A 72,089-nucleotide genomic window follows, 5' to 3' on the forward strand; every position below is an offset into this window, starting at 1 on the left:
ATTTGCTGGGAAACCATGAGGACCTGAGTTTATCCTCATAACCCATATAAAAAGCCAAGCATGGTAGTGTACATTTATAATACCACTGCTGGAGAGGTAGAGACAGGCAGATCCCTGGGGCTTGCTGGCCAGTCAACACAACCAAATAAGTCAATGAGAGAAAAACTTTGTCTCAAACAATGAACAAGGTAGATGGTGTCTGATGAATGACCTCTGGCCTAAACATGTACACACACAACCACATAAAATCATAAACATACACACACACACACACACAAAGAAAACAAAACAATAGCAAAGAAAATGATAAACATTTGCACTAGATATAGCTATAGAAGAAATTAATCCTTTCTGAGTCTTGTTTTTACACAGCCCCTGTTGATACATCTACATTATGACCCCATATATAAGGCTCTGGGAAAATTAAAGAAGAGAAGGCAGAAAGATTGTAAGAGCCAGAGAACCAGAACACCTACTATAAATTGTGTCTTCTAAACATGAGGGGGCAGCTGCATCATAAAATCTCAACAGTATGGTTTCCTAAACAAGACTTGCACAAGGACAGCACCAGATGACGTACTACCATGGGTAGCAGGTATTTCACAAAGCCCCACACTTAACAACTGGCAGCTACTAAGACAAGGTGAATTTTTTCCCCAAGGATGTATCCCTGATATTCCCAGCCCCAAGTGGTCATATCTAAACCTATGTATACACAAGCAACATTAAATGGATTGAATAAGTGTGATAGGTAGGTAGATAGATTAGGTAGGTAGGTAGGTAGGTAGGTAGGTAGGTAGGTAGGTAGGAAGGTAGATGGATGGATAGATAGATAGATAGATAGATAGATAGATAGATAGATAGATATAAAATAGGTTATAGATGTATAAAACATTAATAGCTAAAAGAAAAGGTTACAAATTTGAAAGGGAATAACATGGGAATATTTATAGAAGGGAAGTAGTGATGGAAATGATGTATATACAGTACTCATGTATGAAATTCTCAAGAAAATAAAAATTTAATTAAAAAAATTATAAAATTTTTATTTAAATCCTTTCTATTTGTAAATTCATTTATAAGTACTGTCATGGTTTACCATATTTGTTCACAATAATGTAAATTCCTAACTATCCTAGAACTGGGAACTGGGGGACTGGTCATTGTAGGCTTATATTTTTCAAAACCTACTTTTAATACAAGTTCTTAAATGCTTTAATCTCCCTTCTAGTTATAGGAAGTGGGGCAAAAAGGTTAATAGAGCAAAGACAGATGTGGACCTATTCAGAAATAGTTCTTTGAAGCAAATGCAGTCTGTGTTGCCAGGATATCAGCCATTCAGCTGACATGAATCAGCAGCAGCAACTTAGTCCACTTGCAAACACCATTCATGAATGAGCAATGGCAGGTTGATCCAGAAAATATCACCACGAGGTTCGGCCAATCTGCCTGAGTCTGAAGAGCCAAGAAGCCAAATGAACACCACCGAAATTCCTTGGTATGTCTCCCCCTATGAAGTCAAGATAAATGAAGTCCAGCAAAGAATGGTAAGGCAAACCATACAGCATCATCAGCATCAGCTAAACCAACAATAAGCAGCAAGGAACAGTAAAAAAATACCAATACCACACAGCATTGCCCACTGTCTGCTTGGTTATATTTATACCCTTTCCAAACATTACGTGTTCTCTCAAGCATCTGCTCTAGCAAAACACCACATGCCCTTTTTCCAGACTGCTTCCAGAAAAAATAACCACATGTCTGTTCTCAGCAAAAACATCCTCTCATAAGACAGTTTTCAGAAAAACATCATATAACCCAACTGAGTCTCCAAAGGAACCTTAAATTTCCACTCCAGATCATTATAAGGTATCCTAAATAGTTTAGTGACAGTCACTCTTTGGGAGATGAGAGCTCTTTAATGGGTTCCAACTCTTTTGGTTGAGAAATTATATCTTGGGGTCTGGAGAGATGACCCAGTGGTTAAGAGCACTGGCTGTTCCTCCAAAGAACCTAGAGTCAATTCCCAGCACCCACATGGCAGTTTACAGCTGTCTATAACTCCAGTTCCAAGGGATCTGATGCCCTTACACACAGGACACAAGCAGGCAGAACACTAGTTACATCAAATAAAACATTAAAAAATAAAAAAAAAGAGTTACATCTTATATTTAACTCTGTAGTTAAAATTAAGTAACAAATTTCCTCTTCCACTGTTACTTTAATAAGATCATGCATATGAAGTATTTATAATAACAAGACATTTTGGGGAAGCAGGGTTATACTATGCAGCCTTGGTTATCCTAGAACTTACTATGTAGATCTTCACAGAGAATGCCTTCCTCTGACTCCTGAGTTCTGAGATTACAGAACCACCATTCTTGGCTTTAAATAATAATTTTTAAATACTTCTATTTTCTAGTCAAAAACATCAATAAATTTGCCCTCACGTATCCTCATTGGTTTTTGTTTTTCTATTTCTTTTTTATTGGATATCTTATTTATTTACATTTTAGATGTCATCCCCTTTCCCCATTCCCCAAAACTCCCTATCCCATCCCCCTTCCTCCTTTTTGCTTTTATACCATTTTAATTACATGCAAGTATTAAGGTCAGTTCTAGGTTGAGGAACTAGCAATACAATAGATGAAAATAGTCAAGGAACAGGCAAGGCAAATAGTCAAAGAACAAGCAAGGCAATTAAAAAAGTTCCACGATCACTCCCATAAACACTGTTTCTAAGGGCTTATCAGATGACCAAAATATCTTAGCGTACTTTCCTGTCCTAGCCCAAAGTCATTTTCATGTCTGAAACCTACTTCTTTGCTCTAGCCTAAGATTTAGATTCCTGCCTGAAATTACTTCTTAGTTCTAGCCTAAGATTTAAATTCCTGACTGAAATTATTTCTTTGTTCTAGCCTAAGATTTAAATTCCTGCCTGAAAGTACTTCTTTGTTCTAGCCTAATGTCAGATTTCTGCCTGAAGCCCATTTCCTTGTCCTTGGCCAATGTCATATTCCTGTCAAGTAGCCCATTTCCTTGTCCTTGGCCAACGTCAGATTCTTGCCAAGCAGTCCCAAAAGCTCTTCACTTCTCCTCCTTTTTTATTTCATAAACAAGACTGAGTCTGTCTTAGGTCATTCTGCCAAGAATGCCTTCCTTACCTGTCATGTAATATGCATTATCAAAAGCAATACATTTCTGTCTTAGGTTGGTAAGGCTCTGTGCAGAATCTTACCTGTCCTTGGCTTGCCAGCCTGTTAAATTAATAACTCTGTCTGGGAGTCCATTTTCAATTTCAAGCCATGTACTTTGGCTGCCAATGTGTTGATGTTGTTAAAGACAAGCTTTAACACAATGGGCAGGAATAAAATTATTCCCAGGACAAAAAGGGCTAGCATGATCAAGCTATATATGGCATTCTTGAAGTTTGACCAAAATAGAAATACTGACCTCAGGTTGTTTTTCTATTCTTAAGTGTGAACTCCATAGGCAGAAGTGTGTCCATTTTAAAAGAGCCTAACCTGTAGGCAATAAGCACTATTCTGCATTTGTGGACAACACTGGCCTAGAAAGAAGAGCATACAGGCTGATGTCATGTGTTATTCTATGGGCTACAGATGGAACTAATTGATTCATTTGTCATTAAGTCTTATTAGTAACCCCAATTTGGAGATTTGGACATTAAATGATCTGTTATAGTCACACGGCTTGGAAGTAGCACCTTAATCTCCTTAATCATTTCTACAACTGACTAGCTCTTTCAAATAAGACTCATATTTCCCACTGATGCAATCTCTCAAAGTTAAATAATAATAAGGCAAAAAAAAAATTAAAGCTAACTCCTTCCTATTAACTATCAAGACTCTTCCTAATCACCATGTTAGCCCTTTAGCAAATAGATTTCACAACATGGAAAATATTTTTAATTCCTCTATGGAGATTTGCCAAAAGCACCTGTAATTTGTGGTCATGAATAATTCAAACTTGAATGTGAGTCCCACTCTGAGTTAAGGTCTGAAATAAAACATTACTCATAATGCCTTCACTCAAAACCCACTGTCCAAGACATTGGCATATTTCCCTTCATTTTCTTTTTTTAAAAAAGTATAATAAATAGGCTTTATTTGAAAAGAGTTTTTATTTAGACCACTTATTTAAGAAATTTGTTCCTTCATTCCCAGCAGGGAGATGAGGAAAACATCCTATTGTCTTTTCATTCTCTGCAATGTACCCATTTCCTTCAAAGATAGCTCAAGTCATTGACAGAAAAAAATCAAATGAAGCATTATCCACTCCTGCTTCTACATATACTCTAATTAAAATTATAGATTAACAAAGCCCTAACTCACTAGCATCTGTCCTCTCATTTCTAACAACTTAGCTCTTCTGAGTTGTTAGTGTGTCTCAACATGTTTATTATGAAAGGGCGCTTCTAAGACTTCTCTAAAACCCTGTTCTGCATGACTGGTAATGGCTTGGGGTTGGATAATTGTTTAATGATCAATAGAAACTTCTCTCCATGTAACTGAGTTTTTCAGAGAGTAGAATAACCAAGTCAATGTTTAACTGCATTCTTTAGTTCTGGAATGGCAAAGTAGAAGTTGAAGGAAAGTCTCCATGGAAACCAACCTCCCAGGAAGTGGCCAGAGAAGTTAGTGTCCGGGGTACAGAACAGGAAAGATGTCATGAAGGAAACACCTGCTTCGGTAAGCCGAGGTAAATTCTTGAAAATTCGTAACTAAATCAAGCTCTGTAGAGGCCCTCACCCTCACCATCATGGTTTTCTTCTCAATATCTTCAAGGAACATGGGCCTGAGCCACTCCAAGGCTCACCCTCGGGTAATCAAAGTCACACCTTTACAAAGCCAAGAAGCAGAAACACCCTCAACTGTCCCTGTGTTCTTTGCATTGAATCAGAACCCGGAAGAAAAGAGTTCATACTCATTCACGAGACTGCAAGACCAAAATCGAACTCTAGAAGGACAGCTACCACCTCTTCGAGAAACCTGGTATGGAAAACTTCCTGCAGGTATGGCAAAACTAAACATGAAGGTTGCATGTCTGGGACTCAGGAGGGCTTTAGTATATTTACATGAATGACTGTCTCCATCTCTGGAAGTCTAGATTATTGAAATGTAGGAGAAGATTTTTCAGTGAGGACTGAATGTTTGTCAGATGAATGTCTTCTGTTACATTTGAATGCTTGTATCAATTCTGGATAAGCTACTTTTTACCCTTCTATATAAGACAGGATCGCCATTTGGTCTCACCTGAGTCTGTTGTGATTTCAATGCTTATGCCCACCTCCTTATTCAGTCACAAATAATGTTGACAGTTTCGAAGACCACAGAGATTACAAAGCCATAGATGAGCTAAATGGTGGCAGTCATGCTCCAGTTGGGTCCTAAATTTAAGACTTGTCTCCAGGGGGATTTAATGCATCAGGCTTTGTAGTTTTGAGAGTAGCACATTAGGAGTAGACCTCTCCAATGTGAATTTTGAAACCAACCCAAACAGAATCGATTTACTACATAAGGGACAGTGAGTGAGTCACCCTTCCTTAACCCCATGTTCTTCATGGTCATCACAGAATTAAGAAACTTTTTCCTACAATGATGGGAAGCTCTGGGCCTGAAATGTCTGCAAGTTGTTCTTGGGTATTTATTACAACATGTAAAATGTTTCCTGGTGACCATAAAGATACTTAAAACAGATAATGCTAACTTGGGATGAGAAATTCATATTTACTTGTGTTATCTGGTACATACTCCATATATTTGTCTCATCTTTTCTCTTCTTCACATTCTGCATCGATAACACAAATGGACCCTCCTTCCCTTTATTTGGGAGAAGATTTCATGATATTGAACAAGTGAGCTGAAGATAGAGCACTTGCCTAGCACATGTGAGATCCTGTATTTCATTTCCAGTTCAGAGGAAGATATCATAAGACTAATCAGTAAGTTTCTATTTTCCAGGCTAAATTCTATGTCTGAGTAATACCTGTGATCAGTACATAGTTAATTTTGCAATTTTTGTCAGCCTGGAAGTATATGGAAAAAATAAATCAAATTAAAATGTTCTCACTTGCATTCATGTAGGGACCCTGCTGTGTACATCTCATCTCTGCATTCAACCAGTGAGTTAGGCATGTATAATTGAAAAATGCAAATTTTATATATAGTGACTACTAAATGATGATCAGCCTGGATGCCTAACTTGACAATAAATTGATTTTAATGGTTTATTATTGCCCCCCTCCAATCTTTCAAGTATCCAGGGCCGTGTATCTTGACATCCCACTGAAACATGAAGAAACAAGTATTATCAAAAGGCATCCACCCCGAAGAATTCAAGTAAGATAAATTTAAAAGTCTTCTTTAGGAATGTCTTTGCTTTAATACTTCACACCCCTTTTCATCCATAATCATAAAGCCTTAAATACCTTATTAATGAGATGCAGTTACAAAGAATATTGACAGTTGTAACAGCCATAGTATTAGAATTTTCTTCAGCAGTGATGTCACTTTTGAGGTTCATAACCCCTCTCCCCAAGAAAAGGATGTTAACAAGGAAATAGGCTAGAGATTTAAAGGGCCTGAATCTAGCACTTGGTTGACTGAGTATTTGAAAATGACAACTACTACTACTATTCAAGTCAAACACCACATAGGAACTTGACCTATGTCATTCAGGCAGTCCTCTAGCCCAATATAAGAAAAAAATACCATCTTTTATTTATACATATGGTTCAGAGAATGAAGTAACTTGTCAAAAAATACTCGAGGTATTAGCCAGGCCTCAGATACTTCTAACCTTCAGCTAAAGTGGTCTCCATCTCCCCTTGATCCCATCCTTTAGTCATCTTAGATGTTATAAACAGTCGTTGAAGTTAGGAACACTGGGGCCAGATGTCATGGTGCACCACCTTAATCTTAGCCCTTGGAAGGCAGGTGCAAGCAGATATCTGTGAGTTCAAGGCCAGCCAGGGCTACATCATGGCTGTCTAAAAGAGAGGGGACGGGGGAATAAGGGACATCAGAGCAAGAATTTTTAATGCATTCACCTTGATTTAAAATGTCATAGATTCCCTTTAGGGAAATAAATTCCAATAGGACATCTCATCCTAAAAAGAGAAAAAGATCAGAGTGAGTCCTTGGAAATGAGTGTCAGGTAACAGAAGGCATGGGGCTCTCTGAGCAAAGGAAGCAGCCAAACCCTGCCTGCTACATTTAGCCAGACACCTGGACTGGTTCCAGGGGTTAATGGAGCTCGGTGTTGAGGACTGTTGTCTGTTAGTTCTTATGTACCTAACTTCTTTGGAAGCTCAAAAATATTACTTGAAATGATTATTACCTTTAGTTCCAAATGAGCATTTCTTCCTGAAATTTTAGAAAACACAAAGATAGTTTAGTTCAAGAAAAGTAAATGGTAAATGTAATGAATCAATGTCTAATTTTAAAATATGAGAGTATCACTAGCTTAGCAGAGAAACCTAAAGCTGGCTTTATTCTTAAACTAAATACGTTCTTTCAAGGGAGTATTTAATATATGTCCCTACAAATCCCTGACACTGGCTAACTCAAACAGAAGAAATCACTACAACCAGAGAAATATATTCATGTGGTACTCTCTAGACCACAGAATAATTTTAATATTTACCAATCCTAAATAAGCTAAGGTTAGGTTTTGATTCCCCCAAGTTCAAAAAAAGGACGTGAATATTTCCAAGTCTGACACTGTACCCCACAAACTAGCAAACCACCTTAAGATTAAAGAATCAAGACACATTATCTGAGCACAAAGACTATGCTTTCTTTATTCAGTGTTACATCTTCAGCCACTGACAATCTGAGCCACACAAAGTTTAATAGTGAGTGAGTGAATGAATGGATGGATAGATGGATGAATGAAAGGAGGTTCATTCTTGGGGGGAAGGAAATATGCCAAGTGTACAAAGATATCAATGTGCTTAGTTATAAGAATATAGGGATGTTTTGTTGAACCCAAGAGCTGGAAGACACTAGACTTAGAAAAGTTCTGACAGGCCAAATTCTATATAGCCTGCCTGAGTTCTGTACTATAAACCTGCTTTCATTTCTCTCAAAGATCAGTGTTTTCTGTGCCTCAGGGCCACCCTGAACTTGGCTCTTACATATCTAATCAAGTGGACAGAGTTGACTGACCATGGCTGGGATTCCTAATTCCTGTAGAGGAAAGATCTTATTGGCTCAGCTTCACTAACGATTCCAGCTCTGATCCAATGAGCTGGGAGCAGAAGACATGCTTGCGCTCTAGAGCCGTGGGCAGAGGAGGCACCCTGTAGGCTCTGGAGTCAGCTCCCAGATAAAAGGGAAATCACTAGGAACTTGGCAGACACTCCTAAAGATATCATCTATAATTATCTTCACAAATGAGGCTCAGCACATTTTCCACCACAAATGGGTTTTTGAGAGAATAATAAATGCTGGGTTCCCATGACATGCTAATTAATAGCCTGATCTCGGCCAAAGAAAATTCTAAAAGTATTTTTAATTATTAAACCAAACCTAATTGCATCCTAAGTAATTTGAGTTGGGTATTTGGCAATCTCCACTTCCTGAACATCTCTACTCCTAAGGATCACCTCTTCCTGGAGGGGAGACCTAAGCCTCTCTGCTTGGGAGTTATTCATCAATAATGCCCCCCCCCAACCCTCATGGAGAAGAATCGATCAGCAGCGCCCCCTCTGGCCTGCCCATCTACTCCGATCATGAGCCTCACCCCAACCCCTGAATATTGACTCAGGTAGTCTAGCTGGATAATTCTTTAATTTCCAGAGTTTTTTTTTTTTAATTCCAGCATCCTTATAAGGCTCATCCTGAACAAGCTATTAACCATTGCAACCCCCATCCCAGCAGTCCTGACTCCTCAGACCTTCTCTCTCATGTCTTCCCACCCCACCCCCATTCCACACACACTAAGATATTGATACTATACTTGAGAGTCCCTAATTCTAACATGTGAAGTCCAAAGTGTTGTAAAATCCAGTTTTATCTAAACACTGACATTACCACAGGAGAAAAGTTCTAAACCTGATCTCTAGTGATAGTTTGCAGCCAAAAAACAAAAACACTGAAAATACTGTGTAAAATTACCTTCAGCTACTGTGCCTAGCAAACACATGAAACAAACTGTGTTTAGCCTTGGGTCCCATTCCCAAGATGTCTCATTATATACATGCAAATCATTGAAAAGCAAAAATAAAATCCCAAATTTGAAACACTACTGGTCCCAAGAAACTCAAGTAAGAGATACTGAACATATATAATATATGCGGTGGAATTTTGATACACACTGGCACCAAAGTCCCCAAAGAAAACTGATGGTACACTGAGATTATAGTAATTCAGGGAATTTTCCTTTGTAACCCTCCTTGCACAGAAGTCTGGCTAAGAGAAATAGTCAAAGATAGCGCAGAAAGCGTTAGAGGTGGCAGACAGGTAACCAGCTCTAGGCCAAGGCAAGGGAAGACATTTCTAGAGCCTGAAAGGATAAAGTCAGATAGAGGAAGCTGCATTGAGGGTAAGAGTGATCTTCCACTGAGAGACATGGTCACCAAATGCTACCTTGTGGCAAGTCAGAAGCCCAAATACCTAAGCTCATTGTCATCCTCAGTGATTACATCCAATAGGAAGCCAGAGGCAAGGAAGCTGCTGCATGGGTACAGGCAGAAAACTGCTGGCAAGTGGTCAGTTGGATCTGGAGGGACCAAGGAAAGCTGCCTGGCACCACGCCATTCAAGTTCAGGCGTTTCCTTTAGGCTTACTGCTGAGTGTTAAATTTTATCAGTTTTTGTCTCTGTCTATTAAAATAATCACATACACCCACACACAGAAATATGCCCACCCACACAAAAATAAACATTTCCATGGGTTTGCTTTCCTCTAGTTAATACAGTATAAAGTATATAATGGTATAAACCTGACTTGGTCATGAGATAAGTGCATACATTCATTGCTGAGCTGAAATTCCTAAGACTGTGCATCTTCTTTAATAATGGAGATAAACCTACACTTTTCTAACACAGTTTCATATCAGCTTTGCCATCAACGTTGAATTAGTCTTATAAATATGAGATTTCACATCCTTCTTTTCCAAAACATTTATTATAACATAGGCTCTAGTCCCCAACATTTAGTAAAAACCATTTTTAGACTCTTAGACTTGTAAGAAAAGTGATAATTTTTCCTACTAGCTTAATTTATAGGTCTGGGTTCGTTTGAGTAACTTATTCTTTCTGAGTGTTTCTTGGAAATTATCCATTTACCAAAGCTTTTGAATTTATTGCTATGGAGTCTTATCTTCGTCATACTTAACCTTTTGCTAAGTCTTTTAAAATGAATCTTCCAGCTTTCAGGTTGAAGTATGTGTTTACGGTGTGTGTGTGTGTGTGTGTGTGTGTGTGTGTGTGTGCACTGTATATGTGGATATGTGTGTGTTGCCTAGAGGTTGATGTCATATATCTTTTTTAATCACCCTCCACTTTATTTACTGACACAGAGTCTCTTCCTGAACCTGGAGTTCACCAATGCAGAGTTTTGCCCTTTATCCCGGGCATCCCATTTCCAACTCCCAAGTAGTAGGTCTCACATTTTCATGGTGAGCATTTTATCTGCTGAGCCATCTACCCATCCCCAAATACATCTATTTCACCTTCCAGTACTGGGCAATGAACCCATACCCCTTACATGCTGAAACAACATGCCATAATAAGCAGCACGACCAAGAACTCAGCCTTGACTTCAAATTGTGAGCCTGAATCTTCTATGGAGCATTTTCCAATCTCCTTATTGAATATAAATAACTCACAGTGTCTTATGGATTGGCTTCCCACAAATATTTGCATTTCTGTCCTGTTTTCTGATCTAGGGAAATATTTATCTTGTACTGAAGCTAAATCATGTCATGTAAACTTTTTTTTTCTTTTGGTTTTCATGGATTGTTCCTCTGAGCAAAGAACTGCATTGCAAAGACTTCATCAGAAATTCTTCTTGGGCCTTAAGTTGTCTCCATGATCATCCACATAAAGCTGTCATAGTGCCACCTTCTCCACTTCCCATAGTCTTAAAAGACATGCACTAGACAAATGTTAAATTTTCTTGAAGTTGCTCTGGCCCACCTTTCTTGTCTTTCTAATAAACAAAAATAGCCTCTCCTAGGTCATAGATTACCACCAAGAACAGAGGTTGTAGGTAGTGTTTGGTTGCGTTACCCTCTGGTCCCAAAGCCCTAACACATGCTCCAGCTGATAATATTGATCATGTGATGGAGAACCAAGTAATTCAGAAACCTTCAGGCAAATATGATATTTCCTAATATTAAAAAAATGACACACAAGTACCACCCTACCATTTCCCTAAACAACTCCTTCCGGTGGTTTTTTTCTACAAGGGATGAAGAGAAGCAACCTCCTCCTTCTGAAGGGAAAGGGACGTGTGTGTGAAACCAGTATTCTGAAGCAATGTCACTGGGCTGGCTTATTTACGTGAAGCCAGTTTTCCCAACCGTTTTCTCTGCATTGCTTCCTAGACATTGCTTCCTAGAGGTTGATGCAGGTGGAAACCTGTTTGCACTGCCACTTGCTGCCATCTAGTGGCTTGGCAAAGAGAATGTTCGGGTTCCTTTTTCAGAAAGTAGATGACTAGAGAGTTATCTACAATATCTACCATTTAAACTTCATCAGAAATGTGAGCCTAAGCAGAAAGCTGAGGACAGGGGCCTGTTGTGGCTCAGACAATCACACTATCAAACCAGAAGCCTGGACCAAAGATTGAGTCATTTTTTAAATGACCCAAATATCTTGGTTCCTTCAGACTCACTGTTCACACTATACACACTGATCATCTACTGTCTACTCGGATGCAGTTCCTTCTGTTACATTAGTGGCAATATGGGATCACTCCACACCCTAACCTTTAAAGAAATCCTCAGCATCTCTGAGAGAGTTTTGAAAACACTCTACTCCCAAGACATACCCCAAGCCTGGGGAATCTCCAGCCCCAGTGAACTGCCTCAGTTCCTTCTGGATTTTGTTTTGAAATTCAAAGGCATTCTGAGGATCAAGCTTCCAAGAGGCAAACAATGAGGTGAAGAACATAGCTTGAGACTGGGTACACATCTGAGCTTGAATCTTAGTGATGTCACTTTCCAGCTGGGCAAACCTGGACAAATTGTTAGCCTTTCTAAAATGTGGGACCCTTATACTTTATACAAGAGGTCCACCAGGGGATACCATATGGCGGTACATTTCCTCAAGGACACAGGTTAGAATGATGGCTACACAGCCATTCAGCCTCATGAATACACACATTCTTCTTTCTTAATTGCTATCAATATTTTATTTATTGTAAAATTTTAAAAACATATTTATCTTAGTTTTCTTTGTTTTTGGTGTTTTTTTGGTTTTTTTTGTTTGTTTCTTTTATTAGATATTTTATTTATTTACAATACAGATGTCATCCTCTTTCCCCATTTTCCCTCCCTAGAACCCTCTATCCTGTACCCCCTCTTCTTTTATAATTTTATACCATTTTGATTATATGCACATATTAAAGTCAGTTCTAGGTTGAGGATCTAGCAATACAATAGATGCAAATAGTCAAGGAACAAGCAATACAATAAACACAAATAGTCAAAGAAAAAGCAAGGCATTAAACCCAATTATGTGAACACTCCCACGATCACTGTTTCTAAAGGCTTATCAGGATGACCAAAGTATCTGAGCCTACTTCCCTATCCTAGCCCAAAGTCATTTTCATGTCTGAAGCCTACTTCCTTGTTGTAGCCTAAAATTTAGATTCCTGTCTGAAATTACTTCTTTGTTCTGGCCTAATATTTGGAATCCTGCCTGAGATTACTTCTTTGTTGTAGCCTATGATTTAGACTCCTACCTGAAATTACTTCTTGGTTCTACTCTAGTGTCAGATTCCTGATTGAAGCCTACTTCCTTGTCCTTGGCCCATGTCAGCTTCTTGCCAAGCACCCCCAAAGGCTCTCCATCTCTGTTAACAAGACTGAGCCTGTCTTAGGTCATACTGACAAGAATGCCTTCCTTACCTGTCATGGAATATGTATTATCAAAGGCAATACACTTCTGTCTTAGGTTGGTAAGGATCTGTGCAGAATCTCACCCATCCTTGGCTTGCCAGCCTGTTAATTTAATAACTCTGTCTAGGGGTCCATTTTCAGGTTTAAGCCATGTTCTTTGGCTGCCAACATTTTGTTGATGTTAAAGATAAGCTTTAAAACAATGGGAAGGAATAAAAGTATTCCCAGGACAGGATGGGCTAGCCTAATCAGGCTATATATGCCATTCCTAGGGTTTGTCCAAAATGGAAATACTGAGCTCAGGCCATGGATAATTTTATCGGCATTATCTGCAGCATCAGAGGTCAACAGAGCAGCAGTCTTTAAATTCATACTCTCACTATGCAAAGTTAACACACCCAGAGAGGTGTTAGGATTATGACAAATATCCTACAGGTGTCTTTAAACTTTTTTCTAATTATAATAACAATCATTGTGAATTTCAAAAGTGACACTACTCCAATGATATTTGTCATGACACTTGAGATGGCTCCTAACTCTTGAACCCTGAACTTCCTTCAGATAATTTGAATGGGTTATAGAGCATCATTCGTTGTTCCAGATACCTATATAAATCCTTTTGTATACTCAATACATTAGTAACATTTTTTGCTAGATGGTTAACAAAAATAGCTGTCTTAACTCTTTATATCAATGCTACTGCAGAAGCAGTGGTCCTAGCTATTAATGGAATTAAAGCTGTTATACCAGCAATAATCCAGCCGGCTCCCCTCTTGTTTCTGATTAAAGCCTAACTCACTTCTTCCAGAACTTTCAAGATTTTTTTCATAGAATCAAGGTTTTGTAATATTCAGGGCAATGAGATGAAAGCTGGTTGATAGACCCCCACAACAGACATGCCAGGTTTTAACACACTAACATAATTGGAAATTATACAGTCAATGCAACTTACAATAAATGCTGTAGAAGAGACAAAACCAATTTAGCTTGACAATTAAAAGAGTCTTAAAACATGCACTAACCCTTGTTTGAAATCCAGATCCTGTCTCCTCATTATCTCTTGCTATCCTAACATAGTGAGCTACAGCTAGCTTCCACATATGTCTCTGACAAAGTCCAGATCCAGTCTTCCAAAAGTAGACTGTTATTTCCCATATTGGATTGATTTCTAGACAAGTATGTGATTGAATCCTAATAGCTGGGCACCTTTAAGAAGAATACAAGAGACATAATTTCTCTTTTCGATTCTCTATCTCACAAAGTCTAAAAACTTGAGGCAAGGCAGCTTGTCCCATCTGGGGTATAGTCAAGCAAAGGTGGGTCAAAAACATATGTCCAATACAGCTCCCCAGTCACCCTTGTCAGGGCATTCAGCAAGCTCACAGGTTGGCATCATTCCTTGTTTCAGCAACAGTATGTCTCACCAATCTTTTTAAAGGTCCATGAGCCTCTTCCACAATACCTTGTCCTTGATGATTATATGAAATCCCCATAATAAATTGTTGACAAAAAGTCTCAACTGCTCAACTACAATTGCCAGGCCCATTATCTTTTTTTTTTAATTGGATATTTTATTTATTTACCTTTCAATGTTATCTCCTCTCCCATATCGCCCCCAAACCCTTTATCCCATCCCCCCTTCTCCTATTTCTATGAGGGTGTGCTCCCGCCATCCTTCCATTCCCACCTCCCTGCTCTCTAATTCCCCAACACTGGGGAATCCAAACTTTCAGGCACCAAAGCCATCCACTTCCACTGATGCCTGACAAGGCCACCCTCAACTACCTATACAGGTGGTGCCATGAGTCCCTCCCTTTGTGTTCTCAGGCTGGAGGTTTTAGAATGGCTACTCCAGCTTGTTTCTTAGGGCCATTTTCTTGAAAAATTATTTTCCAGCCTTTTACTCTAGTGTCTGTCTTTGTCACTGAGGTAGGTTTCCTGTATGCACCAAAATGCTGGGTCCTGTTTATGTATACAGTCCGTTGGCCTATGTTTTTTACCTGGGGAATTGAGTCTATTGATGTTAGGAGATGTTAAGGAACAGTGATTGTTGCTTCCTGTTATTTTTGTTATTAGAGGTAGAATTATCTTTGTGTGGCTATCTTCTTTTGGATTTTTTGGAAGAGGATTACTTTCTTGCTCTTTCTAGGGTATAATTTCCCTCTTTGTATTGGAGCTTTCCTGCTATTATCCTTTGTAGTGCTGGGTTTGTGGAAAGATATTGTGTAAATTTGGTTTTGCCGTAGAATATCTTGTTTTCTCCATCTAGGGTAATTGAGAGTTTTGCTGGGTATAGTAGCCTGAGCTGGCATTTGTGTTCTCGTAGGGTCTGTATGACATCTGTCCAGCATCTTCTTGCTTTTATAGTCTCTGGTGAGAAGTCTGGTGTAATTCTGATAGGTCTGCCTTTATATGTTACTTGGCCTTTTTCCCTTACTGCATTTAATATTCTTTCTTTGTTTTGTGCATTTGGTGTTTTGATTATTATGTGACGGGAGGTATTTCTTTTCTGGTCTAGTCTATTTGGCATTCTATAGGTTTCTTGTATATTTATGGGAATCTTGTTCTTTAGGTTAGGGAAGTTTTCTTCTATAATTTTGTTGAAGATATTTACTGGTCCTTTAAGTTGGACTCTTCACTCTCATCTATACCTATTATCCTTAGGCTTGGTCTTCTCATTGTGTCCTGGATTTCCTGGATGTTTTGTGTTAAGAACTTTTTGCATTTTGCATTTTCTTTGACAGTTGTGTCAATATTTTTTATGGTATCTTCTGCACCTGAGATTCTCTCTTCTATCTCTTGAATTCTATTTTGATGCTTGTGTCTATGACTCCTGATTTTTTTTCCCTAGGTTTTCTATCTCCAGGGTAGTCTCCCTTTGTGATCTCTTTATTGTTTCTACTTCCATTTTTACGTCCTGGATGGTTTTGTTCAATTCCTTCACCTGTTTGATTGTGTTCTCTTGGAATTCTTTAAGGGATTTTTGTGTTTCCTCTTTAAGGGCTGCTACCTGACCTGTATACCTGTGTTCTCAAATTTTTTGAGAGTTTTATGTCAGTCTTAAAGTCCTCTATCATCATCATTAGAAGTGATTTTAAGTCTGAATCTTGCTTTCCTAGTGATATGGGAAATTCAGGACTTTCTAGTGTGGGAGAACTAGGTTCTAATGATGCCAAGTATCCTGGGTTGCTGATGCTTATATTCTTGCGCTTGCCTTTCACTATCTGGATTTCCTTAGTGCTACCTGCCCTGTCTCTGACTGGAGCCTGTCTTTCCTATTATCTTGGTTGTATCAGAACTGTGTGGGGTGGGTGTTACTATTGGGTTTAGAGCTGGGGCCCAAGATCTGCTCAGTGCTTAGGTGCAAACAGGAGACGGGAAGGAAGGAACCAGTGCTCTGGGCCAGATCCCAGTGGGTCTCAGTTACTCCCTGTTTGAGTCAGGTGTTGCTGTCTCCTTACCTAAGATACTGCCCAGGTTAGAGCTCCTGGGAGCCCAGCTTCCTCTGGGTTCTGTGAGATTGGGTGCAGAGCTGCCACCTGGGATCTGCTCAATGCTCGGGCCCAGACCGGAAGCGAATACACACATTCTTAAGACTCACCCATGCAGAGGAAACACAAACCTTTCTTTTCTTCCTTTAGCCAAACCCCTGGCTGTTATAGATTCTTCCTCCCATAGGTGTCTGGAAGGTTCCCTCCCCCTTAGTCTCTCCCTCCAGCATTCTGACACAATCAGCTGCTACATCCTAAACTAGCAACTCCATGCCCTGAAATGCTAAGAGTGAGGGGAACAAAAGGCTTCTCTTGGTCACCTCTCATGGCTTCTTTGCTGGGTTAAGTTAAAGGATCCGATCTCATGAGAATTGTGTTTCACAGTCACCAGTGATTATGGCTGAGGTGGCTGAGGATGCTTCTTTGGTGAGAGTAGAGCAGATAGACAGTTCTCACCTCAGAGACTTCCTAGATGTGAAGAGCTCAGCTCTGTCTCCCTGAGTGAATAAACTCTGCAGACACCCTCTGCATGTCAACATGAGGAGACAAGCTTTGTCTTCCATGCTCAACTTTGTAGAGCCCAAATTCTTCTGAGGTGAAGGAAGGCTGGGCAGTGGGCTAGAGCGATGGCTTAATGAGTAAAGTGCTTACTGTGCAAGGATGAGGACCAGACTTTGGATACCCAACACCCAAAAAAAACCTAAAAAGCCAAGTCTGAAAGAATTCAGGTGTGACAGGGCACATCTGTAAAGGCAGCAGATTGGGATTGGAGGGGCTTTGTATAAAAACAGAAGGATCCCAGGGGTGCCCAGGCTTGCCATCTCTTGGAATCAGTTACAAGCTCAGTGAGAGAAGTCCTGTCTCATAATTAAAATATAAGGTTGAAAACTATAGAACAACACCTGACATCAACCCTTGGTCTCTACAAGTACACACATTGAGAGATGTGCCTGTATATGCATGCGCACGTGACTGCACACACACACACACACACACACACACACACATAGACACAGAGGTGCAGGGTAACTTAGACCCATGGATATACTTCTGCTCAGTTTCAGTGAACCTTTTTAGGCTCCAGTAAATGTCTTCCATAAAACCTACTCCTTGCTAGAAAAAAAAAAAAAATGACCCTACCATTTGTTAGCACTTAGTACTTTTTTCTAAGTGTGCCTTATCACTCATGATTACTGAAGTAGCTTCCCCCAGAGACTTTCCTAAGGAGTGGGACAGTACTGGGTGGTTAAGGGAAGAGCAGGTGTATCTCCAGACTCTTTCATCTCCACTAGTCTAAAACCCCAGCTATTTGGTAACTTTGAACACAGTTCCTCAATACAAAGGGGAAAGTACTCAACTCCCTGACCAAGATTTTGATTAATAACTCACTGAAAACAATGAGATAGAACAATAAAGAACCCTCTAGGTCAAAAAGCCCTTCTCACAGATGACAGCAGTGACACTGTGGGTATGACCTTCCCAGGAGTAAGTGCCACTTTCACACAGTGCTCAGGTAGTTTAATGTATCTGCTTTTGTGTTTCATCCTCTCGTGGCATGAGGGATGCTGAATACTCTAAATATTGGACTTCTAGAAGCTTGAACCCATTGACCTGCCACAAGCAATTACCTCTGAAAGGCTTCTGTGCCAGCAAGAAGCCAGAACAAAGCCCAGTGCAAAGGTGAGCTGGGGCAGCTATAGACTGGGGTAAGTGGGTGAGACTGGGGAAGTCACTCTTTTCAAGTTTCCCCTTCACACAGGAGTTCAAAGCCAAAGCAGACTGTTCAGTCCTTGGCGGGTAGAATGTTTGAAGTGTCAGTGCTTGCCTATGCCTGCTTCCAACTGGCAAGTGCTCTCCACTCTCGGGTGAGGCTGGGCTCTGTCTGCTTTATGGAGAAAACAGAGCCATGTAGATGAAAAAGGGAATCTTACATGGAAACTGATGGTTCTATAAGTTTCATCTGTGCTGGGGGAAAGTCAGCATAGCTCTTCCTTTCACTCCTCCTGGGTTTAAAATTCCCTCTCAGGCTCCAGGGGAGAGCTTATTCAGTAGTTGTTCCTGACTTCTGAGCCACCAACCATCATCAAAACATAATCCCAGGGAAGGCCTTTGGTTAGCTTTGCCCTTCTAAACTGAAAGCTGTTTGTAGGGGTCATTTTCAAACTGTGTCCTGACTCATTCTGGAGCCAGCCAGACACTGCTGCAGCATGGTAAGAGACACCCGGGTGTTGCAGGCCCTCAAGTTCATGCTTAAGGTACTGGCAGTGGCGGCAGCCGTCCTCTAAGTTTCTGTATCATCCAACATATTGTCCACAGGGCAGCACCAAGGGTTGTTGCCAGCTCTGTCCTTCACCTCTGAGTAACAGCAGGTGACAAATGAAAATGCATTCACCGATGCTTGCCCTCAATAGCTATCTATGCCACTGAATTTCATGACAAACTAAGGGGAGAGCAGCAGACTTATCAGTCAGTAGTCATTTCAAAGTTCCCTTAACTGCCATGCTCCCTGTGGTCATATTTGAATATGAAAACATCCTGTAGAGAAGTAAGTTCCACTGAACCACTTGGGGGTGCTCCTCTCTCGTGCCACAGCCAGCTAATCAATGCTGGATGACATAGGAAGAGAAAGGAAAGTCTCATCAAACCCAGACACTTTTCTAGAGAGATATTAAAAGCATCTGTTGGTGAGGGAAATGGTACACTGTCGAGGTGCGATTATCAAAATGAAATTGTCAAAACCTTGCATTCCAGGCTTTCGACACTCTGCAAGAACCTTTAAAACACTATTAGATACACAGCAGACTGCCACTTCATTCACAGACAGCTATGAAGGACTTGTCAGGGACACACACCAGTATAGCTTTATCATGACAGGCGATCACTATGGATTACAATGGATTAAGATCTCCTGCTCCAAGTGGGATTGAAGGCTGTGGATTGCAGAGACCAGCAACAATGACTCCAAACTAATAAACATGTCATCTTTCACAGCAGGAAAATGAGAAGAAAATTCAACTTCCTATGAACACTTCTGGGAAGAGACAGTATTTACATAAGATGAAAATGTTAGAGCTGAACCATAAAAGACAAGAGGTAATGAGAAGGTCGCATTTACCAAATATGGAGGAGGGCATCATCACTGCCCACCAAGGCCAGTCTATACTCACTACTGGAGCAGAAGCTGCCACTGCTCGAGGTGGAAGACATGGGAGGATGGCCTTTGCTCCCAGCCTTGATGCCTTTTAATGATTTTTTTTTAACATTTATTTCCTTATTTTGTGGGGGCAAAAGGCACACACATGTGCTACAGTGCATATCTAGGGACCAGAGACCAACTTTTTATAGTAGATTTTATTTTCTTCCATCCTGTGGGTACTAGGTATCTAACTCAGATTTTCAAACTTGGCAGCAAGCTCTCTTAGTTACTGAGCCATCTCACTGGTCCCTTGAGTGTCCCTTTCTCTTTGTCTTTGTTTTGCTTCTGACATAGGTCTCATTACATAATCCTGGCTGGCCTGGAACTCACTCTGTAGGCCAAGATGGCCTTCTGCCTCCTCATTGTTGGGATTAAAGATCTGCACCACAAAGCCTAGCTTGTGTCTTTTTTAAAAACCAGAAAGTAGGGTAGGCTCATAATACTTGTTTCTTGGTTTACTTAGGGAAAAGAAGTCAGGCTTTTTTCTGATACACAGGCCTCTTCCTGTAATCCATGCCACAGAATTTTCTATAGAGAAACACTTGGTGCTCGGCATGTTTGTACCACATGCTTCCGAGGCTGTGCAGGAGGATTGCCTCAAGGTCTAGGCCAACCTGGGTTACATAGAAAGTTTTAGGACAGCCTGAGCTAGGGAATGAACCCCTGTTTCCTTTTCTGCTGCTGTAAGATAATACCAAAATGTGTCAATTAACAAAGACAAGGAAGATACTGCTTGTCGTGCTGGAGGTGGAAAAGCCTAAGACTGAGATACTTGCAGTTGATAAGAGGGGACACAACACAGCACAAGCAGGGGACGCAGAAGGTGACAATGTTCTTGAGAGTGAGGTATTAGGAGCAAGCCAAGGCAGCTAAGCAGCCTCTATATTTTTCCAGGGAGAAGTAGCCTCCTCCTGTGGCAATAGCTTTACTCTATCCTGAAGGTGAGCCATCTCTTAAAGGTCCACCTACAAATTAGCATAAGGATTGGGGTGTGAATATGTTTCCAACTTATAAATTTAGGAAGACACACTGGAACACTTTCTCCAGTAAAGCTCTGCAACTGTCCTGCCCTAAACCCTCCCTCTCTAAGGAAGCATCCTGTGATTCTGTCTTCTGTAATTCCAAACACCTCACCTACAGAGGCCAACAGGCTTCCTCATTCCATTGGCCATGCCTCTCTGAGACAGTGAGCATGCTCATGTGTCTCCTAACAAGCCTGAGAATAAAGTTCCCACACCATGTGATGGGAAGAAAACCACTCCACTGTGTTCAAGGGTGCCCAAGTCTGTGAACTGTCTTCTTTTGATGTTGCTGAGATGCTAACCTGGTCTGGGAAAGACTGGGGGAAACATTAACCACTGCTAGCTGATCATTTCAGGCCCAAATGGAGTTGAGGAAGAGTCTTCTAAGTAAAGCAATGCTGGATATGCAAAAGATGAAGGACCATAACGGCAACAAAATCACCCAGAGCAAGCCACGGAGCAAAGGCTATGACATTCTCACCATACTGCCTGATGAAAAAACAGACAGAGACCCAGGTGAGCCATTTCTTTAGTAAAACCTTTCACTAGGCATTTTGGTTTGGTTTGGTTTGGTTTGGTTTGGTTTGGTTTGGTTTGGTTTGGTTTGGTTTGGTTTAGTTTGGGGAGTTTAGTTGTTTTAAGACAGATTTCCATGTAGCGCAGGCTAGGCTCGATATGTAGACAAAGATAACCTTGAACTTCTGATCTTTCTGCCTCCACCTCCCAAGCACTGTATTGCACCACTTTCCCTGGCTTGTTTATGCCATGCTGGGTATTGAACCTAGGGCTTTATCCATGGCAGGCAAATTGTCAGCCAGCCTAGCTGCATCACTGGCTCCCTAGTTTTGTTTGAAACAGTGTCAAACCTGAACTCAAGGTCGTCCCCCAACCTCCACCTCCATATTTTGCACACTGAGATGCAAGCATGTTTTAAACTTCATCAAATAAACATCCATGATGAGGAGGGGAAGAAGAGTAAGGGGATAGCAAATAGCTGTCGCTGAGGGGCTGTGTGACATCTCAGAGTGAGTGGCATGCTGCATTCTATTTTGCATCTCTGGGAGGAAAAGATAAAAGCTTACGCTCTCCATAGAGGCTCCTTTCTTCTCGTAGGTGCTAAGTGCTTTCCAGGCACTCCTGAGATCCCTAGACAGGCTCATAGAATCATCTTACTGTCAAAGACTGGGGGCCTCTTACAGATCCGTGAAGTTGTCTGCACTCACAAGACATGTATTCATCAGACCCTTACCCCTCAAAGCACTCTTGCCCAAGCAGTTCAGCCTTCTTGGGTCCCCAAGAATGACAACAGTCAATCTCGCACCACTGCCTTCTCCACCTGGCTCATGCGGCAGCCACCATCTTTACTGGGGAAGCCCTCACGACCCGTGTCACTTAGGCCAGAGCTACATTCCCAGCCCCATATTCTGAAGTTCTAGATGCACTGTCAATGCAGAGTAACCTCATAAAAAGCAGATCTGACCACACCACTCCCCTTCTTAGAAAGCAATCACCAGGGCTGGAGAGTTAGCTGAATGGCCCAGAGTGTGTGCCTTTCTTACAGAGGACCCAAGTTTGGTTCCTAGACTTCATGTATGGTGGCTCAAAACTGCCTGTAACTCCAGTTCTGGGGATTCTGATTCCCTCTTTCAGAATCCTCCAGAACCTACCCACACATTCCATACAATCACAAATACGTACTCATAAATAAAAATAAGTATTTTTTTAAAAAAAAGCAGACAGGGGCTGGAGAGATGACTGAGCAGTAAAGAGTACTGACTGCTCTTCCAGAGGTCCTGAGTTCAATTCCCAGCAACCACATGGTGGCTCACAACCATCTGTAATGGGATCTGATGCCCTCTTCTAGTGTGCCTGAAGATAGCGACAGTGTACTAATATACATAAATAAAACTTTAAAAAATGCAGTCATGAGCTGGGCGGTGGTGGCGCATGCCTTTAATCCCAGCACTTGGGAGGCAGAGGCAGGCGGATTTCTGAGTTCCAGGACAGCCTGGTCTACAGAGTGAGTTCCAGGACAGCCAGGGCTACACAGAGAAACCCTGTTTCGAAAAACAAAAAAAAAAAAAAAAAAAAAAAAAAAAAATGCAGTCATATCTCTAGGAACCTGAAGATAAAACTTCATCTCCTTAACACTGCCTACCTTCTGACTGGTTCTCCTATGGTTCTCACGGCCAGCTCCACGCTCTAGCCTTGGATTGTTCTGGGCTCTCCAACAGTCATTCTCATCCATAACCTGTCTGCCAGGCTGCCTACCAGTCAGAGTGTCCATTAAGCTTTCCCAGTATGTGTTTCCCCAGAAGAAAACCACCTGTGTCCTGTATTGATCACAAACAGAGGTTGCCATGCTGGGGCAAAGCCCCATATCAGTAGGGCTGACCATGATGGAACTACAGAAATACCAAATGAGCATCTAAGATGCAAAACTCACCTGCTGAAGGGGATGCTGTCCCCACTCCAAAGAGTAAGATTCTTAATCAGTAAATTAATTAATTAATTAATCAGTAAATTAAATGAAAGACAGGATAATTGAAAATCACTTTACCTATATCCCAGTTTCAGAGATGGGCTCTGTTGTAGAATAAACAACTTTTGCAACTGAAAACAAATATTGCTAAAACTAAGAAAAAGGCACTCAGCTAAAGTCAAGCACTGTGAGCCATCTCCAGAGAACAAGCCTAAATACACTTCTATCGGCAAAGGCCAAGGAAAATGTGCCAGGCTTGGAGGGACCCAGGAGGGATCACAGACAAGGGTTTTCCATTGCTTTCCTGAGGCTTTTTAAAGAGGCTTCGCTCTGGTCCAGCTGTGGTTTGTTGACTATTCTCTCTCTAAACTAAACCTGCAGTCTCAGTCCTTGGCCACCATGAGTCTCTTGGACTGCATAGTGAGTTCAGATTCCAAACTGGACTCCACAGAGAGAACCTATCTCAAAAGCAGAGCAACCAGCTGGTCTTGTGATCTGGTCTCGACACACATTCTCTCCTCTAATCCTCACACAACTAGAAGGTAAGAGTTAACACTCACCCATGATGTGACACAGCCAGAATTCAAGGTCACATTTACATGACCTCCCTGCTACCACAACCTCCTCGGGTAGTAAGCATCCAGAGCTTTGTCGAGGATGGCCTTGGGAAGTAGGCAGGCCTAGAGCTGTGAGCCCTTACCCATCTTTGAAGAGAAGGCCGAATTTTCGAGTTCTAGACAGAAGCTGAAGAAGCTCACAGATGCTGCCCTTCATATGCTCCTATCCAGGACCTTTCTAGGGTGGGAGCAGAAAGAGGAACCCTAGCTGGAATCTGCTTTTGGACATTTGTCTCAACGAATAGAAACTGAGTCAGAAGCAGAACCCCCTGGAGAGTGGGAACTTTCCTAGCTCCCATCCTCATCCTGGACTAACATCTCTAGATAGAGGTGGCAGGAGAACCCTACATTCTAGTTTTCCAAGTGACTGTAGAGATCAGCTGACCTCAGGTGGACTTGATCTCAGAAAGTGCAATCATCCCTTAGAGTCTATGGGATTTTTTTTCTTTGCAATGACTGGATATAATGTGAATATGCCTGACAAAATGCTTCTAGAAACAGTAACTTACTAGCATGAGGTTAAAAATTCTAGAGGCTGGAGAGATGGCTCAGCAGTTAAGAGCATTGGCTGCTCTTACAAATATCTGGAGTTTGATTCCCAGAAACCACATGGTGGCTCACAACCATCCTTAATGAGATCTGGTGCCCTCTTCTGTCATGTAGCCATACATGCAAACAGAACACTCAGATAGATAGATAGATAGATAGATAGATAGATAGATAGATAGATAGATAGATAGATAGATAGGTAGGTAGGTAGGTAGGTAGGTAGGTAGGTAGGTAGGTAGATAGATAGATAGATAGATAGATAGATAGATAGATAGATAGATAGATAGATAGACAAATAGACAAATAGACAAATGGATAAATAAATAAATACTTTTTAAAAACAAAAATTCTAATTATTCTCATTTAAATTAGATCACATTTAATTAGAATCTCGTGAAGCAATGTCGTTGCCTGCTCCTGAAGCTGCTGGACAGGGAAATCTATTGCTTACTTTTCTGGTTGCTGTGACGAAACTGCTGACAAGAGTTTTGTGGAAGGAAGAGCTTGCTGGTTCTCAGTTCCAGGATACAGTCCATTATGGCTGGGAAGACGTGATGGCAGGAGAGGCTGGTCACATTGTATCTGCAGCCAGGAATCGGGAAGAGATGGACACTGGCCCTCCAGCTTGCTTTCTCCTCTGTCTTTTCTACCCAGTCTGGAACCCAAGCTTATGGGATGGTGCCATCCATATTTAGGGTATGTCTTCCCTCCTCTGTTAAACGTCTGGAAGCACTCTTAAAGATCCACCCAGAGTTGATGATTCCCAATCCGGTCAAGCTGACAATGAAAATTAATTGACACAAGATGTGAAGTATCACCATCTTCACTTTGAAGATGAGGAGACTCTGATTCAATAAGGTTTCCCATTCTCTTGTTGCTTCCATTCATGATACACAGCCCTATAGACAGAAACTTGCAAGGTACTGAGATAATAGTGGACAGAGCTAGCATTTAGAAAGTGATTTTAATCACAGTATTGAGTTCTTCCTCTATGAACCACTAGAGGTCAGGATTATTACCACCTATATTTCACAGATGAGACCAGATCCAGAAAGGACAGGTCTGTGCACAAGGTCACAGACAGATAGTGAGAGATGCTCACTATCTCAGGTTGCTTCACCCCAGAGGCTGCACACTTGACTGCTCTTGCCACTGGCTCAGCAAAGGCTCCCTCCTACTGATCACACAGAACCTCTCTGACTGCTTTCTCTGTCGTCTAAAAGTGGTTCACTTTGCTTTCTCCTGTGTGTGGAAAGAAGCCAGGCTCATATGCAGTCCTGGGCATTCTGGTAGTTGGGGTCTGGCAATGCAGGATCCTCTGTTCCAGCCTTCACTAATTTAACGGTATATCCACTGTTTCTTGTTTCCCTCCAGAAGATAAGATGGGAATTTTAGCTGAGCTTTGTTTTCTGCTGCTTCTTTAAAGCAAAACCACCTTTAATTTTTTTTTTTAGTTTACTCACGTGATAAATCACACATATTAATATAAAATATGTAGTTATGTACAGCATAAAGTGAGCTTCACTGTTTTTGATGTGCGGTTCTGTGAATTTTACAATGTTCATGTGGCCATGTGCTTTCCAGAGGCATGACATGGATACAGCTGGAGGAAACGCACAGATACTGGAATCAAAGTCCTTCACCAAGTTCCCACGGTGCACCCTCTCTGGGGGTAGGCACATCTTTCTCTTCCTAGAGTAGTCTTACATACAGCAGCCTTTCGATCATAGGTTTTTCTGCATTGTTTTATTTTTTAAAAGAATATCTAAGTACATTTATTGCTTTGCTTTGGTAACCCTATCTTTCCATGTGTAAAATGGGGATAAGTAGTATCAGCCATGTAGGGTTCATGTAAAGTTAATCTCACATGTATAAAAGGACACATAAGAGCTAGGGGAATGGCTCCACTGGGAAAGTGTCCCACGAGCTTGAAGACCTGAGTTTGGATCTTTAGTACCCATGTAAAACACCAGGTCGTGGCAGTATGCATTTGTGATCCCAGTGTTACAGAGGCAGAGACAGGGGACCCTTGAGGCTTGCGGGCCAACTAAGCTAGCTAAGTCAGTAAGCTCTGGGTTCAGTGAGTGTCCCTGTCTCAACGATTAAAGTGAAGAGCCATTGAAGGGACACTTATCCTGAACCTCTGGTTTCCACATGAACCTGTGCACACATGTTCTTCTTCATCCCCATTGCACACACAGAAACTGTTTAAGTTTCAGACAAACATATAGGAGTATGGGTAAAATACAAGGGAAGATGGAATTGATGTCTGCATCCATTACTCATCTCATTGAAGCAACAAGGTACCTGGTAAGACCAACTTAAGGAAGGATTTATTCTCGCCCCCAGTTTCAGTGAATGAAATCCAACAGGGAAAGTATGGCATCAGGATCAGGAGACAGCTGCCTACACCTCATCCACAGTCGGGAAGCAGAAGACAATAAATGCAAGTACTCAGCTCACTTTCTTTTATTTGGCCCCAGCCTATAGGATAGTACCACACTCAGGATGGGTCTTCCCATCTCAGTTAACTTAGTCCAGACAATCCCTCCTGGCCATGCTCAGAGGTGGGGCTGGTCTCTTCAATACTTATGGAGCCTATCAAGATAACAGCCAACATTGACCATCACAATGTCTTATACTGAAACAACTTACCTTTTAGAAAAAGGTCACCCTGAATCTATCATTTTAATGTCATCTTCACAATTCTAATCTTCCCCATCCCCCTATATATACTATTTAACTACTAACTCTCTAGTCTTTAAATATATATGTAACTTTGTCTTTGAACTACTGTGATGTGTGTGTATAGCAGTGATAGATTTTTCTAAAACACATATTATAAAATATATGATGATCAAGCATTTCTCATGCTTTCTGTTTCCTATACCATCTAAAATACTCCTGATTCCTTCAGTACACTCCAGAATACATTGCCTTCCCCTGGGGGCAGGGGAGAAGATTAATCCTGTAGTTTTATGCACTGGCTTCTACTCTGCACACCCAAAATCCACTTAGATTTCTAAAGGTCATTCATAATTTTTGTTTTTATTTTTATTGTTTTTAAGTGTATACGCATCAAACATTAAACATACACTATCAAACATCTCATAAGAATGTTGTTACGATTAGCCCATATGTCCCCAAGATTCACCACTGTGTACCCAGGACTGTGTGCATGGTACCTTATTAGTGAGAAGTCAAGACTATACTATAGTGGCAAGACTACACTTTGGGGAACCATTTCTACAGTTCATCACTAGTGACAAGGATGAAACTGAGTGTGTGCATCTGCATCACATACATCTTGAGACTGGTGTGATTTTGGCACCAAAAATGTTGTGGGACTTAAGCTATCGTTGATAATACATTAGAACCCACAACTAATAGACATTTTCTTCCCATTTCAAAGCTCTACTTCCAGTTACATACATTCTAGAAAATTTCCATTCTCAGTGATGTCTCTTGTAGATCATAGCTCATGTTCAGGATAGGGGTAACTGGCAAGCTTAAGCTCTCTTGGTTGAAGTAGTTCCCTGGTTGAGGTCGCCATCACTTCCCATGTCCAAAACAACTCTGATTATGAATGAACTCACCAGTTCATTCATTTTTTGGTTCTCTTAATGACAAAAATATAGAAACGTGGTTTTGTTTTTCTGGTTTTATTTGGGTTTGGTTTGGTTTGGTTTGGTTTGGTTTGGTTTGGTTTGGTTTGGTTTGGTTTGAGACAGATCGCATGTATGTTAGACTTTAACTCAACATGGTTCAATGGATGACCCTGAACTCCTGGACCTCATGCCTCTGCTTCCTGAGTTTTAGAAACACAGGCATTTTCCAGCATCCCATTTCTTATGTGCAGTCCGTGTTGTGCATGCTAATCCAGCACTCTACCAACTGAGCTATTCCCTGTCCCCTAACTTTTAGATAATGTTGCGGATAAGTTGGAGATCTAGGTTTGACTCACTTGTCTTGTTACTTTTAAATCATTAAAGAAAAATTTTAAAAATAGCTAAAGATTAATATTTACAGAGCTAACAGTCTGTGTGTGTGTGTGTGTGTGTATGTGTGTGTGTGTGTGTTAAAAACAATGATCTCAATGTTTAAAAAAAAAAAAAAAAAAAAAAAAAAAGAAAAAAGCAAAACTCAAAAAGGAATCTTTTTTGTAAAAAGATCATGCCAGAATCCAAACTGGGCCAGCAGGCACGTTGGGACAGGCAGTGCGCATGGTTTTTATTGACACAGGTGGTGACTGTGTCTTTTCTGCCTTGGCTGGAGTCCAACCTCACAGTCTTTTGAAACTGGCTAGTTTTGAAAGACTTGTAGAAAGGAAATGAAGGGAAACGAGAAAGAATGGACCACATAAGTCCAAGAACACAGCTGGACCTTTGTGTAAACTGCAGTTTTACCAGGTTCGGGGCAGGGGGATTAAAACATTTGCATAAAAGTTTTATCAGATAGGAAAAAAAAGATCTTAATTCCAATGACAACAACAGTTTTATAGTTTACAGGAAAGGTTAATATTTAATTTTTCTCCCAGTATTAACCTCAAGTAAGTTATTCTATAATAATAATATCATTTTAAATAATCATTCTTAAGGAGACATTTTTTTAAAAAAATACAAACTTTTGCTCTTTGGCAGGAAATCCACAGGATGAAGAATTCTTGGACTATCACACAGAGAATGACTATTGTGTCAGGAAAATTGGCAAATTGGAGACATGGCTTCGTGAACAAGAAGCCCAGGGACAGCTTTTCTGGGACAGTTCCAGCTCTGACTCTGGCGAGCTTGAGAAAGATGAGAGGAGACCACAAGCACTGGTGAGGACCAAGACAGAAAAGATTCCTCTTTATGATGACTTTTACGACAGTGCATAAGAAAGCTAGATGCTACCCCAGGTAGTGAGGGCATGGAATGCCTTGGGTTTGTTTCCTTCCATAAAAATCACTCATATCTGCATATAGCATACTCTGAGGGATGTAAGCTATTTTGATATGCAGAAAGGATGTCATCTGGAGTCTCCTGGGTTAATAACCTTGTCATGTATGCTATTCTTCTATGCCTTAAAACTGAAGGACTGTAACAAAAGTCATTTGTTTGTCTTTTCTGTTGGTAGCTGGACTCAGTGAGGTTGTTCTATTGGTCTCTTAACATAGCTTATGTAATTGGACATCATATGGTTGCTAAGACTGGAGTCACATAAAGTCTGAGCCAGGGCACAAGACAACTAGAATTTGATCACTTTCTATATACTCTGAGTCTCTTCATATAGTCATTGCACCAAGGTAGTAAACTTTTCCTTTAAACCAGTCTAGTGTGCTCAACAGCAAACATCCCAGCTGGAGGAAGCCAGAAGACACAGACGTAACAAGTGTGTAATTGATCCCATCCTAAACCATGTCTACCATTTCCTATCAGTAAATGCAAGTCAGAAACCAAATACTAGCCAATGAAGAGTCCACATAAGGGAATAAGTGCCAAAAAGATGTCCATCCTGAAGACTTTCAATAACACCATGCATCTCAAAACTTGGCAGTGGTTTGCCTTTAGAAGCATATAGTCAGGCAATGGTGATTCTCTCCTTTAATCCCAGCCAGGAGGCAGAGGTGGGCAGGTCTCTGTGAGTTTGAGGCCAGTCTAGTCTACACTGTGAGTTCCAGGGCAGCCAGGGCTACATAGAGGAACTTGGACCCAGGGGCAAGGGAGGAGGAAGAGGAGCAAGAGGAAGAAGAGAAAAAAAGGAGCAGCATGGCAGTGACATGCCCGTAATCCCAGTACCAAGGAGGTTGAGGCAGAAGAATCATGAATTCATGACCTGTCTGGGCTACACAACCGAAGCCTATCTCAATCAACATATCATCAATAAACGCAAATTAAATCCTATAAAAATAGATATGAATATATTTTATATAAATACAAGTGAGCTTTAAAAGAACTATCACCATGATGCACTAAGATCACTCAAGCTACTTTATAAGTAAGTTTCCCAGATAGAAAGTGTTCACAGAGAGATAAATAAGATCAGCAGTGAAAGGTCATTGTAGAATTAAAGTTCAAAATTCACACTACTTCACATAAGTAGTTTAAGTCTTCACTAAGAAATTTCCCAAAAGAAAACAATGGAGGGAAGTGCCACCTAAATTTGAGACTCAGTCTCTTCAAACCAGTCTCTAAGAACATTTTCCAAGGATGGAAGGTAATGGGCCTGTGCTTCTTGTAATTCCCAGTTTTGTCTGCTTTCTTTCTGTGCTTCTTGTGCTAGACAAGAAGCTAAACTGTCTCAAAGGACAATCAGCCATACTAGGTTGCTTGACTACCAGCCTTCTCAAAAGGGGAAGACCCTTTCACAGGTTAAACAAATTCAAAATACCCCTGGTGTCTTCACATACTATGGTGTATATGAAACCTTGAAATAGGAAGGGTAACTCTCAGCATTCAAGATAGTGACATCAGGGGCTGGAGAGATGGCTCAGCAGTGAAAAGCATGTGTTGCTCTTGCAAAGGACCCAGATTAGGTTCCCAGTACCCATATGGCAGTTCACAGCTATCTGTAACTCCAATTCCAGAGGATCTATCTGAGGCCCTCTTTTGACCTCTACAGGCATTGCATGCTTGGTGGTACATGGACATACTTCCAAGTAAAACATCCATACACATAGAAAAGAAAGAAAGAAAGAAAGAGAGAGAGAGAGAGAGAGAGAGAGAGAGAGAGAGAGAGAAAGAAATTTTTAAAAAGCAAAAATTGGCACCAGCATGTGTCACACAAAATTAGACAAAACATTATTCTACAAACTCACTTGGCCATGGACTAGAGCATAGACCACAACCTCTCCCTATGTCATTGATAACTGCATTCCCCAATGTGACACCAAGTTCATTATCAGATGTTTGTCAATAACTTGTGTGTTTTGTCACCTAGTCAATTAGGAGGCATTCGTATTGCCCCAGCTCTGCAGTTACTCACACTCCCTTTATTTCACAAGTCTTATATAATAAAGCCCATTATACAGTAAAGAAGGAAACTTCTCAGAAGTTCTTGGAATGTGCACATCTAAGTGGATGACCTCAATCCAAAGCCACTGTAAGGTCCAGAAGATATACTATATGCTTATGAAGACTCTATAGCTCAAAGTATTTTTCCAAAACCCCATCAGGATGTGTTTGCTCCAGAGAGACTCAATCACAGAGCCTTCTGTGAGACAGCTAATTTGCTTGCTCTGTAGCTTTGTAGCTGCTTTTTTTGTTTGTTTGTTTTTTTGTTTGTTTTTGTTTTGTACTCCAGGATCTGAAAAGGATAATAATGGCTGTAGTAAGCACTGATGTGATGAACTGTGCATATGTGCCAGGGATGACTGATCCTCACAGGAGCTTTTTTGGACCAGCATTAACGTCTCCGTGTAACAACAGGAGCACTGACACACAGAGAGGCTAAGTGACATGCCAGAACTTTCCTTCAGGGTTGACCACTGTTTACCAAAAGCAATCAACTTGCTGTGAGCCAGGGGCCTTTCTCTTCTTTACCAAACTCACATCTAAGAACTCAAATGGTGATCGGCATCCCAGACTTTTATCTGTTCTCCAGTTTTCTTTTGGTAACTGGTTTTGTTTTGAAAGTGCAGGAGCATACTGGAAAGGGGAAGTGCTCTATGGAGTTTTTCTTTTTTTTTTTTTAAGAGGATGGAAAAATGATCTGATAGGCAGACTGTGAGCACAGGGGAGGCTCAAAGCACCAGAGAGCTACAGAGAGTGGAGACAAATTCTATTGTCATCACTGGGCCTAGAAACAGCTGGGCAAGCACCGTCCACTCCCCAACAAATAGCCCCATCCCAGACAGAGTGGTCATGTATTGGGAACAGCAGTGCTGGGTGCTGGCCTGAGGTTAGAATCAACTGTTGTGTGATCAAAAAGCTAACAGCAATCAAGATTTGGAGTTCCTCCTTTTGTTTTAGAGGTGGTATTCAGATACTGGGCTGGTAGTGAGTTATTTCTTGTTGTTAATAAGTATTTTCATTCTCAAATATGTCCAAACATAACATTCTCTCATTTGGGGAAGTGCTATGCAGGTCATGACACACATGTGGAGAATTAGAATTTAACTTTCTCCTTCCAAGGACTCAGCTCAAGTAGTTGGGCTCAGTGACAAGTAATGGCAGTACATTTAAGATGCCACAGTAAGTCTGTAATCCATCCATTCTATTGTGGGGCATCATTAGTACAGAAGGCAGTGCATGTCTGGGTGCAGGAGTGTTTAAGAAATCTCTATCTTCCACACAATGTTGCTGCAAGCTAGAAACACTCTAGAGTATAAGTTGTTTAAGTAACTTTAGCTTACACCGGCTGCTATTCATTTTATCACACCAACTTCCCTTCTATCATGCTTCCCTCCTGGTCAGCTTGGGAATCTAGCTAAAGAGTGGCAGAATAGGGACTACTTGGTGGGATGTGCACAAGGAGTTGCTAATATTGGGGTCCAGCAATCACCTCACAAATCACACAAAGACTGATCTCAGTAAGACAGGAATAGTTTATTGAACATACACCCCAGGACCGCTTGACCAGAGCCATGGTCCAGATTCAGGAACTGAAACATGACATTGAGTTAAGATCCTACAGGGCTTTTAAGCCTAAAATCCACAAACATCTGCACCAAGTTATTACACCAATCAGGATTTGGGGATAAAGGATTTCCTTAGGAAAATGTCTTTGTCATGCATTTATCCTGTTTCTATTGGTTGAGGTATTCAACTGTGGCAGGGGACTTGCCTTGTTTAACATTCATGCCTTAACTTGCCAACCAGGATGTCAGTTACCTACATACATGTCTCTTTCTGCCAAGCAGAACGTCAGTACTAAGGGAGGTCTTGGGAACTTAAACTTTACTGTGGGCTTAGATTTTTCAAACCCTATTTTTAATAAGGGTTCTTAAATGTTTTAACTTCCCCTCTAGCCCACCACCTACCAGAGGTAGTAGAAAAGAAAGGTTATTAGGATACGGGGGAAGTGGACCTGTTTAGAAATAGTTCTTTGGAGCTAATCCAGGCTGCATTGTCAGGATATCATCAGTTCAGTTCACACAAATTAGCAATGGCTGGTTGATCCAGAAGAAGTGGCAAGGCTCTGATGTTTGCTGTTTAGAAGTAATCCAATTGTCAGGATACCAGCAGTTCAGTTCAGTAGTGTCATAAAAAATATGAATCAGCAGTGGTGGTATGGCCTAGCAGAAAGAGCCATCCTGTGTGCCCCAGCAAAACATCATTTGACATAACTGACTTTCCAGAGAAACCAGAAGTTTCCACTTCACTTTATTCTACCGCTACTCAAAATGGAAGTCTTATTCCAAATAATTTTTAATATTGGAGCAAGTGTCTCTCTTATGTTGGGATCCATCCAAGGGGCAGCTTATAAAGGCAAATACCATAAAAACTTATATATAGGTGCAGGAAGTAGGTTGGGTGGTTGGTTCAGGTCCAAGCTTATTGTGAATAGCTATACAAAACAGTTCTGACATCTGTTATGATTGGTTTCCAAGGGCACAGAACAAAATAGAATATGTAATCAATCTTGGCATTAGAAATTTTCCTAGTAACAGCTGAGACATATGAGAAAGCTTACTTATAACGGGAAGCCAGCCAGGTAACTGTTACCTAGGCCTTAGCATTTTACTTAGACATTAGCATTCCATCTAGGCCTTAATGTTTTACATAGGCCCTAGCAGCTACAAGTTTCATGTACAGCTAACTTATTGTTCAATGATGAACAAGTGTCATTCATCCATTGGTCACAGACTCACCTAAACATATGACAGCACTGTGCAAGAGTGATTAAAAAAAACTGTCTATGGGAGCCAGTGAAATGGCTCTGCAGGCTCTGAAGGTTAAAAGCACTTGTGCCACAGAGCCTGATGGCCAGAGTTCAATCCCTGGAACCTACATTTTTAAAAGTCCAGCAAAGTGGTGTATCTGTTAAGCCAGCACCAGGGAGGTGAAGACAGTGAGTTCCATCACTAGGCTTGATGGCCAGCCTAGTCTACACACACACACACACACACACACACACACACACACACAGAGAGAGAGAGAGAGAGAGAGAGAGAGAGAGAGAGAGAGAGAGAGAGGCTATAAACTGTCACCACCACTAAACTAAAAGCCAGTAAGATGAAGAAAAATCTAATCTTTTTTTTAAATCCAGAAAAAAAAGGCTAATAAAAACCAAGAAATTCAAACAATAAGATCACAGATTAAAGCCCAAAGGTACCAAAAGCCATACTAAACGTAAGTAGTTAATAACATGGTTTACATTTGGAAATGGAGAGCCTGGAGAGGAGCCAAAAGCACCTCTATACTATCTTCAAGAAGCACATTCTAAACAAAGATACAAGTCATCTGAAGGTAAAGGAATAAGACAAGATACATCAAAAAAAATAACAATAACAAAAACCCTCTAGCATGATTATGATAGTGTTAGAAAAATAGACGTAAGGGCCTATAGCAGGCACACCATTAGTAGCTAAAGTAGGCAAGCTTTCAATTTAGCAAGAGCAGAAGTATTTAATATTTCACACCTCACTAGTATGAAATGGATCCCTATAAGGAATCTGACAGCCATGACAGTGTACACCCCACCTCTGTGAGGGTAGAACTGAGCGTTTTGGTGGAGTCACATGAAGTCAGAATAGTTTCCCAAAGAACAGATGTCCATGAGCATATGCGCCTTAAGGAACCAGCTCCCTGACACGCCACACATCTACAGAGCATGGCAGTGGTATGACTCTATCCCATAGTGATGGCCAATAATCCAGAGGCTAAAGGGGCTCTACAGTGCCCATTTACTTTAAGAAAACATTTAATTTTGCCCGAGAATTTATCAGAGAAAACCCCAAAATTTGGGAGCTCCAGAAATGAAGCAAAAGATGTTGGTATTAAATCCAGGCTCACAGTAGGGAAGAAAGTGATGTTTACAGTGTTCTGTTCTCTGAATCCCTTACTGAAAGGTCTTGTACTCTTCAACAGTTCTAGGGCTGGGAGTGGAGCTCAGTGATAAAGTACTTACCTAGCATGCACAAGGTCCCACAACCACACACACACACACACAATTAGTCCCCACCACTAAAGTCACATAAAATGCAATCCAAAACCGCTCACATAGACTTCATACAAATATGGAACAGCTAACTGCAGATGACCAGAAGTGGAGAATTTAAGAACCTGGTAGTCCCCCCACATGGGAGGAACAGAGAGAACACAGCCCTCATATGTGACCAATTTTTATTCATATTAATTCAATTTATTGGTAAATGTCTTTATAACTACTTAAAAGGGGAGAAAAGTGGAGGTGATGGCACAGTAGTTTAAAAGCACTTGCTGCTCTTGCCCAGGACCTGGCTTTGGTTCCCAAAATCCACACAGAGCAGTTCATAACCACCTGTAACTCCAGTTCTGATGCCCTAGCCTCTGCAGACACCTGCATGGACATGTGTACATACTTATGTGCAGGCAGAACATTCATACAGCTATGCATAAAGTAAATAAATCCAAAATAGTAATAGTAATAACAATAATAAAACCTATTTGGAAAGGGACTTACCTTTTGTATTCAGTGTATTTCCAACATGTCACATGTTTACTTACACAAACCATCACTATCCACCCCCTACTTTAAAAACAAAGAAACGAGAACCTCAGTACCATCTACAGCTGGGTACAGGAAACGGGCCCTGCAGGCTGCAGCCCTTTGCCACCTACAGACTTTTGCTGAAGTACCTTGTTCTCTGTGAGTCGGTGTTAGTGATACACGCTGAGGCTTTAGCCTGTTGTTTCCCCAGTTCGTTCATTTGATTTTGTTTTGTGTCTCCTTTTTGAATCATTTAATACTGAAAAGAACTAAAAGCTCAAAGATACCACATGAATATTTAAGAGAACTCAAGTTCCTTTGAGAGCCCTCTGCTGGCTGATTCCTTAACTTAAAAAAGTAAAATTGGTCAAATAAACCATGAAAAACAGCAAAGATTTTCAGTGACTTCCTGCTCTGACCCTGCTGCTTTGCCTGCTTGCTGCTCTGGGTTTCGATCAACAGCCAGACATCTTCCTGTTGCTGTTTCTTAGAAAGCGGGCAGGTGGGTCTCACAATCATCTGTCTTCCTCTATGCTGCTTCCACTTCTTTCACTATTATTTGCAAAGTTTCTATTATCTAGTTTATGACTTCTTTCCTGGTTTAATATTTCGGAAGTAGTCTAGGCTATCAAAGGCATACCAAGGCTTTAAAATATGATTTAATTTCCAAGGAAGTCATTAGAGGCAGGTGTATGGAGCCATGCCCAGTTATTACAAAGTGCTCCCCAACAGAGTAAGCCATGAACATGTCAGGACAAGATGAATTGCCCAAAGAGTTCCAAAGGCAGAAGTCATCCCAACTTACCCTCCCTCCCTCAGTTCCCCTTTTAATCTTTTTAGTATTTCTACTTCTGCTGCACAATCTGTGAGGCTACCCTGCACCTCTTTCATTGTTTCCTGCAGGCTACAATTGTCTAAGTCTTGGAATATAAAGCATCTGCCCACATATCAAGTATGATATAGTATCTGAATGGTGGGATGGGTAAGGGGGGAGAATTCAACATTTCTGAAATCCCTAATGCTCTTCTAATTTTACGATGGTAAGCTGGCCTACAGTAGAGTTGACTGTAAACTAACACAGAGATGGTTGAGCTGAAAGGGTTTTTGACATCTGAAAACTAGTCAATAAAGATGGGCATGTATGAATCATTGGGAACTGAAGGATACGATCATGCTAACACAATATGGAAACACATGAAATGTCAAAGCTTGGGCATAGGAACACATAGCAGGTACAGTCAGTAAAGGTCACCAATTACAAATATTTAAAGTGACTGTTTCTACCAGTGTCTCAGTCTACCAGCTAAGGCAAAAGAAATCCTTGCTGTAAATACACAAAACCCTGAGCAGACTTCTTCACATACAAGAACCTAGTAGTGAGGAAGCTAGCTGGGTCAGTGGGGAGGCACAATAATCATGTGGTTTCATTTCCACTTGGCCAAAAGTTGATTGATCCTCATTCACTGCTGATCTTCAGCCCAGGGTTCAGCCCAGGACCAGGTAGGTAGGATATCCTGTCTTCAACCTCGATGCCCTCTCTCACTCTTGACCTCTCAACTGTGATGTTTTAGATCACCCCCAAACCTAGCCCTTGCTAGTCTACACGGTGGTCAGTGAACTAGAGGCTCTAAGAGAGTGTAAATAAGAGATGGCACATCTTAGTCATGCCTATTTGATGCTTAGCTTCATGTTTAAACAACAAAAATATTTTTTAAAAAAACTCCATTATAAAATTAAAACAAAATTTAACTATTATGTTGTGAGGCAAAGGGTGAAAAATACAACCTGAGCAGAAGTTCACTGTGTTAGGTCAGAGGTTTGAAGTTAATGTTTGCCATGTGTGGGTGTGAAATGATCCTCAGACCCTACAAAGGGACTAGAATGTGTGTCTTCTTACTTCTTCCATTGCTATATGGCAAAGTATCTCAGAGAAGCAACTTAAATAAAGACTAGTTTATTTGGGGTCATGGTTTGGAATACAGGACATCAGGGAGGTGGAAGGGTCAAAGCAGCTCTTGCCAATTGGTCCACAGTCGGAGCAGAGAGGACAAGTGCTGGCATTGGTACCTGTGCTCCTTTGTCTTCAGTCCTGGACGCCATGGAACGATGCTGTCTACATTTAGAGTGATCTTCCCACCTCAGTCAATCCAGTCTAGTGCTTCATCCCCTAAGAAAGTCTAGGTTCTGACAAGTTGACAATATTAGCCATTACAATGTCAACTCTCATTCACATGCGAGTGTGGATGGAGGGAAATTTCACAAGGCCATGCACCAAGATGAAGAGCTATTGGCTAATGAAAGAGGGTGAGCCAGAGTTTTCAGAGACAAGATTTCAATCCTAAATGGTCAGCTCTAAATATGTGTAAATATCACCACTAATTAGACACAGTATGTTGTGTTAATATATGTGTATATAAGATATATAGACAAAATAATTTATACTTACAATTATAGAAGGAGAGGTCATGAATTGCACAGGGGGTGGTTAGTAAGACATGGGAGAAGGAAGAGTACAAATGATGCAAACAGTACACTCACATATGAAATCTACAAATAAATCATGAAAATCAAAAACAAGGTCCACAGTTCCACTGTAGGGTGTCATGCAATAAGCATACTCATTCCAGCAAGGACAAGGGAGCACGGCAAGGGAAGACTGGATCATAGTAAAACCAAACCCAGGAGACAAACACTAAGTCCTGCAGCTGTATGTCCAGCCCCTGGAGATCATAATGAAACCATCTGGACCTCAAAGGGCCTGAATAGCTCCATCCTTCCAGCAGCAAACATAGCTTGTTCTTGGACCAGCTACACTCCACATTCGCAGCTTCCATAGTCCTGGAATCTCCAATATTCTGTGGTCTTCAGTGCAACTTAGACATCACCTTCACAGACTCATGAAATGACCTGTCAGGGCTTCTTTGCAGGACCTCTAACACTGCACTCAGTGGTAGAGTACTCACCTAGCATGTCAAAGCCTTAGGTTCAATCTCTACCACCAGAAAGAAAGGAAGGAAGGAAGGAAGGGAGGGAGGGAGGGAGGGAGGGAGGGAGGGAGGGAGGGAGGGAGGGAGGGAAGATAGAAGGAAACAAAGAAAGTAAGCAAGCAATTAGACTTCCACATTCAACAGACAAGATTTTATACCCTTAACAATGGACTCAAATAAAATATAGAATTTAAATGTAATATGCAAAACTACAAGATGCCTATTAGACAACAGGGGAAAACGTAGGTGATTTTAGTATGACAATGACTTTTTAGCTATAACAGCAGAGGCACAACCTGTGAAGGAAATAATTGAAAATTTGGATTTACACTAACATTTTTGAATCTGTGAAAAACATTGAAGAGAGAATACTATAATATATATATATATAATAAAATAATTATTCAAACTATTTTTAATAACTTTTTTGAAACCAATAAAAATAAAGCCTGAGTAATATCATTAAATACAGGCAAAGATCCTAAAAGATAAAACACCAGAGAAGATGGAAAGTAAACTGGGCTCAGTGGTTCACACCTATAATCCCAGCACTTGGGAGACTGAAGCAGGAAGATCAATGTCTGCTCAAGGGCCAGCCTGGGCTACATAATAAATTCCCAAACAGCTTGAACTATAGAATGAGTCTTTGTCTAAAAAGAAACAGATGAAAGAAGAAAGTGAACATATAAAAGGTAATTTGCTAACAGTTTTACCAGAGGATTATAAATTAAAACAGCAACTAGGTACTGCTCCATACTAGTAACAAAGGCCAAAATTGAGACCACCACCAAATGTAAGAATGTGAAGCAGTGAATATTCTCACTGCTGATGGTAAGGAAAACAGGACAGTCAGGGTGGATGGCAGTTTTGCAGGTTTTTTTTTTTTTCCTTTCAAAACTAGATACCTCTTACTATGTAAATAAACACATTCCTTGATGCTTACCTAAATGAACTGAAAACTATGTCAACACAGAAACCTTCATACAGATGATCGTAAAAGCCGTATTAATAACTGGCAAACTTGGAAGCAAACGAGATGTTCCTCGGTAGGTAAATGAATAAAACAAACCAGTATGTCCAGGCAAAGGAAATATTAAGCATTAAAAAGAAGTTAACTAGCAAGCCACACGAAGTCACAGCTCAATGCATATTATTAAGTCAAAAAGGCCTATGTGGAAAGGTTATAGGCTATACAGGAGCAAGAATATGACTTTCTGAGAAAAGCACATCTTCAAAAACAATGGAAAAAATAGTAGCCAAGGAATGGGGGCAGATAAGTAAAAGATTTTGAAAACCGTGAAATTATTCTGTGTTATACATTTGTCAGACGTGTAGAATTTATACCACCCACACTAAACCCTGGTGAAAATTAAAATCTGGTGATGATGGCTGTAACACAGGCCACTGTGCTAGGGTGGTTAACGCACCGTGTCCATGCGTGGGAACAGAGCACGCGTGAGAACTCTGTTTTCTCTTTCTTCCTCTTTCTTTTCCCTTCTTCCTTCTTTCTTCTCTTTCTTCCTTTTCTCCTTTTATTGAAAATATTCTTTTCTCATACAATACATCCTGAGTACTGTCTCCCCTCCTGCTACATCTCCCGGCTCCTCCCCTCCACATCCACTCTGTCTCATTAGAAAAGAACAGGCTTCTAAGAGACAGCAACCAAACATGACAACATAAAATATAATAAGATGAAGCAAAAACTACCATATCAAAGTTAAACATGGCAACCCAACTAAGAAGCACTTACAGAAATGTTCAACATCCTTGGCCATCAGGGAAATGCGAATCAAAACTACTTTGAGATTCCATCTTACACCTGTCAGAATGGCTAAGATTAATAACACAAGAGATAGCTCATGCTGGCCTGGATGTAGAGTAAAAGGAACACTCCTCCATTGCTGGTGGGAATACAAATTTATATAGCCACTATGGAAATCAATATGGCAGTTTTTCACAAAACTGGGAATCAATCTACCTCAAAATCCAGCTATAACCAAAAGATACTCCATCTTATCATGAGGACACTTGCTCAACCATTTCTGTTGCTACTTTATTCATAATAGCCAGAAATAGGAAGCAAACTAGATGTTCCTCAACAGAATAGTGTATAAAGAAAATGTGATACATTTACACAATAGAGTATTACTCAGCTGTTTAAAAAAATATCATTGGGCATGGTGTCACATGCATGTAATCCCAGCACTCAGGAGACAGATACAGGTGGATCTCTGTGAGTTTGAGGCCAGCCTGGACTACAAAGCAAGCTCCAAGACAGCCACAGCTACACACAGAGAATACTGTCTTTAAAAAAAAAAAAAAAAAGACAACATGAAATTTTCAGGCAAATGGATGGAACTAGAAGAAAAAAATCATCCTGAGAGAGGTAAGTCAGAAAGACAAATATAATCAAATATGGCACATATGGCTTATAAGTGGATATTAGCCATTAAGTATGATAAACAAGCAACAATCCATAGACCTAGAGAGGTTAGGTAAAGATAAGTGGTCTAAGATAGATGGAGCTCACAGGGAGGGGGAAATAGAATAGATTTACAGGCAGACTTGGAGGAAAGAGGATGGGACCAGGAAGAGGGAGCACCAGGTGTAGGAGAGATGAGCTGGAACAGAGATGACTAGAACTGGCAGGCTTTGGGGATGTGCTGTGAAAACCTAGTGCAGGGGAAACTGCCTGGAATCTTTGAGGGTGAGCCTAATGAGGACTCCTAGTAACAGGGAATATGGAATCTCAACTGGCCATCTCTTTTTGCCAGAAACTGTATTTTCTACTTTTTTTTTTTTTTGGAGAAACCTAAAATGACTCTAGAAAATAAAGCTTATTTTTACAAGTCAATTTATGTTACATATAAAGAGCTCAACTATCAAATAGAAATATAACCAAAGAAAAATGTTATGGACTTTTTCTTTTCCTTCCTTCCTTAAAGTAGGGTGTCATATAAGGTTGGCCCTAGACTCATTACATAGCAGGGGTAAATCCTGAAATCTCAAACCTCTCACCTCTACCTCCCAAGTGCTGAGATCACAGGCATGTACCATCACACTCAGCTTAAAGTAACTTTTTTCAAAACAATTTGTATTATTTTAATTATGCACATATGTGGAATATGTGGACAGGCTATGTGCCTATTAAATGCAGGTGTACATGGAGTACTGAAAACAGAATCAGATCCCATGGAGCTGAAGTTACAGGTGGTTGTAAACCATCCCAGTACCATGGGTACTGGGAAACAACCTTAGGTCCTCTGCTAAAGAAGGAAGAGCTCCTGGCTTCTGAGCCATCTCTCCAGTGCCTCTAGTAACTCTTAAACACAGATGTTGACTTTATACACAGGAGAGATAGGAATAGATAGATGAGTAAGAGATATGGTTGATACATACACACTGTTTTCTGAAAACCCAGACTAATAGAGAGCGCAAAGGTAGCCTGTTGTCTGTAGTCCATAATAGCCAGAGAAACATCACTATGCGGATTCTCTGAGCCCTTGTTCCAGCAGAGCAACATAAAGGTGCTCACAGTGAGTTGCATTTGAGGAAAATAACACTAAAAGTATGAAATTTTAATGTTATATCAGTAGGTAAGCTTGCCTGTCCTTTGCTCCAGATGTCTTTTGTCTTTTAAAATTTTCCACTATACAAATATCTTTGAGAAAATAAGACAAAGTACAGGTTTTCTTGCAATATATGAACTCAAGAACCCCATGGAAGACTGAACTAATGGGTATATTAATTACCCTGATCTAATCTGCACACACTGCACACATGGATTAAAATGTCACACTGAACTTCTAAAACATGCACTAATACTATGAGTCTTACTTTTTTTTTTAATGAAAAAGATAAGAACAACAACTTGGACAAGGAGAAGATAAGCCAAACCTGTAAGACAGAGTACAGTATGAAATAAACGCTCAGGTTTGAACAACAGACAGCAGTTTAAAAAGTAGGAGAAAGAATTGTTATGGACTAAAAAGAGTTGGAGGAATGATGTAGTATAAAATATGTCTGATCCTAAACAAAACTATTTTAGGATAATTTTAAATAATGGATATTTGAACATGAGTAAGAATTATATGCTAGCAACTGAAAGAATTATTTGTATGGATTATGATAGCACAGGGCTGTTTTTTAAAAGCCTTACATATATGACATGGGTTGCATGTGCTTTAACTAATATCAATATTAGTAACAAACACTGAGGGAGAAAAATGAAACCAACTTGATAAATGCTACTATGCTACTAATTATTAAAACTGGATAAAGAGTACATACATAAACACTTTTATATAATTTTTGAAATTTTCTATTTATTTTCATAACTAAGTAAAACTACTTGACATTTTAATATCAGGAAAAAGAGAGAAATTTATTACAAAAATACTAGTCCTAGAGGAGTCCAACGGTTGCTTTATATAGTGAAGCACCTCAGAACTTCTGAAGATCTTTTCAACAGTGGCTTGCATTTTCCTTGTGGATGTAATGCTTCACAACCTTCACTCATTAAGAGTTCTAGATGGAGTAAAGTGAGGAAGGATGGGTACAAAATCAAGGAAAGTGGAGGAGGAAGGGGAGAGGGAGTGTCTCAGTTAGGGTTTTATTGCTGTGAAGAGACCCTACGACCATGGCAACTCTTATAAATGCAAACGTTTCATTGGGGGCTGGCTTGTAGTTTCAGAGGTTCAGTCCATTATTATTGTGGCAGGAAACATGGTGTGTGCAGGCAGACATGATACTGGGGAAGCTGAGTGTTCCACGTCTTGATCCTGCAGGCAGCCAGGAAGAGATTCTCTTCCACACTCTGCCCACTACAATGACACACTTCCAACAAAGCAATACCTACTCCAATAAGAACACAAATCCTAATAGTACCATTCCCCATAGACAAGCATTCAAACACATGAACCTATAGGGGCCAAACCTATTTGAACCACCACAAAGAGTAAGTTTTACTGAGAGAAGAGAGAAGAGGGGAGGGGAAGAGGGGAGGGAGCCGGCAAGCAAGCACCAAGACCTAAGGTTTGTTTGCTCTGGGTTTTTCTCAAAGTCCCAGTCTGTGACAAAATTCGGCTCATATTCTTCCTATATCTTCTTATCATTACTCTTTCAACAAATTCTTTCATATCAGACACTGTACAAAGAGCAGGGGGAAATGAATAAAAGCAAATGCCTTCTCTTTTCCCATGTTTTTTTATAGAGTGAGAAGGCATCCAGTAATGCAAAGCTACAAAGATGGTGTGTGGCTACCAACTGGACCAAATGCTGTTAAATAAAGATTGCCTTGATGTATGAGTGAAGAACACAACTCCAGGAAGCAAAGACAGCACTCCTGAGTAGATGACCTTGTCGGTATTTAGATCTAAAACATAAATAGGTCTCTGCTGGCTTTACACTTTCAAGCATGACAATGTGTGTTTCCCTCAATAACATCCTCCCAGGAAGGAAAACAAAGTCATAATACAAGCTGTTGCCCAGCACAATGTTTTATTGCACAAACACTGAATTTAAGTCAAAGACAAGTTTCTGTGATCACTTGCTATCTGGGTAATCATTGCAAGTGTCATTCTCATTTCCTTCCCTATCTACAAAATGCAGTGATAAAGTCATTTCCCACCAGGTAATCACTGTGAAGGCATTCCATGGAGCTGATTAAGTATAATGTAGTAATCAACCACTGTGAAGGCATTCCTTGGAGCTGATTAAGTATAAGGGTACTGATAGTTTTTTTCTTTATGCCAAATAATATAACTTATTCAATCATCTGACTTTGTTCCATTAGAATTGAAAGGAACAACAGGTTTGTTTGGGGGTTTGTCTTGTTTTCTCTCGCTTTGTTTTTCCCTTGTTTGGTTGGTTTGGTTTTTTGTGTGTTTATATTGGCTTTCTGAAATAGTGTTTTTCTCTGTATAGTCCTGGCTATCCTAGAAATGGCTTTTTTAGACCAGGGTGGCCTCAAACTTAGAGATCTTCTGCCTACTTCTGCCTCCTATGTGCTGGGATTAAAGACATGTGCCACCATGCCGGACTGGGAACAGACTTTAACCAGCAAATTCCTACCCTCAGTCTGTCCCTAGTCACCTCTCAGTATTGCTTAATAAGAACAATAGCCAGCCAAGGCTAAATATTACTTTCCTGCCTGAAGGCCTGGCATGTCAGCAACATCTGGAAAGTAGTTTGTTGCTTTGTCTGGTCTTACAAGTTTCTAGTTTTGGGTCTCACCTCTTCCAGGTACACCAAAATGCCCCTGATAAAAGTGTTGATGAGCACACAGACACATAATACGGGTGATCTAAGACATTGGCTGTCAGGTATCAACACACCAATCCGCTCATGAAAGGCTTGATACATCATAATGGCCAACTCGATACTGCATACCACCCAAAACAAATGACCACAGCTTAAGGATTCTTCTAAGCTCAAGTAAGAGCAAGCTAGTCCAGTGTATCTTGTGCTGTTAGTTGAGCCACCTATTCCTAAAGTTCCTGGGATTTCATTAAAAGGTAAACATTTCCCAGAGCTGCCGAAACAGCATCCACTGTGGGATGACTCAGTACCAGCAGTGGTAACAAGGAAAGTTTGATTGTGAGGACTCATCAGGTAGATTATATATTCTTTCATCTAGCTAACCCTTCCAAAGACTGTAATTGATAACACTTCCAGCCAAGACACTTGAACAGAATCCTAAGTATTGGCTATATTTTAAAACATGAATGCATCATTAGAAACTGAGTAAACTGAGTAGCAAAGACATTTAAAATATACTCTTCAGATTTCTACCACTTAAATAAAAAATATGGCTTTCGGGCTGGAGAGATGGCTCAGAGGTTAAGAGCACTGACTGCTCTTCCAGAGGTCCTGTGTTCAATTCCCAGCAACTACATGGTGGCTCACAACCAACTATAATAATAAGATCCGATGCCTCCTCTGGTGTGTCTGAAGACAGCTACAGTGTATTCATATACAATAAATAAACTTTTAAAAAACTATATGGCTTTCACTAAAATGGGCATGTCTGTGGCTTGTGCAATAAATGGCTGGCTTCAGCAGGGTATCAGTCTCTGATAAGATAAAGCACGATAGATAGTCACTTGCCAAGTCAAACACTAGGTATAATAATTGAATATGAACCCCTCACGGTTTTTTCCTCTTTGCTTTTACGAGACAGGGTTTCTCTGTGTAGCCCTGACTGTCCTGGAACTCACTCTGTAGACCAGGCTGGCCTCGAACTCAAAAATCCACCTGCCTCTGCCTCACAAGTGCTTGAACCTCTCACTTTTTAACTTTCCATCTGGAACTCGGAATAGGAATTAGGTAGGAAAATAATATAGTACAGTAAGTAAAATTTCTACTTTAGACTTAGACACACACACGTACACATGTGTATATACATGTGAACCTATATAAATATTATTGATCTGCCAAGAAAATCTAAAAGCAATGACACCCAATAACAACAAGTACCAAGATCATGGTTTGCAAAATAACATTTTCTACCAGAGATGTAGAGTTCTGTTTAGAACTGACTGATTCCCAGGCTGTGCCAAGGATGGGACTAGTGACCCCAGAGCATCTTCTAATATTAGAAAATAAGTGCTCAAAGAATAATGGGGAAGTGTCAAGAAAGAAAAATCTTTCCAAATGACATAACAGTTCTTAGTACCTTTTATTTTGCAAAGTTTCCATAAATTTAAAATTACTTCAAAGCTATGTTTTAAAAAGTACACGTATACTATCCTCATAAATTGGGAATTAAAAATAACATTGCAAGCTGGAGAGATGGCTCATCAGTTAAGAGCACTAACTTCTCTTCCAAAGGTCCTCAGTTCAATTCCCAGCAACTACAGATGGCTCACAACCATCTGTAATGGGATCCGATGCTCTCTTCTAGTTTGTGTCCAAAGATAGCAACAGTGTACTCGCATAAAATAAATAGATCTTAAAAAAACAAACAAGCCGGGCGGCGGTGGTGCACGCCTTTAATCCCAGCACTTGGGAGGCAGAGGCAGGTGGATTTCTGAGTTTGAGGCCAGCCTGGTCTACAGAGTCAGTTCCAGGACAACCAGGGCTACACAGAGAAACCCTGTCTCGAAAAAACAAAAAAAACAAAAAAAAAAACAAAAAAAAACAAAAAAAAAAAAAACAAAACAAAACAAAAAAAAACAAAAAAAAAAAACCAACAACAACAAAAAAAAAACATTGCCACCCATTTGCTATGCTGAAGAAGTTCCAATTCCTTTAATAACAAAGAAGGGGTAATTAAATGTAAAAAGGAAACATTTAATTTCTATAAATAAGCAAGCAGTCAGCAATCAACTTGGGAAAGAGCTGTGTAAAGAACATTAGTAACTCAATCTAGGTGGAGCAAGAGCATTATCTAGGATCTCTAAAGCTCTTCACTTAAAAAAAAAAAGCAGCTCTTCCTGTCAAACAACAGATCGCAGGATGTGTGCTTGAGGGAAGTGAGGGGTGGGGTGACCATGTCAACTAATGATCTGCTGACAGGTAGCCTGCTAAGTGCCTTAAGATTTCCACTGCTGTGATTAAGCACCATGCCCAAAGCAACTTGGGGAGGAAAGGGTTTATTTTTATTTGGCTTAAACTTCCAAGTCATTGTTTATCAACTAAGGAAGTGAGGTCAGGAACCTGAAGGAGCTAGCTGATGTAGTGGCCATGAAGGAGTGCTGCTTACTGGCTTACTCAGCATGTTTTCTTATAGATCAGGACCATCAACCCAAGCACAATGGATGAGGCCCTCCCCATCAATCACGAATTAAGAAATGCTCTACAGCCTGATCTCATCAAGGCATTTTTAAATTGAGGTTCCCTTCTCTCAGATTACTTTAGCTTGTGTCAAGCTGACATAAAACTAGCCAGTACACTAAGATATAAGCTATTATAAACATGACCTTATGTATAGTTTTTCTTGCCTGAATTCCTTTTTTTGAAATTATTGTATTTAGATAATCAAGTTAAAATAATTTTTATTTTACAAAATACTAGCACTAATACATTTCAGAAATAATATATATTTCAGAAATAATAAAAAGCAAACCAGGGCCAGAAATATAACTGAGTGATTGAGTGCTTGTATAGCATGAAAGAGGCCTTGGGTTCAACCCTTGTCTTTCACACTCATACACATTAACTCTTCTGAGCCAGGCTCTCTCCTAAATCAATTACTTGCACTGTTTTTAATAATTTCCACTTTCTTAAGAAGTTAGAATAATTATTAATCACACAAATAACGTTTGATTCTGTGCACTATCCACTCCGGGATCATGTAGCTGATCCCTAGCTTTTTGTGCTACCGTCCATGGAATTAACCACTACATAGGATTCCACATCATGCTTCAGTAGTTATTAGCACCTTCTATGCTCTAGTTATGGTAATAATTTAGAAGGAAAATTTGACCATCATGCAGAGATGTCCCACTACAAAAACAACTTAAAAGTAGATCTTTAAATACAAAATAATGGAAAACTGTCTGCAAGTGAGATGCCTTGGCCAAACTTCTGACATGCTCTGCAGTGACATGCCTAAGGTCACACTTCTGGCATCACACTGCAGAATGCCCTCAAATGTCTCACTGATGGGGTAAATTGTTGCTTTAATGTTTTGGTAAAAGGGAAAGTAGGAGAGGTTGCTTAGAGTCAAAAAAATAATACTCATCTTAAGTGTGTATGCTCTTAATTAGGATTTCGAGACTCTATTTTGTCAGTTGGTGTTTTTTTTTTTTTTAAAGATTTCCTTATTTATATTAGTAAATTATAGCTGTCTTCAGACACACCAGAAGAGGGAATAGGACCCCATTGCAGATGGTTGTGAGCCACCATGTGGTTGCTGGGAATTGAACTCAGGATCTCTGGAAGAGCAGACAGTGCTCTTTAACCGCTGAACCACCTCTCCAGCCCCTTCTGTTGAATTTTTGAAAATGACAAACATAGGGCTGGAGAGATGGTCCAGTACTTAAGAGCACTGGTTTATCTGTTTTTGAGACTTGCATCTCTACACAGCCCTGGCTGTCCAGGAACTCATTTATGTTCAGCAGGCTGGCCATGAACTCAGAACTCTTCCTGCCTCTGGTGCCAACTCTGCTCCCTCCCAGTGCTGGCATTAAAGGCATATACCACAACCGGCACAAGAGCACTTGTTTTTGCAAACAATCCTGGTTTTGTTCAGTTTCCCACATGGGCATCCAGCACCTTTGAGGGCACCAGGCATGTATATGGCACACATACATGCAGGAAACATTCATATAAAGAAAATCTAACAAAAAAATTAACAAATAGCTATTCCTGAATAGTATCTGCAAAAATAAACCAGGATTGTCCAAGAGATAGAAAAAAAAAAAATCAAACTAAAAGAAATCATGAAGTCTGGGCCCAGTTTAGTCTTCCTTGTATAGGTATACAGCAGGTGATGATGTTGCCACATGTCCTCTCACACACTGCATTCACCTCTCTTTCACAAAGGAAATGGTATCAGTACACAGTAAGATCCTGGAACATTATTACAGGCATGCTATTGACTTCAAACTATGAATATTAATTTTCAATTGTATCAAATGTTATTACTAATTCAGAAGTAGCTATGGATACAATATTTATGCATATAGTAAGTTAAATTTGACTGATAATTCTTCCTTTTAGGGTTATTGCCATTTCTCCCCTCTTCTCAGATTTTTATCTTTTTGTATTTTACCTAGAGCCATACCACAGAAAATCTGAGTGGAGGCAAAGAATTCTGTTAGAAATCACTCTTCCTAAAATCATATTTATGGAGCTTGGGCCTCTTCCTCCTTGGCTGAGAGCTGAGGTTGCCAGTTTTGAGTATCTTTTCTCTTTGAAGGGGGTCCAGGAAAGCCACAGCTATATAATGAGCCCCACTGTAACACACCCCCAAAAAGATCTGTTCTCTGCTTCCAGAATTCCCCGCACAACAAAAAGAATCCACAGCAGTACACTGACCTCTCGTAACTATTTAAATGGCAACTAGACATACAGAGAATCCTAAACTCGCACATGGTAGCTGTTCAGTATCCTAGACAGGTAACAGTACCTGAGAAGTTTCAATTTTCTGTCCTCTGTGGATCATGAGCCCATCCTAACAGAAGTCTAAGAAGCACAATAGAATGCTTTATGGAAATCAGCTAGCCCTTCATGTTTGGTCCTTACTCTACTCTCCAACACTTGCTTTCCTGGAGTTAGTTTCCTCAGTCTCTAACATGAACAGACTGGAAACCCCGCTGCCTACCCCTTACATCTGCTGATCACAGAAGTCAAGCTTTGTCTTACGACTGCTCACTATACCTTCATGATACTATTGAGACTCTGCCAGGCCCCTGCTCTTGCTCAAGATAACAATGAAAAACTGGCTCTTCAACCCACAAACAGGCCTACCACCCAGAAGCTCATTCCCACAGACAAGATTCTTAACAGGTATAGAACATTATCATTCAGACAACCTGGAAGTCAAAGATGACAGTGAACTCATTCACTCCCAACACAGCTACTGTGTATTCTTTTTATTTGAGGTTCGCCCTCAAGTTATCCACAACTAATGAAATGGTTGATATCATTTCCAAGCTATCTTTGGTTCCTCTGTGTGGTTGAGCACTAAATAAACCAGAATTACACAGTAAGAATGATACTAAAGATAAACTTGAGTACTTAGCACATCACAGCACCTGCTATTTAACCATTACCAAAAACACATGAAATGACTTAATTCGGCTTTCTAGGTAAGAAAATTATAGTTTAAAATTTTAAATAGCTCACCTAGTCAGGCATGGTTTTAATGTAAAGTTAACTCAAGTAGGGCTTTTAACCCTAATACACAATTTTCATAAGGCTACATCCTTTCACTACCCATCCCTTAAGCATAAACTGCACTGGCTCTGATTTTCTTACCAGTTTTCCCATATTCCATTTTCCCTGACTGAAAAAACACCAAACTAAAACCTCTGTCTCCAGTCCCCTCTGACCCTCCTGCTGTGTTCCCAGAGGGCTTCCTCGGGGAAACAGATCTGAGACAGAGATCAGCACCTGGAAGCTGATCAGGAAGTGTTCTAGGAGCTGGGCTAAGTAAGGAAAGGGACACTGAGGTAAGATGGAGTGCTACAGCTCAGCCTTTACACTCCTACCAACCAGGCCTCGGAAATGGGCTGCTCTGGGAAAGAACATAAGATTGTGAAAACCTGTTCTTGAATGTACATCCTTAAGAAGCTGTTCACTAAAGAGGATGCCATCAGCACTCTAAGCTCTGGGGCGCATTAAAGCCCACATTCCTGAAGAGGAACTCAATCCTTACAGGGATTGCTTTGCTGTTTGTGAACTACTATCCCTAACATAAACGCATACACATACAAGTATGAAAGCTTTAACCCTCACAAATGTTTAAGCATTTTCTTAAGAAATACTACAGAATGCCTTGTTATAATCCAAAAAGAATTAGGCTGCTGAGATAAAATCCCATTTACACTGCTTTTATTACCTATGTCTAAAGGGCTTCCTGGGGCATCCCAACAGTTCAAACTTGCCTTCTATAGTTCTGACTCACCACACCTTGAGTTCTCAAGCCTCCCCTTAGGACTTGAAGATTGTCATCTGCTCAAAGAATACAGGTAACTTATAGACTTTCAACACTTTCTCCTTCCTTAGATCTCTATGAATTTCACAGTGGTTTTGATACAATGACTGTTTTCTTCTGCAGTGTCAGCCAGGATGCTTTTCTGGTTGGTGCTCTGATGTTAGCATGCATCAATGTGTGTGTGTGAGCATACACGCGCACACACAAATTTGTTCTACAATGTTTACCACTTTTGCCCAATCCACAGATCTACTTTCCAGGACTATGCTCAGACAAAAAGATTATTGTATTTCAGGTCTTTCTACCCAGATATGTACATACATACTTAGTACTTAAGCTTCTAGGCTTAATGTGACATTCAAACATCTACATAATTATTCAAGAGAGTTCAAGAGAGTTCAATACACTGAAAAAGACATATGCAAACACACACCAACTAATTTCCCCTTTGGAAAAAGCAAGTTTAACAAAACAAAAACAAAAAAAGTTACCTGTCTTTTAAGGTAGACATGAGTAGCTATGAGTCTTACATGAGCCACTCAGGTGGATGTTTTCTCAGAACTACTTAACAGATACCTGGTCAAGAATAGTTTGTTAGACATGGTTTAATGGATAACCTGACTCATGTAAGATCAAGTGTACATAATTATCACACATTGTAATTAGATTTTACATTTGAATAATGGAGATTGCTTTCTCCCTCTTCACACAAGTATTTCCATGCTTAAAATCTGACAAAAATGAGAAACATACTAGAGCACAATTAGTATATAGTGTTGAATTAAATGCAAGTAAGCTTAACAGATGTTCATCTTTTACAAAAGTCTATAAAGCTTGTTCTGAAGGAAAAAGGACTGTCTCCTTTAACAATATTACAGACCAAATCATTGGAAACTATATGTTTTGACAATCCACTTAATCCTAAATCCCTTAGTGGATTTTACAAACTAAACCAATTAAATATTTTTTAGAGCATTTAAGTTTTAGGCTGAATAAAGCAACTGTATTTGAATAATTTAGTAGAGTTCACTAAAATCAATTTATCCAACAAGATTAAACATTCAGCCCCAAGTTCTTTTGAAGTATCAGGCACTGTGTGTGGTAACAAAAAGTAGACCTAGATTTCTGAGGCCTGGCTTCAGGTGGTAACATCTGTGAGCTCTTTAATATGTGTCTTTCAAGAACTATTTTTTTTTTTTTACATTTGCAAAATAAAATTTCAATCTCAAAAGAGCTTCATTAATATTGTGTGAAGGTTCTCTGAAAATGGTTAAGGCAGTGAACGTATCACAAATTTCTTTTTTTTTTTTTAAATTTTATTTACATTTAAGATGCCATCCCCTTTCCCCCTTTCCCCTCCCTAGAAAACCCCTGTCCCATGCGCCCCCTTTCCTTTTTGCTTTTATACAATTTTTTTTTAAATGTTAATCAAAGGATTTATAAGTTTGGTAATGCTCAATCAGAAGCGTAACCCAAAACCCAACCTAGATATAAAAACTATCTTTGACTGGTGGAGACATGTGAACATCTGCCTCCATGCCCCCCCCACCCCATCACCTAGCTTCTCCTCTCCATCTTCTCTCCTTACTCCATCTCTTCCTCTCAATACTCCTTCCCACTTAGCTCCTCCTACATATCGCTCTTCCTGTTAAAGTAAAACTTTTCTCTCAAAATACAATTAGAGCATACTTATTCCTAATTGTACCAGTGAGGTACAAGATAGTCCTAATACCCAGTCCATCATTTTGTCTACTAACCAGAACCTCTGTCATCTCTTCTAACTAAAACAATTACTTTTGAGCCTGGCTTTTTTTTTTTTTTTTTTTTTTGGCTTTAGAATGAATGTCAGCTGATAACCATCTACTCAGATCTTTTCTCTCAAAGTAAATAGCCAGGATTGGCTATGAGACTATAGGTCTTCAACCTCGTCAGAAATCCAGAATGACTGAGTTAACTGAAGTTAGGGGAAGCACTAAACATAGCTTCTAAAACTTAGCCAATTTATAGAGACCGCTGAACACCTGAAAAGCCCCTATACTACCGAACATTGGAGCATCAAATCTTCAGCCTTCTGGCACAGAGTCATCTGACAGACCTTAGTGATGCAGGATTATTAAGGGCTGATTACTCTGTCTAGGCAGATATAATCAGTCGACTATTCTGCATGTGTGTCCTTTTCTGGACAGTAATTTGTCTGTAGATGGAAAGAGGCAATTCTTGCCTAGTGGCTGTCACCACACAACTGGAGTAACTCCAAGGATGCTCAATTTCTTCTTAGAATCCACAACAGGAAGCTGTCAGGAGCAGACAGGTCTCTAATCAGAATGGACATTAATATATAAATATTTGTAGCATCAATTCTATGGACTTCTGATGTTTTGAAAACCAACTATCCGTGTAAGGTAACCTGGACTGTTGTCTGTTCACTCCTCTCAGCTATTTCTAGATAAAATATGGGAAACCTCCTAACAATAAACTCAAAGCCATGAATTTGCTATAGTCCCTTAACTCATAGGTTAACCGTCCCAAATTAGTTAAAAAAGTTAAAGGACTGGGTCTAGGCCTTGTATTCCTAAATGTGTTATACAGGCACAATGCCCATGAGAGTATCAATATTCATCTCACTTTTATATTAATAAGAAGCTCAGTATCACGGATTTCTTATTACCATTTGTTACTCAACTGTTGTCCTAGCCACGGAGATGACATTAATCATGGTCTCTCCACCCCAAACCAACCTGACCCATCCCAAAACTTGCAAGGATCCTATAATCAAGCCAGAACAGTGCTCTCCTCCTCCAGTACAAAGCCAACCCTAAGTATCGCAAAGCTACCTGGTTAGGTGCTCTCAGGAAAACAAACAAACTAGGCTCACTGGGTTAGAACAGTTCTGTAGCTCACACTTGATAAACATTTAATGAAGCCAGAGTTCAACATACAATCACCTCCTAATTAAAAAATTCGGGTAACTATTTAGCTGTCTGGTTCAGGGCTAGCTTTTAAATGCAGACAACGGCTGTAATAAATTTATCCTGAACTGTTAGCAACAGAGCCTTTCTGATTGCAACTGGAATACTTGATGACACTCTTCTGTGCCCCACTGGACCTCATTTATCTCCACTTCCTTAAGCATCCATCAAGGCTCTATACACATAGATACCTGCACTACTACTTGAGTATTTCTCTCCTGCTCTCAGCTGCTTCTTGTTGTACTTTGCTGATTGTATTTGAAACCCAAACCCTTCCCTCTCCTTTAAGTCATTATATACTACCTATAATTTTACACTATCAACTTCATGTTCCCCTCAAATACATACACAGCAAAGTATCGGGTATTTGAGACATACAAGACAGCCTCTAGAAATTGGAACATTGATTGTGAAAGGGACTGGGGTGTGTATATGGGGGGTGGGTGATATGGTAGTCTTGTTTCTAAAATGAAACTCATCACTGATACTTGCTTTGAAATAATATGAGTGCATTTGAGGCCAATATGCAAAGGCGTCAGACCTAGATGACAAGAACATGGCAGTTTATTAGTCATGTTCTATAGCAGAACCACAACACCTTCACATGCTACTGTCTACTTCGTAAAATCTAGTACATGGAGCTGGAGAGATTGCTCAGTGGTTAGGCGAAAATTTGCTGCTCTTAAGAGCAGAGCTGGGTTCAGTTCCCAGCACCTACATGGTTGCTCACAATCATCTGGAACCTTAATGTATATGTACACACACATAAACACACACACATAAAATCTTTTCATTTAACTCTTGTATCTACTTCTATTCAAATGGTACTCTAACACACAGTAAAAGTTGTTCTATATTACTAATAGCTAGCTACCACTTAGTTACTATGAATTAGGTGACCAATAAACATTATATCATTCTCCATAACGTTATCACAGTTTTCACCAAAAGTTCAGAACAGTCAAGGTATTTGCTTGGAATCATGAAGATGAAACTTTCAATATTCACCTTTAGTTCCTAATATGAAGAAAAATAATTGTTATATAGCTCAAAACATAATGCTCACATTCATATAAATGTACTTCAATTCAAAATTATAAGTTATAGACTTGCATTTATCTAGTTAAGTCAGTACTTGATGGGCTTAAAACTTTTAATTGCATTCATAGTAAAAGCAGGTATTCATGATGACTGTATAGCCAGTCTGGATTAGAGCAGCATCAAAGGCAGCAGGTTTATATTTATGGCAGTAGGTTCAGCTCCCTTAAAAATAATCAATAACCATTAACAATCACAGGAAACCTGGCCCTAGAGATGACAGTGATCAATCTTTACATACTAGGGCACTGAATTGAAAGTATAAACAAACTTTAGCAATTACATTTTATCTTAAATCAACTGTGGAACTTAATGTAACAGTGCCCTTAAGATGTCAGTATTTTCATAAAGCAGTTAATGAACTAGAAAAACATGCATTTTTTAACAATCTCTCACTTTAACTGTAAAATCATTTAAATCCCAAGAAATAATACTTACGAATGCCTCTTTGAAATAAGAATTTGGGGGACTTCCAAGGGCTTTGGGAGAAGTTATTAGTTCATATAATGTGCTGTGTTTATAAAATTGTGAGTTTCTATGGCATGAAAATATCATATACAGACAAATGCTGCAGATGTAAGTGAACAAATAAGGGTATTCATTTCACAGAATGCAAATATTACTAAGACACATTTACTAAATACCTTCACTCAAGTCTCTAAAGCATTTTTATGAAACTTGAAGTTGATTCACTATGAACATATCCAGTACTTCAAGAAAGAGGGTTATTTCCCTGGGATATGGTAAGTTATTTACCAAGTCTATTCTCAGGAAACTGCAGTATTAAAACATTAAGATGTACTTATATAGCAAAGCAGTAGTCATAAAAATTCACCATAACTAAAAGTATGCTTATTTAACATTAAAAAACATACTGATAACCCCCATACTCCATGTATGTATGCATATTAATATATTTAACAACATATATACATACTGGTTTTTTTTTTTTTTTTTTTTTTGAGACAGGGAGTCTCTCTAGCTCTGGCTGTCCTGGAACTCCCTCTGTAGACCAGGCTGGCCTCAAATTCACAAAAGATTCACCTGCCTCTGCCTTCCAAGAGCTGGAATTAAAGGTGTGTGCGCCACCACCGCCCAGAATAGATTTTTAAGGTAGTAGCAAATATATGTTGGTGCATCTACTTTTGTCACATGAAAATTAAATACCAAGTTGCTGCCAACAGAACAGGCTGAGAGCTCACCAATGATTGAACCAAACCAGGTACTCTTCTGGGAGGTGCCATCGTCACTGCTGCCTTTTACTGAACTACAGATAACCAAATGATCAGTTAAGATGCCATGAAAACATAAATTAACCTGTTAGAATTAAGAACATCTACTTTCAGCCTCATCTACTTTTTAAAATGTTTAAATACCTCCATATTCCAGGTGGACCACTGATAAAATGAGTTCTACTTTATTTAGAAGTAAAATTATTTCAAATTATCAAAAATAAAACATTGCTACAGGTTTCAAAGCTAAAGAAGTGTTAACCATCTCAGAACAGTCTGTGGCATTTGAGTCTCTGCAATTCTAAGCACTTGCAACCGTTAAGATGCAAGAACTGCTGGGCATGAAGCAGGAACACTACTAAGGAAAGTATTAACATACAAACAGTTCAGTTAGAGCTTTTGCTCAGAGGCAATTTTAAATTATTCATATTTCAATAAGCTTTCCTCAGATGTATATTATCTAAAGCTCTGCTATCCATACACGAGCCAACAGCCACGTATAACTCATTTCAAGTAAGTAAAATTAAAGTTCTCTGTCCTTGTGGTTCTTCAGGAGCTCAGTACTGAAGAGTGACTAGTAGCTCCCATCCTGAAGAGCCCAAAGAGCTGTAAACACTGCATGAAAAAAGTACGGCCTTTTTCTGAAAAAAGTACGGCTGTGCTATGTGCTGAGGTGGTTTGGGGGTTTTTTTAAGTTGTTTATAAAATAAATCATCAAGGTCCGGACACCAATGGTATCCCATTTCTGGTCCTCATTTACACTAAGTTTATGAAGCATTCAGGCCCAAGGACAACGTGAGCTCAATCAGACACTTCACACTGCTACAAAGATCAAAACTCAATCCTAAGTTTCACCTCATAAACAACAAAATATTCAGGAAGGGTGATAAATGATCTCATCTTCCCACTGATGCTCAGGACTTTAAATATAAAAGCATACATAACTGCCAATTTAGGTTTCTCCCAAGAATAGGTTAAAAAGCCCATTAGATCCTGCTCTGCCTTAGTGTTCTGCAACAGGGAGGAAAAACAACTTATACAAGGAGGTCTGTACAAACAGTAAAAATGAAAACTGACAGGAATAAGTTGCTAGAAGCAAGGATAAAGAGTAAACTACTTTCAGTTGATGAATGCTTAAAAATGTTCTCCCTAGTAATGCTAGCTCAGTTGACTAACAAGTACATGTAGCAATCAAGTTTTTAATTTTATTTTCAAATTTACTTTGTCAGAATACAAAGTAGAGAGTTAACAACTATTATCATTCCTTCCAAATAACTCTTGATAGAGGGCAGTGAGAAATACAACAGGTTCTTTCTGATTATCTGAAACCAAAATTATAGAATGTACACAGCTGTATCTTAAAGAAAAATGCAAACACAGCTTAGCCATACTTTATTTGACTGTATCTTATTCAGACAGCTTGCACATTTCAAATCCCATCAAATCTCTCTCTCTCCGAAAGGTCAGGGGTCAATAGGAGAAAATTATGCAGCAATATCCCCAGTCATTAAACAGCAGCCCAGTATTTTTGAGATACACGTGATAGTTCATAGATACTCAACTCATTGTGATGACAATATAACTTATGGTTATGTTTTTACAAACCTGAAAGCCCTCAGACATTATAGCACTCATCCTAGTAATGTGGATATGTACTGAAAAGTAACTGGTGTACTGCCAACCTGATTTCCTGAATGCTCCTAGAAAGTAGTGAACCTCATAATTTTTAGACACCATAATAAACATACATATCTAGTCGTACATGCCAGCCAATACCTTAACATAGGGCATGGTAGGAGTTAAAACATGACAAACCACTTTACGTAGATTTGTCTTATGTGTGTAGAAGATAATTTGGAGAAGAGGCGGAAAATGTTAAAATCAATTTTTAATATTAATTTATCTTATTTTGCTGGCTTTAACATCAAGCAGTAATGTGTTTTAGGTTCTGTAGAATTGGATTATTCCCGAATTAAGTAGTTTCATTCCAATGTAAGGTAAATTATCATCAAGACTGGTAGCATGCCCATTAGCTTTCTTCAATACTAACATATACAGATTCATGGTAGCATGTATTAAATGTTCAACAGTATCAACTGCCAAACCAGTGTAGGTGGATAGATGTACAGTCAGTCTTAAAGAGGCAGCACCCCACTAAAAGAAAGTTGCACCAGTTTTGCTCAGTTTTAGTCAAGTGAACCCACTGTCAATTATAAATGGAACCACTTTAAGCTGATAAAAGAAAAATGAAAGCCTAATGTCAAATTAAAGTTGAATCTATTCAACTTGCAAAGTTTTAATTTTGTTACTAGGTTATCAAACTAGAGGTTAAAATTTTAGGTTAAAAAAGGATCAAGTAATTGAAAACATCAAAGTATACACTGATATTCAACATGTATCCATCCATTGAGCAGTATTGTAATGATCTGATATTCTAGTCACATAGTTAAGATCATGTTTACAAATCATCAGACAATCAGTTAATTCAGCGATTCTGAACTGAAGGGCAGTAGTGATACTTTCACTGACAACCTAGCAAGAACAAAACTTTTGAATTGGTAAGTCTAGCACGTATCTACTTTACAACTATATCCATTAGACTGAGTCAGGAAAATGTATGTTCATCAACAACTCATAACTACACACCAGCAAATCAAAACAACATTTGATGATGTCAAGTATACCGTTTAGGTACTTTCCTTCACATTGAAAATGAAAACAGAGGCATTATGATGACTGGCATTCTTCTAAATGCTGGGACCCAAATGAAGTTTGTCCAAAACAGATTCAAAACGGTCAGCAGAAAAGCTGAGTACTATGTGGTCATCACATTTTTAATATTAAACTTTAAAGAGCAATATAAAATGGAAAGACACATTTTCTTAAAAATAAGGAACTATAAATGATCCCACCAGCAGGAAGTTTTTATTTTCAAATATAAACTGTGCATCTTTATTTTAAAAGTACTTGTTACCATGTTCACTTCCAAAATACTATACTGAGCAAAGAGCAGCTTTCCTTTTAAACAAACAAACAAACAAAAAAAAGCTCAACAAACTTTCCTGAAAGGGGGCCTTTACCAACTGTTAATGGAGGTAGGGTTTTTAAAAATACAGTAATTACAGCCATCAAATAAACTTCAAACCAAGTATTAGAGTAGAAGAAAAGTATATTCAAATGAAAATAACAACATGAATGCCAGATTCCTATAAAACATTTTTCATACAATGAATCTTTTCCTTATGAGTGCTTAGGTATTCTAGTTAAATAAGTTACTCATCACAGCTTCACTAGCTCAGCTCAAATCTGTTAACATTACACTGATTAGCCAAAATTCATTCTAACTAATAAACACCTTGGCTGCTCAGAAAACCCAAAGAACTCATTTAAAAAAAAATTTCATCCCTCTCTTTTTTTCCGGAGGAACAAAGCAAAGGTCCCCCAAGAACCTGCTCATGAGTAAGAAGAAAATAAATGTAGCTTAAATGGATACAATGCTCCTGAAATTCATTTCTAAGACTAAACCAAAAGTGAAGGATTTCCAGAAATGGAAGCAATGTGAATTCAAATAAAGTTTAAAAAAAAAAAAAAAAGAAAGAAAAACAAAACCCAGCTACTTTATAGAAGCTGTTCTTCACAGCTTATCAATCATTTTGATTAAATAAGATCATACCAATTTACATTAATTTTCTATTCTTTTCAAAAATTCCCCCATTCTCAAAAGACAAAAACAAAAAGTGCATCCAAACCCCACAATTCCCAGCTCCATCCCTTTAAGCCATTTCTCAGTTTCCCAAGTAGAGCCAGCTTCTTACTGTAAGGAAAGAAGGGACTTCTAAAGCAAGCCACTGTCACTCACCTGGAAAAACTGTCCAAATTATAAAAATCTCAAATAATTTATTATCAAATTTAGAATTTAAATAAAAACAAGTTTGCTTGCAAAGGTATTAAAGAAAAAGAAAAGAGCATGCATTCAAAAACTAGAGATGAAGACAAGAATACTTATCTACACAGGCACTGGCAGACGCAATTTAATTGTCATCTTTACTCATCATAAGACAAATTCCACCCTACACTTTTCATCCACTAATCACTGAGGTACCAATATTCAAGAATGGAAAATTTAATATTGAAAAAATAAAACCTAAATTGAAGCTTTTCCCTCACCCCCTTCAGAAAACTGGCAGGTTTTGTGTGAAATGTTAGTATACTTAAGAGACTTTTACAATCTACATTGGCTTTTTGAAGGAACAAAAATCATGTCCCTCTTACTGGTTCTGTGATAAAATGATCACTATATAAATAGCACTGCCAGCAGACTTTGCAAATGAACACATCTTGGCTATTAACTGGCACATCCTGCTGGTACCAACAGAACTCTTGAAGTTTAAAACAATCTCATTTAATTCAGAACAAATGCGCCATGCCAAAGTGCAACAAATATTGTGCGACACTCAATGGACACTGACAGATAACAGCTGCATGGGAATTACTAAATCCACCTGCAAAGCAATTCTGCACAAATTGCATTGCATGCAAAAGTCGATTCCGTGTGGGTGGAGCCGTTCCTTGCTGTCAGTCTCTCAGCGCAGCCACAGTTTAAGTCGCAGTGCGTCAACTCCATTTAAATAGTATCTGAACAGCCTCTTATCTCGAACAAAACCAAGATTTTCATAAAGTTTCAAAGCAGACTTATTTGTAATTTCTGTTTCCAAAACAACCTTCAAAAAAGAAAAAACTTAAGTTATAATTTTACACTTAAAAGCTGAGAAAATATATAACCAGATCAAACATTTTAAAAGTTTAAGAATTATGATAAAATAATATCATCAAAATGATAAATTATTTTTGAGTCAAGACAAGTGGAATCATTGAGAACTTTCCTCCTGGTTTTTGTGATGCTTTAATTTTTAGGAATTGAATTACATGTTTATAATAAAACAAAGATGAACTATTTTTTTTGTGGAGAAAACCAAGGTGTCATATAAAGAGAAACAGAAGAAAAATAAACATCAAAAGTTTTGAAAGGCAGCCAATATTTGAAATTATTTAGACTGACCTCTAACTCCTGTTATTACTAACCTGCCATTGTTTATTCTCGTAACAACTGCCATATTGGTCTAGAGCAGTGCTTCTCAACCTTTCTAATGCTGCGACCCTTATGCAGAGAAAGTTTACTGAACCTAGACCAAGGGAATTTAAATATTAGGGTACGTAGTCTCCCAAAGAATGTTTAGAAAAAGATTGCTGAGAGCCAGGAAGGATAAACTACTTGCTGTACAAACTTGAGGACCTAATTCAGATCTTATCACCCATGTAAACGTCAGGTGTCAGGTTGAAGAAGAAAAGCAGATCCACAAAGGTCACTGGCCAGTCTAGCCAAATCAGCAAGCTACAGGTTAAAGAGACTGTGTCAAAAACATAAGGGCTGGTGATGGCTAAGCAGGTGAAGGCATTTGCAGAGCAAGCCTGGCAACCTGTACTTGACTATGGGGAGCCCACATGATGGTGTAAAAATAGAAATGATTCTACAAGGTTATCTGATCTCCACATGTGTGCCATGACAGCATATGCACTCATACAGCATATATAAATACATACACAATAATAATTAAGAAAAATAAAGAGTTGGGGAAAAACTAAGGTAGGAAACAACCGAAGAAGATACATTCTATTGACTATCAACTTGCATGGATGCCACATGAACACAGATATCACATACACACAAACACTTACACACAAAAAGGCCAAGAATTTGCATTATAAAAAAATTACCAGTGAGACTGATGTCACTGAGAACCAGTGGTCTAGATTTTACTCAAATCAAAACTTAACAGAGGATCACAGAATATAAAGTTCCATCTGAGTGTTTTGGAGTTATCACTAAACTCATGGCCCTGACAACATAGAGCTGATAGTTTTAAAAACTAGTACCCTTCTTATTTCTACTTCCCTCTACCTAAACACAAATACCCTCCATCCCTCCCTCCCTTCCTTATATGCTTCTCTATATGCCTTTTCTATTGAGTCTCATCTATGTCACATTTCGCCATAGTTCCTGTTAGGATGTCATAATCTTTGGGCACTTAGAGTGAAGGAAACATGGCAAAGTACAACTAAACAAAAACAGAGCATGGCACTCATAAAGCACATGAAGGTCTTCCTATTCTATTTTGAGTAAGAATGCAAGTGACAGAGAGAAAAGATACCTCTATTTGCTATATCCAAAATCACTAAGGACCTGCACAATTCTGCATCTCAGTGAAGAGACTTTCCATCCTACTACCCAGTTCCTCAACCTGAACCCCAGGAGTCTTGAACTCTTTTCTGTCCACTCTCCTATATGCATCCAAGCACTGAGTACTGTCAATTCTCCCTCCTAGATTTTCTCTTATTTTTATTCTCCACTGACAGAGAGTGAAACTGCCACCAGCTCAAGAAGTCTCCCATTTTCTACAAAGGATCCTCTCATTAATTTCCTAACTAAAATAACTTATTGACTCTAGCCTTAAAATATGCTTAATGAACTAAAAATTATCTGAAGAGATTTAAAATGCCTATCAAGATATGGCTCCCATGTACATCAACAGTTTCTCTCTTTCTCATCTTCAAGTTCAACATTAAACTGTCAGTCTCTGGAACCATGATCTATTTCACCTTCTATAGGTGTCCAAGTTTTTAACAATGCAAAAATGACATCATCTACAAATGTGTTAGACCAAACTCATAGCTATTCTAAAATACATGGCCCATACACAAGTTTTGGATACATCTTCTATGTTAGGCTTTTCATATAAACTGTTTTCTGTCTTGAAGAACAAATGGTATTTCTTTCCTCCTGGATTCTGGCCTGGCTGCTAATAGAGTCAATGGAATGCCATTCTTTTACACGGTTCCACAACACTGTATGTTGCTCCTATGGCACACCCCTATGCTTCTTACCTATGTCACTTCTAGCCAGTGAGCTGAAGAAAGATAGGCATCGTTATATACCTTTCAGCTGCTTCCTCTGCACCTAACACACTGCCTAACAAACAGAAAGCTCTCCTATTTGTTAAATGAGTCCTTAGTGTCATTATCTAACATATACTGCATATGCAATTAAAGTTATTAATATGCTTTTTAGATGATCAGAGTACTTGAAGAGAAAGCATCACCCAAAGGCAATAGCCTATGCAACTAAGTAATAAAAGTAAATCACAGGCTAAACCCAAACTTTTAAAATTCCAAAATCAAGTACTTATTTCAGTATAAAGTGGGTATGTATTTAGGAAGACTTAAATACAAGTCGTTGCAAAAACCAATTGATTTACTTAAAAAATTAAATCAGTTTCTGTTTTTAAAAGAAACAAACAAAACAACCTATAGGCTAAGTATGGTTGCACACACTTTTCACCCTCGCAGAGACAAGAGATCTCTATAACCACTGAGGTAGCCAAAACTACAGAGCGGAAACCTGCCATTAACAAACAAAAATTCAAGTTTTAAAAATGAATGATATACTAGAACAAGTTTTTACCTCTGAATAATTCTCTTGAGAAATTCTTAGAACTCTTATTAGGTCAATATCTAATTACAACTAAACTGTTAAATAAAGACAATTTAATTTGAGAAAAACTAATTTGTCACAATGTAAAATTACTAACTTAATTCACAGTAATAAAAAGTGAAAAAAATTTGAAAGATAGCTATACTCATTTAGACAGCAACCTCAAGAAAAGACATGGTTATCTATAACCTGTGGGTCACAACCCCTTTGACAAACTATCTCCAAAACTATTTAATAATGATTCATAATAGTAGCAAACTTACAGTTATGAAGTAGCAATAAAAATCATTTTATGATTGGGGATCAACACATGGTGAAGAACTGTATTAAAGGACTGCAACATCAGGAAGGTTGAGAACCACTGGTCTATCTTTATAGATGAATAAAACTCAAGAAAACCAGTAAACAGTGTGTGTGTGTGTGTGTGTGTGTGTGTGTGTATCCTAAGTAAATCTTTAAAAGAGAAATCAAGTAAACAAGGACAAACTGGAACTCAGTATAAGCTAGAACTTCATAGTGACCAAGCTTCAGTTCTCCCCACTGTTTTCCAGGAAAGATAAACCAGTGCAAAAGTTCTAATCAACTTAGGCAAGGGAATCGAAGTCCACTTTCACTAATAATTAGGAATCTAAAATATTGTCAACCAGGGATTCTCAATCTTCCTAATGTTATAACCCTTAAATACAGTTTCACATGCTGTGGTGACCCCCCAACCATAAAATTATTTTCATTATTACATCATAATTGTAATTTTGCTGCTACAAAATTATTATATAAACATCTGATATGAAGGATATCTGATATGTGATCCCTGTGAAAGGGTCATTTAACCCTCAAAAGGGTCATAACCCAGAGGTTGAGAACCACTGCTCTAAAGGTATATAGGGGTTAACTACAGCTACACAGGTATAAGCTAAGTGTGGGTAAGTATTGAATGGCTGGAGAGATGCCTCAGCAGCTAAGAGCCTTTTCTGTTCTTTAAAGGACTGGAGTCACTCTTTGGCTTCCTCAGACATACATGACATACCCACATACATATATATAAAATAAAAATCTTCAAAAAAAATATTTGAATTCTGGCTTGATATAATAGATTAATTAGGCCCAATTAAAAGAAAAATTACACAAGTGGCCACTGTAATTAAAATATAAAGATTTTCTTAGTACACTCAATGCTTCCTAAGAAATCATGTATTCCTTAATATAGTAGAATATGCTAAGAAAAAACAACTATTTTTCAACATTTTATCACTTCAACTCATAAACATATTTTTTTAAATCTAGGTTTATACTGGAAATTTACTAGAAAGCTTCTCTTTTACTTTACATAGAAGCATGACATAAAAAGACAATGAGAGGCTGGAGAAATAATTCACTGGTTAAGAACATGTACTGCTCACAGAGGACCTCAGATCAGTTCCCGGCACCTATATCAGATAGATCATAACTATCTGTAACTCCAGTTCTAGGGGCAAGCTCTTCTGGCCTTCTTGAGCACCTGCACACAGTTGGCTGGCAGGTAGACAGATGGATAGCAGACACACACACACACTTTTTTTAAAGAAAAAAATAGCTTAATGAGTTTGATTATGCAATTACCATGATGTTCTACCAATTCTATGTATACTAAATATAATACAATTAATACAATAGGAGTAAATAATTAGGAGGCTAAGCCAAACTGGCAGTTTAGACAGCACGTTTTAACATTGTAGGCTGGAAAGCTCATGGAGAGTAGGCTGTGCCCACTGTTATCTGACTCCCTGCAGACCTTGACTAGGTAGCTGATGAATGAACAAGTAACTATTGTTCTTGACAAGTTAAAAGTAGGATTAACATAACTTCACACAAAGTGACAAAGCAGGAAAAGTTAAATGATTTGACTACAATCATACAACTGCTAAGTCATAGAAGATGCATAAGAAATTAAGGAGTCCTACTGAGTTCTTACTTCTGGTGTGGACCCAGTGAGGTGGCTTAGTGAGTAAAGGTGCCTGCTGCCAAGCCCAACTGAACTGATAAGATCTAGGTTCAGTGAAACTTTATCTCAAATTTTAAGGTACAAAATGATTAAGGAAAACAAACCTCTGGCCTCTACATGTACACAATCCCACACTGACAAACATACACACACTGACTCCCTCCCTCCCTCCCACCCCCCCCACACACAAATAAGTAAATTAAATAACAGCATTCAATCCTAAAATACATCATAAAGTTAAGATTTAACTATTTACTAACACAGCATTTCCAAAGTCTCCATATCCTATCTAAGAAGCTTTGAAGAAAAGCTAGTAGTATTTCAACACTTAATCAATAAGTACACATCTTGCCTCATAGGCAATGAGTAATATAATTTATGAAAAGCTGAACCCCAGGAACACAGTAGGTCCTCCTAGCCCTAAGCATCTCTGTTTTCAAGAAGAAATTCTCAGTAGCAGGTCAAAATACTGTCTATAAAACTCAAAGATTTCTCCAAACTGCTAAGCAACTTTTGTGAAGCCTAAATGTATACATGAAAATATTAGAAAATGTGAATGTAGATAACCAGTTATTAGTAGAAAGGACACAGTTGAGGAACAAGATGGTAGGAAGAGTTGTGTTAAAACACACACACATACACGGTGGGGGATGGGGGAAGAGGCGCTCTTATTTTAAATTACTATAAATTTTACACCAAAAAATCCATTTTACTAAATGGCACATTTCTATAATCCTGATACTCTGGAGAGTAAGGCAGGAGAATAGCAAGTAAGGCCAACCTGGACTACCTAGTGATCTCTAGGCTAACCTAAAACAGAGTCTCATACAACAAAACACTTAAGAAACAGTATCACCTAATTTCATGTATTTGACAACTTTCCTAAGGCACATCTGCCCTCTAATAGAAAAGATATGAGCAATGGTATGTGCCTCTAATCCCAACACTTGGAAAATCGAGACAGGTACTAGCCTGGTCAACATAGTTCCAGGCCAGCCAGGGATACATAGTGAGACTCTGTCTCAAAAGACCAAAAAAGTTACTTTTTTCAAAAGATCCCTGTCATGTGTTGCTCATAGATTAGCACAGTAATAACTTACTGAGTTGTCACTGCTATAAGAAAGGCATCCATCCATTTTCTGGTCTAAAACTGTCCCACCTACATTGCACAATGTTCTCATCCCTAGTTATCCCCAATACTTACTAAGCATAGTGCTATAGGAATAAAGAAATTATAGAAGGCAAAGGCCTCATATATTAATACACAAATCTGTTGTTCATTATTTAATACTTAGAGACACTTCCTAGAGTGAAATGTCTTCTATACAGGTTGAGTGTTTTCCCCTGTTTTTTTAAAAACAAAAATTAAACAATCAGATTTCACCCCTGTATTCTGAAGAAATTCAAGTCCATTAAAAGTTATTCTAGAGCACAATTATTGTTTCTAAACAAAATAACATTTTCCCACATGCTGAATCTGTGTAGTAGATCTGCAGTGAGACTTACAACACTATTACTATAGGATGCTGTAAAAATCTATCCAGTAGAATCCTGCCCAGAACAACAGGATTAAATAGTTTAAAGACTCACCTCATCACAGTCTCCTTCGACCATGGCATATATAGCTTTCTTTACCAAGTTAGTACCTAGAATATAGATCTGAGTATTAATAAAGGAAAAATATAATTAATGTCTTTAAAAAATCTAAATTATGATTATCATAATTACATAGAAATGTCAAATATTAGGTCTTAAATTAACTGTAGATACATACAATTATCATTTCTAAGTTAAAAATAAACTATGTGTCAGCTGGGAGAAGCCCAGGGAACCTCTACATAGCAATCAGGCTGCCCTGGGAAGACCTACCTTCTGATAAGATTCCTTTTTCTCAGTGTAATTAGTGGGCCCGAGCTAGAGTTTTTTTGTTTTATTGTTACAAGATATTAGGAAAGGTAAGAAGTAAAAAGAAAAAGGATATAACTACATAAAGTAACCCAGAATTTCATGAGCTAGCAAGAAGCTACTGAATGATCTAAGCTGACTTTGCCAAATGTTATCCAAATCTCCGGACACAAGGCACAAGACAACCTAACAAGAACTGCTTAGCCCACAGGAGGCCAAGATAAATCAGCTGCAGTAAATTTAGTGAGCCTGGCAAAACAAAGCCAGGCACTCTCACTGATGCAGGTGGTATGTCTGTAAATGTCTAGGAAAGTTTGTCATAATTCAGTCACATAATCTGATATATTAAAAACCAATAATAACTGCCAACTCTAAGAAAAACAAGTATGCCAGGTGTGCTGGAACACACTTTAATCCCAGCATTTGGGAAGCTAGGTAGATAGACCTCTGTGAGTTCAAGGCCAACTTAGTCTACTTGGAGTTCTTGGCCAGCCAAGGCTACATACTGAGACCCTGTCTTAAAAAAAAAAAAAAAAAAAAAAACATTAAAAAAAAAAAAAAAATCTCTTCATTTTCAAACCAGGCATGTAAATGTATACATATCTCATAACAAGGCAAGCCAAGGATGTAACCTTAAAATAATGGTTCTCTCACTGAAACGTGCCAATAAAGAGTACTGTTTCTCATGAGTCCTTAGCTCTTTTCAAAAGCACCAAAATTTCAAACTTGTCTCTAAAACAAACCAAGTTTATTACAAATTTTAGTAGAAAGCAGTCCAAAAATAAAGTCCATTACCTCTTAAATAAACTCAGCAAGTGGCACTTGGAAGGAATATCTATCTGTTTGAGCCCAGCAGTTAATGATGGGCACTATAACCCAATATCAAATAAATAAATAAAACCGTAACATATTTATAGAGATTTCTCATGACATGATCCTGACTGAGTATTAACGGTAACATCCATATTGTTTTAAAGCCACATGTAACAAAACTGCTAAGAGTACTAGTGGCAGGCATCAATACTGATTTAGCTGAAAATACATCCCAGATTTTTACATATCCCAACAAGCACTTCTCCATCTGATTTTCCATTATGAAAAAAAAAAGAGCCAGGGGGAACTAGGCACTAGGATAGTAGTTGTTGTAACTAGGCTTCAAAACAGTCAACAGGGAAAGCTTCAGCCCTACTAAGTGAAGAGAGTCTTAAGAAGGAGTCTAACCATCTGCTTTTAAACCATCCATAAGATTCTAATGATGGTTCAAAAACATCCGTATGTTGACCCAGAGATTGCTCACCAGAGGATCAAACCCAGGTCCTTGGGACCCACATGATAGAACAGACTCCCAAAAGCTGTTCTCTGACCTCCACTCCTGCACTTTATCAGATACATACAGACAGACACAGACACACAGACACACACACACATTTTAAAAACTAAGGAATTCAACTTTTAAAAAAGGCTAAGAAAATTAATCTCGGAATAGAAAGAAATAATTACCTTCTTTTGGGCCCTCAAATTACCACAAGTCTAATGATTAGTATTAGGTAATGATAATTACTCCATAATTTTAGCTTGGTTAAAGTCCTCGAGACTAGTAGTTGGTATAAAATACCCTCATAAGTCTATTAAAAACAGGACTATTTCCTCCAGTTCTAAGTATAATACAAAGAATGCTGAATGTGATTTTTTTAAAAACCCTGAAGATAACTCACCGCATGCTATTTTTAAAAAGATAATCTCTCAAAAAATAATAATTTATAAAACCTTTTTTAAAATGTTTAGAAAATATGTTGAAAGAAAAACAGTCTTAAGGACAGTGAGATGGCCAAGTAATCCGAGCATCTGCCTCTAATGACTGATAATCTGAGTTCAAGCCCCAGAACCCATGGGAGAGGAGGGCTCCCAAAGCTGTTCTCAGACGCCTATGTAACTCTGTGTTACAGACACACAATAAAGTTTATTGAAGTTTATTCCTCCAATCACATTTAAATCTTTTGTTTCAAAACACAAAAAATGAAAATAATTTATTCACCCTTTGTGAAATAACATTTTCCTTACCAATGCCATTTCTCCTGTATTTGGAATCCACGGCTAACATGGCTATATAACCTCTGCGGAACATCTTTTTGTGCATATCCAACTTGCAAACGATGGCACCTACACATTCCTCCCCTACCATGGCCTTGAAAATAAACAAACAGTTATGAAGAACACATTGCCATCAGACACTGCAAAATTACCAAGGGAAAACAGCAACAGACTCTGGGTCAGCATTTCTGAGAAATCAGGAGAACTTCGGAGCAAGACAACAATCTCAAAGCTTCAGAATTTGAATCTCAAAACTTTTCAAATATTATTGTTTCTAAAACTCAAAACTTTCTTCTAAACATAAATTTTTTAAATGCTGATTAAAACCTTCAGGCCAGGGGAGTCAAGATTTCTACAATGTAAATACTCAAGTACATTTACTGACTACATGTCAAGTACTCATAATTAAAATCATTTGCAAATAAAGGTCTGTTTACATTTTGGGAAGAGGGAGTAAATGAAAAGTTATTTTAAAGCAAAGTCTACTTATTAGAACACAATAAAATACTGTACAAGTTACCAGTCAGCAGAGTATTACAAGTTTTTATAATAATGATTTAGTAAAAGATAAATATAAAACATAACTGAAAATTACACCTGGCAGTTAACTTTGATCAAGAAAAATGTACCTAAATTTTTTTCAGAAAAAGCACTGTTTAGAAGGTATTACTTAGATCACACTCAAAAAGTACTTTAGCACTATAAATACATGACGATCTCACTTTCAGGATATTCGACAGTATGAATCATTATCATAAAGCTTCCAGAAACTCAATAGGTTGCACTCAGGAAGCTAAGGTGGAAGGATCTGAGTCAGAGGATCCTAAGTTCAAGGCAGCTTGTTCTTGCTGCTACACAGCAAGGCCCTGTCTCAGACACATCTATATCAAATTCCAATCTTTACATTAATGTAATAGAATAATGACTTATTTATATTTGAATAAAACTATCAGTTATCATAGTACTAAAGGTTAAGTGTTAAATAATGCTGATAACTCATTTTGATATTCCAGTGTTGTCAATGCAAATGTTTTTCAAATATTTCAAAACTGCTAAAAAGTTCTAATAGTGTATCCTGAGAGATATAAATAGGACATTATCTCAGCAAGCAATACTTATTTGTAAATTCATTTTTCAGAAACACCTATTTGAACACCACTAGGAATTGGTCAAAAAATTAGTAAGCAACTAGATCTAGCATACACTTAATCTAGTATCTATTTTAACTTGAATTTGATGTAACATTTTGTGGTCTATTATTCAATAAACTTCCAGAAATTCCTTTTTAAATAAACTGCAGAAAAATTTTTGTAGGCAAAATAACTTTATTCCATTTCACATAAACCTGAACTAGGTTGAAAGAAAACCCCTTTGAAGGAATATTAAACTCAGTAACCATTAATAGTTCATCCCACTGTATCGCATATTCCATAATTATTCTAGATCAAAAAAACCTTACAATTATTTCCATTTTGTTTTCTCATTCATAACATATCAATTTAATTCACATCAATTTGATTTGTTTTTGTATTAAGACCTGAAACAGAGACAAAAATTATCTAAAAAAAAACAACTTTTACATACTTTTTAGTGCCAAGGACTGAACCCAGAACC

General features: G+C 38.9%; 2 protein-coding genes across 7 annotated transcripts in view; one reads left to right on the top strand and one right to left on the bottom strand.

Moving 5' to 3' along the window:
* Window positions 1-4,625: 4,625 nt before the first annotated feature.
* On the top strand, window positions 4,626-29,993 carry Ccdc198 (coiled-coil domain containing 198). 6 transcript variants are annotated; one of them, XR_013109385.1, is made up of 9 exons: window positions 4,627-4,719; window positions 4,806-5,032; window positions 6,277-6,359; window positions 18,177-18,263; window positions 19,578-19,676; window positions 21,158-21,317; window positions 24,822-25,145; window positions 26,799-26,895; window positions 29,090-29,993. XR_013109385.1 is itself a non-coding variant. In XM_076931133.1 (8 exons), the coding sequence occupies exons 2-7, from the start codon at window positions 4,810-4,812 to the stop codon at window positions 26,891-26,893; spliced, it is 750 nt and encodes a 249-aa protein (XP_076787248.1). In that variant the 5' UTR covers window positions 4,626-4,709; window positions 4,806-4,809; the 3' UTR covers window positions 26,894-26,895; window positions 29,090-29,234. The 6 variants fall into 6 exon arrangements, 5 of the variants coding, with proteins under 5 accessions (XP_076787248.1, XP_076787245.1, XP_034354708.1 ...); XM_076931133.1 differs by lacking the exon at window positions 24,822-25,145 and having other exon boundaries at window positions 4,626-4,709; window positions 19,575-19,676; window positions 29,090-29,234; XM_076931130.1 differs by lacking the exons at window positions 24,822-25,145; window positions 26,799-26,895 and having other exon boundaries at window positions 4,626-4,709; window positions 29,090-29,992.
* A 28,314-nt stretch (window positions 29,994-58,307) lies between these two features.
* The window catches only part of Naa30 (N-alpha-acetyltransferase 30, NatC catalytic subunit), an 18,042-nt gene continuing 4,260 nt past the window's right edge, over window positions 58,308-72,089 (bottom strand). The window contains exons 3-5 of the mRNA XM_034498323.2: window positions 70,446-70,569; window positions 68,070-68,125; window positions 58,308-61,670 (exon numbers count right to left, since the gene is read on the bottom strand). Coding sequence (XP_034354214.1) covers window positions 61,533-61,670; window positions 68,070-68,125; window positions 70,446-70,569 — 318 coding nt within the window. The 3' untranslated portion in view covers window positions 58,308-61,532. The remainder of the gene's footprint in view (window positions 61,671-68,069; window positions 68,126-70,445; window positions 70,570-72,089) is intronic.

The sequence above is a fragment of the Arvicanthis niloticus genome, chromosome 3 (assembly GCF_011762505.2).
Source record: "Arvicanthis niloticus isolate mArvNil1 chromosome 3, mArvNil1.pat.X, whole genome shotgun sequence".
In the NCBI taxonomy this organism is placed as follows: domain Eukaryota; kingdom Metazoa; phylum Chordata; class Mammalia; order Rodentia; family Muridae; genus Arvicanthis; species Arvicanthis niloticus.

Excerpts from the sequence above, each read along its gene's own strand:
- Ccdc198 (XM_034498817.2), top strand. The coding sequence starts at position 4,810 with ATGGGCCTGAGCCACTCCAAGGCTCACCCTCGGGTAATCAAAGTCACA. Across the intron at positions 19,677-21,157 it reads TGAACCATAAAAGACAAGAG|GCCCAAATGGAGTTGAGGAA; the intron begins GTAATGAGAAGG and ends TGATCATTTCAG. Across the intron at positions 21,318-29,089 it reads AAAAACAGACAGAGACCCAG|GAAATCCACAGGATGAAGAA; the intron begins GTGAGCCATTTC and ends GCTCTTTGGCAG.